This window comes from Schistocerca nitens, chromosome 6, assembly GCF_023898315.1.
Source record: "Schistocerca nitens isolate TAMUIC-IGC-003100 chromosome 6, iqSchNite1.1, whole genome shotgun sequence".
Lineage (NCBI taxonomy): Eukaryota > Metazoa > Arthropoda > Insecta > Orthoptera > Acrididae > Schistocerca > Schistocerca nitens.
Genome location: NC_064619.1, coordinates 336,654,461 through 336,726,549, shown reverse-complemented (window position 1 = coordinate 336,726,549; position 72,089 = coordinate 336,654,461). Strand labels below are relative to the sequence as shown.

Genomic DNA, 72,089 nt, shown 5'->3' with positions numbered 1-72,089 from the left:
GATGTGCAAGCTGTATGAGACAGGCGAAATACCCTCAGACTAAAGGAAGAATGTAATAATTCCAGTTCCAAAGATACATAGTGCTGACAGGTATGAATATTATGGAACTATCAGTTTAATAAGTTATCATTGCAAAAAACTGGCACCAACTAATTACAGAAGAGGGAAAAAACTGGGAGAATGGACCTCGGGGAAGAGCAGTTTGGCTTCCAGAAAAACATGGTAACACATAAAGTAAAACTGTGCTATGACTTATTTCATAAGACAGTTTAACGAAGGGAAAAATCCCCATCTATAGCATCTGTAGACTCAGAGGAAGATTTGACAGTGTTGACTGGAATACACTTATTGAAGTTCAGAAGGTAGCAGGCATAAAATACAGGGAGCAAAAAGTTGTATACAACTTGTACAGCAACCAGACAGCTATTACAAGAGTAGAGTGTGAGATATAACTTCTTCTTAAAAATAAGTATTGAAACTACAGAGTTCAGATGGGTTGTGTAAAATAGTTACTTAATTTCTTATTCAATATCCTGATGATCTTGACAAGAACAGGAAAGATAGATTTACAGTCAGCATGCAATGTGACTTGAAATAACGTTACACCGTTACATGTCAGAGGGACACAGAGGGTCCATTGCAAATAAAAGCTCAACAGGAAACCTCAAACTCCCAATGTGATGTCCTTATATACACTTTCAAACAACTATGCCATTGTTTACTTTACAGTTTTCAGTAATTACAATTGTAAAGTATTTCATCAAGTCAATTTGATATATGCACAGAAACAGTATAAAACAGCCTATTTTGCTTCACACATACAAATTATCCAGGGGATAACATTTGATTTACGACTCTGACAATTTCATTAATTACACAATAAAAAAATTAACTATGGTGTTCCTACTATATGTTTGACATATGATGTAACAAACCTTTCAGTTAAAATCTACAGTAATTTTGTATTTTACACAGAAAGTATATTTTTGTCATTTGTTAACATGTTTGGTCTTATTATTTTGCTAAACTCACATAATTACTTAAAATATCAGTAAACTTTGATTCATATTTTGCTTATAGATACGAATAATAGACAGTCTTACATTAATCTGAACATCGCTTTATGTTTATTGACTGATAAATAAAACTGAATACCTTGGTATAACATGTTTTCATTCAATTTTAATTTAAAAAGGATACAACAATTTCAGATGTTACTATCAACTGATCAAGGTTTATGAGTTAGTACTCCAAAACCATTTACACATTCCATTATCCACTAGGTGGATATTACTGTTTTGTTCACATTTCTGATATTATTATTATCTTGTTCTTCATGTAATTTCGTATGGTTGCATATGATGCAATTACAGTGGTGTATTAAAGTAATACACAAGATACATGCATTATATTCCTATAACAGTATTGAAATCTGGGTAGTGTCTTTCCCTCGGTGAACTGAAAGTGTGGCAATGATCTGTTCAATTTGCTTTCCATTCTGCTCTGTTACATATAACCCCTCCACCTCTCCTCCTCAGCAAAGAGTATTGCACACCACCAGATTGTGCAAGCCTCTCCCAGCTAATCACATAACAGAGAGCTGGTAATGAATTTGAAGGTAGACAACAAAATTTGTGAACATATGTGTACATAAAAGAAATTATGTAAAAGGATTACACAAGTACTTACTAATGAATATCTTAGTATTACACTAAATCTACAAAGCAAAATGTACTTTAAACAAACATGGCTTTTTTTTATCTGTCATTCACAATGGACTCCTCCTTCGTAGCAACAGGCAATTGTCTCCTGTAATGTTTCATATTACATTTAGTCCTAAAAAATCAGATCACTTTTCACTCAGGGCACTCACTAAAGACAACTTATTTTTATAGATGAAGACAAAATGAAAATCTTCAGCTAAAACTACAGTTATGTACATTAAAGGCAACAAACCTTGATCTACTGACTCAGCAATGTTAATGCATTTCCTTTCAGACAGCTACTTACCGTATTTACTCGAATCTAAGCCGCACTTTTTTTCCGGTTTTTGTAATCCAAAAAACCGCCTGCGGCTTAGAATCGAGTGCAAAGCAAGCGGAAGTTCTTAAAAATGTTGACAGGTGCCGCCACAACTAACTTCTGCCGTCGAATATATGTAGCGCTACCAAGCATGCTTTGTGGGCACAAAGATAAATACTGCCGCCAAAACCTCTGCATCACTAAATAAATTTAAAAAAAAGGTAGAATACGAGCTTTTTTTTTCTCCGCCCCGAGTTTCGACCACTGCATTTTCATACATTATCCAACGAAGTAAATACAAATTCCGTATTGTTCATCTTCGAATGTAGCAGAATTTCAATGTACTACGAAAATCCGACTGGCAAGACTGTTAGGGATGTTTGTCAATATGGCCAACTCTACGTTCCGAGTTTTTTCCTACCTGTGAGAAGAGATGGTTGCTAATAGGAGCCTGATGAAATGTGAATCACATGCAGTATTCTCTTCACCATAAGAATAATACGAATATAAACATTTTGCCATGTATTCTTTCGTGTTTGCTGCTATCTCATTTAAATCCTGTCTGCGTAATAAACTACGAAACTAGAGTGAGACAACAGCAAACGCAGAAGAATATACGTATCGTGTCATGTTTATATTCGTATTATTCTTATGCCTAATAGTGATAGTCAGAAATGAAGCACGGCAACTGACTAGATTTTAAATGTAAGATGACTAATTTCGTGCAGAATTTGATGTACTAAAGAAGCGGCCGCAAAGATTTTCAAACGGAGGAAAATTTTCGCAAAACTCTCGTTCAGAACATGTTCTATCATAACGCATGTTCTATCATACGCATCTGGTTCTTTTTGATCATTATCAAAGAAAGCAGCAGTGTAAGTAACAACAAATAGCAGTCTCTTGCCATTGTTTCGCTAATGAGACGATTCCTCTTTTTTTTTTTTTTTTTTTTTTTAAAAAAAAAGCGGCGGTAGCGAGCGGCGACAGGCCGTAAACACGCACTATCAAAATGCGACAAACAATGCATTACACAGTACGGTAATGCATTTTCAGCTTAGAGTGACGTAATCACCTATAACAAAGAAAACGGCACTTATCAGATCAAAGGAAAATAAGCAATCGATTCAAACCAGACGAAGCACGTGAAAAAGGAAGGGTACCCGTATAAATACGGACGGAGCGCCTGACGCATAGCAATGGCTGGCTACCTGGTAAAGCTTAACTGCTAAGCTTACGACTCGAACCAAACTACTGTAGCTGTATCGTCTTTCATTCGACCTAAATTGTGTCTCATATTACAATGGACCAACTTTGTTTCGATTTGGAGGTGCGGCCTAAAACTTTTCTCTCCCCTTGAATTTCGAGTCTCAAATTTCAGGTGCGGCTTAGATTCGGGAAATTTTTTTTTTCCTTTATTTCGAGTCTCATTTTTCAGGTGCGGCTTAGATTCGAGTAAATACGGTATCTAAATTAGAATATTTACAAGTACATACACTCATGTGCCTAAGAAACTGGTATAGGCATGTGTACCCAAATACAGAGATATGTAAACAGGCTGAATACAGTGCTACAGCCGGCAACACCTATATAAGACAACAAGTGTCTGGCACAGTTGTTAGATCAGTTACTGCTGCTACAATGGCAGGTTATCAGGATTTAAGTGAGTTTGTACATGGTGTTATAGTCAGCGCATGAGCAATGGGACACAGAATCTCCGAGGTAGTGATGAAGTGGCAATTTTTCTGTATGACCACTTCATATGTGTATCATGAATATCAGGAATCCAGTAAAACATAAGATCTCCGACATCACTGTGGCCAGAAAATGATCCTGCAAGAACGGTACCAATGACAAATGAAGAGAATCATTCAACATGACAAAAGTGCAACCCTTCCACAAATTGCTGTAGGTTTCAATGCTGGGCGTGGGAACCATTCAACAAAATATCATCGATATGGGCTTTCGGAGCTGAAGGCCCCCTCGTGTACCCTTGATGACTGAGTGACAGTAAGCTTTACGCCTCATGTGGGCCCATCAACACCAACAATGGACTGTTTATTACTGGAAACATGTTGCCTGGTTGGACGAGTCTCATTTCAAACTGTATCGAGCAGATGGATGTGTATAGGTATGGAGATAACCTCATGAATCCATGGACCCTGCATGTCAGCAAGGGACTGTCCAAGCTGGTGGAGGCTCTGCAATGGTGTGGGGCAGTTGCAGTTGGAGTTATATGGGACCCCTGATAGATCTAGATATGAATCTGACGGGTGACATGTAAGCATCCCCAGATTTGAACATTATTGAGCATATCTGGGATGCCTTGCAACATGGTGTTCAGAAGAGATCTCCACCCCTCGCACTCTTCCAGGTTTATGGGCAACCTTGCATGATTATGGTGTCAGTTCCCTCCAGCACTACTTCAGACATTTGTTGAGTCCACACCACATTGTGCTGCGGCAATTCTGTGTTCTCGCAGGGGGCCTATACAGTATCACACAGGTGTACCAGTTTCTTTGGCTCTTCAGTGTACATAATGTTTTTGTACAGTGTACAGAGTTTAGATTTGCAATACAAAACCAATACCTCCAGTTTCTCCTGACCAAATTTAGCAATTATTCTCTTTAAAATATATCTCATTACAATTATCTATCTATACTTGTTGCTTCTTTCTAATAGTTTTCAGTGTCATACTGGGGGCAATGTCATTTAAAATATGCATTGTCAATGAATTGATGATAAGCCATTATGCCTTCCTTTCCAAAACAAGAATATGCGTATCTCCATCAGCAATGATACAAAATAAGTGTGCTAGTTACATAAGAGCATGTTTGCAACAAGACTACATACCAATAATAATGTGGAAACCCTCTGAATAAGTTTGCAAGTCAAGTACCTCAAATGAATGATAAAATTGAGTTGATCAGTTAACAAGCATATATTGAATGTTACTTGTACACCTGTTCCATTTTCACCATTAAAGATGAGCACTATAGAAGACTGTATTAAAACTTAAAGAAAACTAGCTGTTTGGTAATAATATGTTATATACATTGTATGTGAGTATTTCAATGTTACTGGTTGAACATACAGTGGGTATCGGTGACAGCATTGTTTCAGTTTTGTTTACTCTACAGAGCTCGTAATGTATGTACACATACAGGTAACATAGTCTTGAATTGTTGACAGAATTTATGTGTTGCATCTATTGCAACATCCCCTGTGATATACATTATATATACTTAATATCTTCAAATTTATTTAATATTTTCTGGGTGACATACTTCCCTCTCTAAATATCTATTTAAATGTCTCTAGTGAAGAACAATTCTTACTCCCCCATCCATTTTTGAGACTATGACCAATGGGTTACTATACTGATAACAATTTCTTTCTATTATGTTCCACTTTTGCATCCTGTGTAGTTACCTTTCATCCATTTCCTTCTGCAAAGTAGAGCTTGATAAAGAATGGATCATGTGGCCTCAACTTTAACTTAAATTGTTATTTCTTTACTCAGACTTTTTTTTTTTTAAATCAAAGATGTCACAATAATCCCACAAAAATTTCCTTATCTCCTTTGAGTACAACTTCTCAACTTCCCCTACCTTTCCTGGCATCAGTTTACTATACGATTCATTTACCACATCATCATCACTGAAATCCTCATCTTCCTCATAATAATCCCTTTCACACAACTGTTCCACCACCATGATTTGGTTACTACTGTTTAATCCCAGTTATTGGAACGTCAGCACTATTTATCTTATCCCTTTACTTCCTCAAGATTCCAGTGTCAAAAAGGCAATTCCTGTTTCAATTATCTGTTTGTACTCAAATATATAACTGCTTTGCACAGCACTTTTACATTTATTCTCAGTTCTGTCTAACAGATCACTTTCTATTTCTTTAAATTCCATACCTTTCCCTTCTTCTGTTAACTCTTCTTCTGTTAGAGGTACACTACAGTCTGTTAACTAATTATGTGTTTTAGAATCCACTCCCTCCACCCCCCATCTGGATGCAAATGCTGACAAACCTCTTTCAGAATACCATGTATTTGAGTATCATTTTTCACATAGTTAAAATGCTCCCACATTACCTTTAACATTTTATCAGCAATAATTTCACTTTGCTTTTTACAAGTGAATGATATTTCACTGGTGTCTGCATGTATGACCTGATTATCGTGTACTTCCCTAACATTCTCATGTTCTTTCCTACCACATTCAACTGTGACCCTAATGCCATTTCTCACTATTTCTTCCTACTTCACTTTGACATAAATCATCTTACATAATTCTTCACCCAGTAAAACATCATCACATTCTTCAAAATCAGAAACCTCACTATTGACATTACCATAATAACATAATTATCCCACCGAGCGGGGTGGCACAGTGGTTAAACACTGGACTCGCATTCGGGAGGACGACGGTTCAATCCCGCGTCCTGCCATCCTGATTTAGGTTTTCCGTGATTTCCCTAAATCACTCCAGGCAAATGCCGGGATGGTTCCTCTGAAAGGGCACGGCCGACTTCCTTCCCAATCCTTCCCTAATCCGATGAGACCGATGACCACGCTGTCTGGTCTCCTTCCCCAAACCAACCACCCAACCATAATTATCTGCCTCCATTTCTTCATTATCCTCCATGCAAACAACACTAATAATCTCAATATTCTCCTCACAATTACTATCCATCATCTTTCCTTCCCCTTTCAGTACATGATCCTCAGTTTCAACCCCTCCAACTTCAACAATAATAGGTTTACAGTGCCCCCTAAATTTTCATTTCCCATTAATCTTACAATTCCATATTCATCATAATTATTATTCATTATCTTTTCTGCTGATACAGATTGCCTATCTGATTCATCAAAAAGGTTTGACAAAACATCTTCACCCAGTTCTATTACACTATTCTGACTCCTGTCTTCCCTATTTTTCATTTCACTTATTATGGCTTCCCAGAATTCCCTATCAAAATTAATTATATTAACATCACATGCTTTCCTATTACTCCCACTGTTGAATCTCATTTGTGAATCATTACTTCCTCCATTTCTTAACTGTTAGCCTGATTTCTAGGCATTTTACTTGCCCCAAACTGAAAGAGCCTCAAAGCGATGTCCTTGAGTTTCTCTGACCATTCTGTCTATTTCCTGCACGCCTGTTATTTCCTACACATAGTCTATCCCTCTGTTCATTTTACCTATTTTCATTTTGATTCTATCATTCTACTAGTTTTCCTCCTATTATTATCCCCCAGATAATTATTTCCTGTATCTCTCCTCCTGTACACTCCCCCAATATCATCTTGACAACCCCCCCGTCCTAACACCACCATCACCTTCTTGGAGATGACCATATTTAATTTATCTATCTCTCTTTCTCTCTCTCTCTCTCTCTTTTTTTAAATTCTCTCTCATGCTTTCTCTAACTTGTCTGCATACCTTAGAAACTGATCAAGACCATATACTAATCTCCACTGAACTTGGTTTGGTAACCTCCTCTTAAAGCACCAGTCTGAATCAATTCATCAAGTGGCTTATCCAAATCTTTGTTTTTAACTTTTATTCACAGAACTCTCTCTCCTGACCACTACCTTCTCTAAAATTAAGCTCATTTAGGAATTCACTTTTTATCCTAGCTTGATTAGTCCCTGGCCAAAACATGTTTAAAAAACATTTTTCAAACTCATTAAAAGTCATATCTGTGATAATGCTTCCTGACCCAAAAAATACTTCTTTACAAATTTAATTTTAATAACTTTAGACATTCCTAATACAAAATTATCTTTACACTGGCAAATAAAATCAATAGGATGTAAGTTATTGTCTCCTGGAAAAATTTTCATATTTACATTTCCCTATACATTGCCACATCTACTATCAAAACTCTTAGTAACTAAGCTCTCTTATAATTTCAAACAGTTTATTTCTAACATCTGATATGCCACTTTGGCATGCATCAACATTATTGTTTAAATTTTGACTTAGTGATGAATTTTGTTAATTTCCCCTTATGTTTTACTGACTACATTTGTGAACTTCCTATCAACAGACTATTTACTTTTAATTAAGTCTTCCCCAAACATTTTCCTTTCCTTTAATAATGCCATGTACTATTTTAAAACTTTTGTCACTTCTTTACATTTCATCTACCAAACTGTTCACCAGCTTACTCACTTTATTCTCTGCTGTGCTAGTATGCATTTCAATCACCTGATGCTTGATATTGTCAAGAATTTTGAAACTGCTTAGTTACTCCTTCAAGCTGTTAGCCTGAATATTTGTATTGGTGATTGGTCTTTCACTTTTTTTTATTTCATTGCTTACTCTGTCTATTCTTATCCTTCCATGAATGTTGATCTGTTTTTCAAATTTTTCCCTTATGCGCCCGTCCTATTCATTCAAATTTTCTCCTAAGAATTTTGTGAGCTGTTCAAATAAGGTGCTGTTTCTGTCTAACAGTTCCTGGTAGTCAAATCCACAAAAAAGAGAGCAGTCACTGTGAAATCTCTCCCTACAGCTCTCTCTTCATGACTTTCATCATGAAAATCGACACTGTCACTGTCCTGTCCTGCGTCTACATGCTCATCCATCTTCTGTTACGAATCACAACTTCACCTAGGTCACTCTTTTTTAATAAAATTACAAATGAATAAACCTAAAAAAAAAGTTCTTCACACAATCAAGACACAGTGAGCGAAGCAAAGGAAATGAAATAAATTTATAAATTACTTACCTTGGTTGTTGAATTCCACAAAGTTGATCATCACACATCTAATTTTGGTTCCAAAATAAAATTTCTGTTCTCTTAGTTTAGTTACAGCATTTTGATCCACAGTCCTAATTTGTATTTATATGTTACCATGTTAATTTTATTGTTTTCTCATTTTTGTGTGGTCAGTATATCCGAAACTCAAAACAGTGTTAGCATTTTATCCTGTATTACCTTGTATCTCAGCTCCTTTACCACGATGAGGTGTAACCTCTTCTTAAAAATAATTATGAGTCAGATGATATAAACTTATGACAAGCAAGTCTTGTCAAAATAATACAATTCAACAGCTCAGATGGATGGTGTAAAACAGTCACTTAACTTTTATTCGATGTCGTGATGTTCGTAATAAGAACACGATTGGTAGAACTACCATCAGTGTGCAAAGTAATAGGTTCACTTGTGATCATTCGATTTCATATGCATAGGCCTATTCCATCAGTGACTCATTGATACTATACAAGTAGGGGACTACATTTTTTAGTTATGGCAAGTGCGAAATTTTACATTCCTGAACATTTAAAAGACGTTGCCAGTCTATACACCACTTTGAAATGTTATCAACATCTGACTGAATATTTTGGTTGGGTTTTGTTATTTCATTGAACTCACATAATTACTTCGAACATCACTAAATATTGCCTATATAAATGGATAATAACAGTTGTTGTATTATTCTGAATATTGCTGTAGGTATATTGGCTCATATACAAAAGTGATTGAGTTGGTATAATGCATTTTCATTATATGTTAATCAGAACACAATATGATCATTTCAGATTTCCTACCAATTGACTGAACTTTATGGATTTGATACGTTAGTGCTTCAAAACCATTTATACATTACATTATCCACTAGGTGAAGATTACTACACACGTCAAAAAAAGTTTTGCATCACACCGGTTTCCAGAGCTCCTGAAGATAGACATTGACTGTGGATATTGTATCACAGACACAGTCCCTTTGAATGTTCAGAGATGTCACTAAACCTGCCCAAAGATGTAAACAACCATGCATCAGCAGTGCCTATTAGATGGAGGGGGTCCGACAGCAAATCAGTTTCAGTCATTCCACCAGGTAGGAAGTACACGGCTTGTGTTGTCTGTAGTTCAAGCATGCCTAGATGGTCAATACTGCAGTTTGATTGTGTCTGCATTGTTATTTTGTCCCAGGAAGGGCTCTCAACAAGGGAAGTGTCCAGGTGTCTCGGAGTGAGCCAGGGCGATGTTGTTCAGACAAGGAGGAGATAGAGAGAGACACGAACTATGACATGCCTTGTTCAGGCCACCCAAGGCTGTGTTCACTTAGCCGCTGCAGCTACATAAGGCGGGTGACCTTGAACGAGGTTCGCCTCGCTGCCGCTAGAGGTCCAGGACCGCGCTCTAGTTCTAACTAAGCGCGGTGCGCTGGAAAAGCCTCTTTCCGGTCCGCCATTGCGGTTTATCGGCGCGCTACTTCCTGCCGCGCCCAGTTCTGTGCTTCATTAGGAGGAGGAAGTGTGACGTACTACGCTGCTCTTATCGGTACTTGCACGCAGCTGCGCCATGTTTTGATGACTTGCAGTGGTTTTATATTATGAAGCAGCAGCATTTAATTTAAGTCGAGGCAACTGCATGTTTTACACGGCCATGCAGCGTTTATATTGATTACTAATCATTATAATCATATGTTTGTCTATTTATGCAGGAGTTACAACTCCTGGGGAGGTGAGTGGGTTATATTTGTTTATTACTTTGTTATCTCATACAGACTTCTACACATTGATCTTGCCAAAAGCCGAGAAGCGATTCTTCTTAGTGTTTTAGCTCACTGGGGCACTCTGGGATTCTCTGGGATGCTCTATGTGGTACTCTGGGATGCTCAGTGGGGCATTGTTTATTTTATTGTTCAGTTTAAAGTTGCGAAGCATCCTTATCTATCTCGTGAGATTATTTTTTTAAAGACACTACCTCTAGTTTCATCTAAAAGTCTTATCTTTATAACTGCAGTGGATGAATGGTACCTAAGGAGTATGGCTTGGAGGAATGCTGACAGCAATGTCACCATGTTGAATATTGCTTTTCATGCAGCCACAGGAGGTCGCATTATGGCGCAAAGTGTGCACAATAGGCTCCATGATGTGCAATTTCACTCCTGACGTCCACGGTGAGGTCCATCTTTGCAACCACGACACCATGCAGCATGGTACAGATGGGCCCAACAATATACCAAAGGACTGCTCAGGATTGGCTCACATTCTCTTCACTGGTGAGTATCACATTGCCTTCAACCAGACAATTGTTGGAGATGTATTTGGAGGCAACCCGGTCAGGCTGAATGCCTTAGACACACTTTCCAGCCAGTGCAGCAAGGTGGAGGTTCCCTACTTTTTTGGGGTGGCATTATGTGGGGCTGACGTACACCACTGATGGTCATGGAAGGCACCATAATGGCTGTACGACAAGTGAATTCCATCATCCGACCAATAGTGCAATCATATCGGCAGCATATTGGCGAGGAATTCATTTTCGTGGATGACAATTCATGCACCCATCGTGCACATCTTGTGAATGACTTTCACAGGATAACGGGAGTGGCTAGCATGTTTTCCAGACATGAGCCCTATCAAACATGCCTGGGATAGACTGAAAGGGCTGTTTATGGATGATGTGGCCCACCAACCACTCTGAAGGATCTACGCCAAATCGTCATTGAGGAGTGGGACAATCTGGACCAACAGTGCCTTGATGAACTTGTGGATAGTATACCACGACAAAAACAGGCATGTATCAATGCAAGAGGACGTGCTACTGGGTATTAGAGGTACCGGTGTGTACAGCAATCTGGACCACCATCTCTGAAGGTGTCGCTGTTTGGTGGTACAACATGCAATATGAGGTTTTCATGAGCATACAAAGAGTGGAAATGATGTTTATGTTGATCTCTATTCCAATTTTCTGTATAGGTTCTGGAACTCTCGAAACCGAGGTGATGCAAAACTTTTTTTTGATGTGTGTACTTTGTTTGCATTTCTGACGTAATGACTGTCTTGTTCTTTGTCTACATCATGTAGATGTAGATGTAGATTTGGAATAGTTGCATATGATATAATTATGGCAGTGTGTTAAGGTAATATACAAAACTTATCCATTATATTCTTATAATAGTATTGGAGTCTGCGCAGTGGACTGGTGGCTAGCCCTCAATAGACTAAGAGTTGCGGTAACAATCCGTTCAATTTGCTTTCCATTCTGGTCTGTCATGTTTCAGTGCACATTAAATAGAAGACACAGGTGAGAAGCAAGTAAGATAGGGGTGTAGCCTATTCCCAGTGTTATTTAGTCTCTACATTGAGCAAACAGTAAAGGAAACCAAAGAAAATTTTTTGATGATGGTGATGCTTGGTTTGTGGGGGCTCAACTGTGTGGTAATCAACGGCTGTACAAAGTCCCAATTTTTATGCAGTCCAATTTAGCCACTGTCACGAATGATGATGATGATGATGATGATGAAATGATGAGGACAACACCAACACCCAGTCCCCAGGCAAAGAAAATCCCCAACCTGACCAGGAATTGAATCTGGGATCCCGGGATCCAGAGGCAGCAACACTAGCCACTAGACTACGAACTGTGGACAAGAAAAGCTTAGAGAATGGATTAAGGTTCAGGGAGAAGAAATATAAAAAACTTTGAGGTTTGCCAATGACATTGCAATTCTGTCAGAAACAGAAAAGGACTTTGAAGACCAGTTGAATGAAAGGAGAACGAAATGTAACAAAATGGGATGATACATAATGCAACAAGTGATACCTGCCCATTCCGGAGACCAAATACTAAGGCGCGATGTACAGGCTACATAAAGAATGTAAACTCAATGAGCACATATTGTAACCATGCTAATTGGCTGATGCTGCTTTGTTTGCATACTTTGAATGTAATAATGATGATTTGTAATTGAAATGTAATGAACTACAATATTTATCCAAAAGTATATAGAATGAACATAAACAAATTACTAAACTCGTACTTACAAAGTTCTTGCAGTGAAACCTAATTGTTATTTCTGTTCAGTTTAAAGAAAAGACCTAGGAAACACATTGGCGACAAAATATGACTTGTAGTTAAAATGTTATTTGATCTTTTAAATTTTGTATATTGTTGATCCACTTCTTTTTTACTATGTTAAATGTTTTACTTCGAACTATTTGTTATTCTGGAATGTATATCCTGTTTTATTAAGTCAGCTATTGTAACTCATTCATAAAAACTCTGTAACTTTTAACTGAAATCATCAAAATTAAAATCTTAAACAAGGTGAACTACTAAATTCTGATAAGGAGAGGCTGCAATAGCCAAACAGAGTCAGTCATTGTTCAGTATTTTCAAGCTCAGTGTGATGTCACCTGTGATGTGATACACAGATTTTCAAGAAAATATTTTGTTTTGGCTATATCATTTCTGTAGAAGTTGATCAACTATGAAAAAAACAGCCTGACTATCATGGTAAGTCAAGGATCTAATTTGCAGGTGGAGCAGACTGCAGCAAACAAATACCCTGATTTCTTCAAACATCAGGAATTGATCAAATATTGGACGACATTTGACAAAGTTCCTATTACACCATCAAATATCTAATGGTGTTATAGGGAGCTTATTCAAATGTCGTTCAATATTTGATCAAATCTAGGGCCTCGCTGTAGATTTGATCAAAGAAGTCGCTTGTCTTCTGTTCACTGCAATTTGGCGCTTTACCACATGGAGCGCTAGCATCGCTGCAGCATTCTGTTGTCTGTAGTGTTTTTATAAACATTGCCGGTAAATACAATTGGTGTGTGTCGACAACTACAAAATTAATAGAGATGTATGAAGCTAATGAGGTGCTGTACAACGTGAGGCACCCTGAATACAAAAATAGATTAAGAGGATTGGAGACCTGACCTGACCTAACCTAACCTAACTCTCTCCTGTACCAAGGAATCAGAGTGTTATAGTGAGCCTGTCTTCTGCAGATGTAGCAGTTATTAAGTGAATATTGTGCTTTGTGATATGAGGATACACTTCACTGAGCACATACAGAAATGTATGCTCATCCATTCTTAAGTAATTGATGTACGACTTGACGTCCTCCACGTAACAAGTTTTGTTGAATGATTTTATCGTGTCGTCGTAAAACCCATGGCTTCACCCAGGTATGTTTCCTTTTTTCCCCCTGCTTCTCTTCCACATGTGCACATAATGCAATTGTGGCACATGCAACTGTTGCGGTTAATAACAAGTTATTGTTGTCTGCCATCTTGAACTTTGACGAAAAATATGATGACAGTGTAATAATACCCTTAGCGCTACATCAGAGATCTTTGTCAAATATATTTGACGGAATATTTGATCACATCTTTGATCAAGTCTTTGACAAAGAAATTTGACAGTGTAATACTGGTCTTAGACAGGGGCAGGGGAGAGGTGGGCCTGGGAGGGGGCGAAGGGGGGGGGGGGGGAGAAGAAGTGGAAAACGAGAGAAATGAAAAGACTGGTTATGGTGGTGGAAATGATGGCTGTGTAGTGCTAGAATGGGAACAGGGAAGCAGCTGGATGGGTGAGGACAGTCAGTAACAAAGGTTGAGGCAATGCGGGTTATGGGAATGTAGGATGTATTGCAGGGAAAGTTTCCACCTGCGCAGTTCCGAAAATCTGGTGTCGATGAGAAGCATCCATACAGCACACGCTGTGAAGCAGTCATTGAAATAAAGGATATCATTCTCTCAGTGGGGGCACAGTAACTGGCCACAATGGGGTATCCTGGGTGGTTAGGTTTATGAACTTTAGGAAGCATGTAGAAGGTAGGAGTGCAGGGAATGGTACGGATGAGTAGAGAGATGGAATCTGGGGAGAGGTTCTGGGATCCTTTTGCATCACTATACTCAATGTCTGTCCTTCTTTCTCTACTTTCCTGTGTTTCTCTTGTCACCTTACAAACCTTACTGCCTGCTCTACTTATGAGCAACCATCTCGGCCCCGCACAATAGACAGCAACAAGACCACACTGACTGTTGGTACAGCATCTTGTGTGCCGCATTACACCCACCCATATAATTAATCCTATCCTATCAAATTGATCACTCTCCCTTCACCATTTCCTATATTTTTGCCCGTTAACTCCTGCACCTTTCCAGTGCCACATGATCCTGTATCTCATCCTATGAACCCCTCCCCAGCTCCCACACTTTATCCGTTCTATCCCAGTTTGCACCCATTAATTCCACCATGCAGTCACATCTACCATCCCCCTGCATCACGTTTATCCACCATCAGACCTGCTACCCACATATTTTTTTATTACTTATTCTTTACTTTGATCCTCGTGACTTCTCACAAATTTTAGTGAGTTTTCGCCTATTGCTATTGTTGAATCCATCAGGTTTCATCTTGTTTCCCCCTTTTGCATCCATTTCATCCTTGTCGTGAATTTTCACATGTATCTGGGTGTATTTTTACAAAATTTTTCGGAGGTTAGTCTACATTATTTATATAATTTTTCACATTTTTCCACCATTGTGGATCCTTGCTCCTTCCATCTGCATCAATACAGAAAAGTCTCCTTATCCTTAACCAGATCCCAGTTCCACATACTCTTCCTGCATTGATGCTTGGTTCATAGAGTCCCCCCAGTAGCCTTACCATCAAATTATCCATCTCTGGCTGCCACCCCTCCTTCTTCAATGACCTCCACCTGTTCAAATTCCGCCAATCCTTAGCCCTCACCAACATAGTTCTTCAAAACCATACCAACCAAGCCCAAACCTCCTTGCAGTACCTTCTCTCCATCCGCAAGATTCTTCTGCTATGCAATCCCAAATTACCGGAACCCATAACAAACAGTAAAACTCATGCTCTGCAGGAATTTGAGCAACATGCACGACACCACCTCAAAAAGCTCTCCATTCTGCTCACTTCCTGCTCCCACCTTGGGGTGCCACTGTCCACCACCACTACAAAAACCTCCAAACCTCCCTCACGTCCCTCATAGGTGACAAACCCTGTATCGCAGACCTACTACACTAACCCCAGTCCCCAAAACTCACTCCCATCACCACACAGAATCCAGAACCTAAACAGACCCACAACACAGTCATGAACCTTTCCTCCAGAAGCCTTAGCCCCACAGAAATATCAGTTCTTTCAAAAGGCTTCACCTTTTTCCACACTACCAAATTCAATCATGCCAGAATTTTTAGAGACCTTCTCTCCTTCCCCTGGTCCCTATAGTAGAAACACTTTTCTACCACCAACGCTACCAATCAGACTGAACCAAAGACCAATATTGAACCTTGCCTAACTCAGTTCACTCATCCATCCAACCGTGATCTACCCCCACTGCCCCCTAATCACCCCCTGTTAACTTTCCAGAACTTCTTAACCTGAAACCTTGCCTCACCACCATTCCCCAAATCCCTCAACATCCAAAGTGACCTTATATCCGCAGAAAGAACCACAGTCCACCATCTAAAACCTGATCCCAGCCTTACAAACCCACCTACGGACAAAGTCTCCACCACTGTTCTTTTGAACTGCAAGGATTACCTGGCGGAAGGACTCCACCAGCTGTCAGATACTTCAACTCACAAACCTTCCCACAGTGACTCCATTCCAGTAATCCAGCAGGATCTCCAGTCACTGCTCTAATTCTTAGCCCCATACCAGAACCTCTTCCTGGAGTCCATCTCTTTACTCACCCCTACCACTCCCCACACTCCTACCTTCTACATGCATCCTAAAGTCCATAAACCCAGGACACCCCATTATGGCCGGTTACTGTGCCCCCACTGAGAGTATCTCTGCTCTCATAGACCAACACCTTCAACATATTACCCAGAACCTTATCTCCTATATAAAAAGACACCAATCACTTCCTCCACTGGCTCTCCCCCCATTTCCTCTCTCTCTTTACCACACAGTGCCCTGCTCGTCACTATTGACGCCACCTCCCTTTACACTAACATTCCTTATACCCATGGCCTTCCACTATTGAACTCTGACTTTACCAACATGAAACAGATTCCAAAACAGCAAACTTCTTCCTAGTTGCCATGACCAACTATATCCTCACCCACAATTACTTCTCATTTGAAGGCATTACCTATAAATAAATCCAGGGTATGGATATGGGCACCTGCATGGCACCATCCTATGCCAACCTATTCGTGGGCCACCTAGAGGAATCCTTCCTAAAATCCCAGAATCCTAAACCCCTCACCTGCTTCAGATTCATCGATGACATCTTTGCTATCTGGATAGAAGTTGAGGACACCCTATCCACATCCCTCCAGAACCTCAACAACTTTTCCCCCATTTGCTTCACCTGGTCCTACTCAATCCAACAAGCCACCTTTGTCAATGTTGACCTCCACCTCAAAGATGGCTACTTTAGTACCTCAGTCCATATCAAACCTACTAACCACCAGCAATACCTCCACTTCGAAAGCTGCCACCCGTTCCATACCAAGAAGCCCATTCCATACAGCGTAGCCACCAGTAGCCGTCGCATCTGCAATGACGAACAGTCGCTCTCAAAATCTATCGAGGGTCTCACTGAAGCCTTCATAGACCGTAATTATCCTCCCAACCTTGTACAAAAACAAATCTCCTGTGCCTCATCTTTCCAGTCTCCCACCACCTCCCAAAGTCCCACTGTCCAGCCAGAGAGAAGCATTTCCCTTGTAACTCAGAATCACACCAGGACTGGAGCAGCTGAATTACATTCTCAACCGGGTTTCAGTTACCTCTTGTCATACGCTGAAATGAGAAATGTCCAGCCCACTATCTTTTCCACCCCTCCCACAGTGGTATTCCACCATCCACTGAACCTACACAATATACTCATCCATCCTTACATGACCCCTGCTCCCAATCCCTTATCTCATGGCTCATGCCCTTGTAGTAGACCTAGGTGCAAGACCTGTCCCATGCATCCTCCCACCACCACCTACTCCAGTCCGGTCACTAACATCACCTATCCCATCAAAGGCAGGGCTCCCTGTGAAACAAGTCACGTGGTCTACAAGCTAAGCTGCAACCACTGTGCTGAACTCTATGTGGGCATGACAACTAACAAGCTGTCTATCCGCATGAATGGCCACCAAAAGCTGTGGCCAAGAAACAAGTGGACAACTTTGTTGCTGAACATGATGCCAAACATGATATCCCTCATTTCAACAATTACTTTACACCCTATGCTATATGGATACTTCCCATTGACACCAGCTTTTCGGAATTGTGCAGGTGGGAACTTCCCTTCAATACATCCTACTTTCCCATAACCCTCCTGGTCTCAACTTTCATTAGTCACTGTCCTCACCCATCCAGCCTGTTACCTTCCAGCACTCACTACACAGCTGTCATTCCACCACCACACCCAGTCTTTTTATTTCTCTCCTTTTCCGCTTATTCTTGCCCCCTCCTGTCCCTACCTCTCCCCTGCCCCTGTCTAACCTGTAGCACTTCACTGTGCACCACCCCCACCACACTATACCTCCCCCTTGCCGCCCCAGCCTCCTCCTTACCCCCACCCAGTCACCACTCCCATCAGGCACTGGTGCTGCTGCTCGCAGTGTGGTTTCAGTTGCCTAAGACTGCAGTCGTGTGTGTGAGTCAGCTTTGCGTGAGTGTGTGACTGTGTACGTATGTGTGTCTATTGTTGACGAAGGCCTTAATGGCCAAAAGCTATAACTGTGAGAATCTTTTTGTTGTGCCTATTTGTGACTCAGTATCTCTGCTACATGGTGAGGAGCAACTTTCCTTCTCATAATATTGTTACATTCCATCTTGGAATTTCCATTGTTTGATTGTCCTCCAATTTCAGTAGAAAGAGCTGATGAAGAGCACTGACACTGATTCCCATTTGGATCTTATGAATTTTTGTTTCTTCAAAATATGGGTTATGAGATGATTATTCAGATATTGAAATAGCTTTGAGGGTATTTATAAGAATTTCAATACAGTTTCAGTAAAGTAAAGAGGATAAAGAACTACTTATGGTCATGTACAGGTGAAGTAGACTATCAAATTCAGCTATCTTGTTGACAGAAAGCAACACAGCAGCTAAATTTGGCTACAGTGACATCATCAATGAGTGAGCTGCAATCAACGCAAGGAAATTGAAAGTAAAATTATAAGAACACAATTTTTGGGAAGGAATGTGTTCTTAACACTCAATTACAGCCCTATTTATTTTATTTTCTCAGTAATGACTCATACACTGTTAGTAATTAAACACAAGCAAATGAAATCTGTCCTTTATCATATATCACGATTAAATTAATGTACAGTAATTGGAACAAATAATAAGACATTTAGTTCTTTTAGTAAGTTGATACAATTAGTGATTTATTTACAATAATGATACAGTTAATTTTTTGTGATAATGATACATTTAATTTTTTGTGTGCAAATATTTTTCACATATATAACCCATTTAAATAATTTCTTTTCAATAACACTTGATTTTTGTTTAACCTACCTTTCAAATTGGTAAATTTCCTTTGTATAAAGGCAGTTTTTCTGGGGGGAGAGCAGCTTCAGCAATTCTGACAGGGGCACAGAATCACCTCAATATGGCTCTGGCTATGGTTCCAAGCCAGTGGGCCCCAGACATTGTGTAGACAAGTGGACAGGAGGGCAAGGAAGGGAGATATACAGCAGGGTTTGATGGGGTGCAGAGAAAGGGGGATATGCATGATCTGGTCCATCCAGTGGGCCTGCCAGAGCTGGCCCTAAGCTAAGCTATGTTGAGGGGCAAGGTGGAGACAGCGAAACAGCTCGGTCATGTCACTTTGTCTGCAGTTTTAGGAGCCAGCAGTGCGGAGAGAGTACGGGCCATCTGACGCTGAGCCCTCAGCGATGAAAGGATGTGGAAGCAAATGCTGAGGGGAGGGATGAAAGATTGGTTGTAGCAGGGCCTGTCCACCTTCTGGCAGCTCAGAGTAACATTGTGTCTCTGCAACGGAGTAGTGGTAAATGGGTCTGATTATTACCTATGGTCTCTGTCACTCATACTACACCAAAATAATGTCATACACAAATTGTTTCATACAATACTGAAAAATACATGGAATAAAATTATATCACAAAATTTATGGTGAGGCTGGGCCCCTAAGAATGAGCCACGCCTGATTCAGTTTATTCCTGTACCAGTGGTGGGCAGAACCTTGAACTCCATATTGTTCAAGTTTTTTTAAAAACAATGTTTGGTTTGCCATACTGAATACTTCTGATTGATCCACAAATATGCCTCCTACTGGCTGCTTGTAATCTACTAGACTTGATTATTTGTCAAGAAACTCATAGTTTTTTGACAGTGGATTTGTATTTACAAAATCCAAATTGAGAGAATGGAATAATATTGTTCCTGTTTAGGAAGTTCTACAGTCTACCTACAGCAGCATTTCAAATACCTTGAAGAATGCACATAAACTTGTTATTGTCCTATAATTTTCTGAATCTACTTTCTAACTTTTTTTTAACAATGGTACAATGTTTTCTATCTTTAAAAAGTTAGCATATGTCTCCTCTTCAGATGATGTATTTTTATATCTGAGGGAGATTTACTGATACAAACAATGTGAATACTTTTCTATAAAAAAACAGAGTTATGTTTTGTCCAGCATACATAATTTTTTTTCCTTACAATATTTTCTATAGACGCTGTTTATCTGTCATGGTAGCTTTAAATTTTCTTAATTACATTGATGTCTTTCAAATAAAATGGTTATCTACATCTGTAGATTCAGAGTTATATCTACAGTATATTACTAATTACCACACAGCTTTACAAGGAACATTGCACATTGCTACTTGCCATGTTGCCAATCATTTTAAAGGAGTCTCTCTCTCTCTCTCTTTCTTTTTCCCCCCATTTCTTGCTTTATGTTAGATGGGAATTTGCTGAATATTTTCTTACAAGAGTAGATGTATGGTATATTGGTATATGGGATGCAAATTGTTTATGTACAAGAACAACAGAGACAGCAGTTCAGCTGTGATTATTTCAGTGTTATCTTCCTTGTGCCAGTTTTAAATACAACACAGTAAATCAGTCATCAGTTTCATACCATATGGTCTGTCTAACTTCTGGTCCTTGTATGTTTCTTGGAGGCATGCCATGATACAACTACTGCTCTAGCAGAGCTCTGATAAGAGACACAGCTTTGTTTTTATTATACTTTGCATATTAATTACAGTCAGTACCAGTAACCTTCCAATATTGTTAAAATTGATTCCACGAACCACCACCATGATTTTCTGATTGTGTTAGTGATTAAGAAAAACCATTAGTTACCAGTACTTAGATAATAAAAGCTCATGCTGGACAGCTGTAAACTGCATTTTGTTGCTACAGCAAACTCAAAAGCTTATTTCTTGTACCCAGTTTGAAATCCATGTTGATAACTAACAAGGGAAACTTCCCATTACACCTCCCTCAAATTTAGTGATAAGATGGCTCATTTGACAGCCCATCAAAAACTGAACACAAATCAAGCATGGAAACAAGAAGAAGATGTACTGAATTGCTGCAAAAGGAAAAAAAAAGCAAAATAGAAACAACGAACTGTCGAAGACCAAGAAGTGCAATATGGAGCAGCCTGAAAGAGCAGTATCATCATGGCCAAGTGGTCACGATGCTAGACTGCTATGTAGGTGACTCTGATTCAATCCTCCTTCATGCTATTTATTATTATTGTTATTTTTTCGCTGTTCTAAGTATTCAAATTTGTGTCTGTGTAGTAGTGTAATGTCCATTTGCAACAGTGAGGTGTGAGGAAAGGACCTATAATGACAGTTGATTCTGCTCAACTACTCTATCAGCAGTTGAAAGGAAGTGGTTTTTGAATGGGAACCGCAAATGTTTGATGACAAGGTGACAAGTCAACCAAATCCTCCATTGGAAAAAACGTCTGGTATGTCATACACAGCATTAGTGACAGTATGTGTGTCATATGGTAGGTATTTCTTACTGACACACCTGTTTTTGTACATCTAGTAAGTGAGTGAGATATGCCACTTTGTCTGATTTAGGTGTTTGTATGAATGTGAATGTGTTCCCTCCCAATGAAATGTTGAAAACATAATAGATACACCAAAAAGTTTTGCATCACCTCAGTTCCAAGAGTTCTGGAACCTGTAAATAAAATTGGAATAGAGATCAACATAAACATCATTTCCGCCATTTTTATTGCTCATGTAAACCACACACTGCATGTTGTACCACCACACCACCATACACTGAGACCTTCAGAGGTGGTGGTCCAGATTGCTGTACACACAGGTACCCCTAATACCCAGTAGCACATCATCTTGCATTGATGCACACCTGTATTTGTCATGGCATACAATCCACAAGTTTGTCAAGGCACTGTTGGTCCAGATTGTCCCACTCCTCAATGGCACTTCAGCGTAGATCCCTCAGAGTGGTTGGTGGGTCACGTCATCCATAAACAGCCTTTTACGATCTATCCCAGGTATGTTCGATAGGGTTCATGTCTGGAAAACATGCTGGCCACTCTAGTTGAGTGATGTCATTATCCTGAAGGAAGTCATTCACAAGATGTGCATGATGGGGGCACAAATTTTCATCCATAAAGACGAATGCCTCACCAATATGCTGCCGATATGGTTGCACTATCGGTCAGAGGGTGGTATTCACGTATTGTACAGCCATTACAGGACCTTCCATGACCATCAGCGGCATATGTTGGCCCCCACATAATGCCACCCCAAAACAGCAGGGAACCTCCACCTTGCTGCACTTGCTGAACAGTGTGTCTAAGGTGTTCAGCCTGACAGGGTTGCCTCCAAACACGTCTCTGACGATTGTATGGTTGAAGGCATTTGTGACACTCATTGGTGAAGAGAACATGATGGCAATCCCGAGTGGTCCATTTGGTATGTTGTTGGGGCCATCTGTACCGTGCTGTAGGGTGTTGTGGTTGCAAAGATGGACCTCGCCATGGATGTCAGGAATGAAGCTGTGCAGCATGCAGTCTACTGCGCACAGTTTGAGTGATAACATGACGTCCTGTGGCTGCACAAAAAGCATTATTCAACATGGTGGTGTTGCTGTCAGTGTTCCTCCGAGCCATAATCCGTAGGTAGCAGTCATCCACTGCAGTAGTAGCCCTTGGGCGGCCTGAGCGAGGCATGTCATCGACAGTTCCTGTCTCTCTGTATCTCCTCCATGTCCGAACAACATTGCTTTGGTTCACTCCAAGACGCCTGGACACTTCCCTTGTGGAGATCCCTTCCTGGCACAAAGTAACAATGCGGACGTGATCGAACTGTGGTGTTGACTGTCTAGGCAAGGTTGAACTACAGACAACATGAGTCGTGTACTTTCATCCTGGTGGAATGACTGAAACTGATGGGCTGTCGGACCCCCTCCATCTAATACGCGCTGCTCCTGCATGGTTGTTTACATCTTTGGGCAGGTTTACTGACATCACTGAATAGCCAAAGGGACTGTCTCTGTGATACAATATCCACAGTCAACGTCTACCTTCAGGAGTTCTAAGAACTGGGGTGATGCAAAACCTTTTTTTATGTGTGTAGTTTGTCACGTAAGCTGCAATGAAAGAACATAGCAGTTTCACAACCACACAGTTTCTCTGTGCTCTGTCAAAACATATGTTTTTGAAGTTTTGTTCCATTTTGGAAGTTCTGACTCTTGAATTCCTTTGTTGTCACATACTTTACACCCATCTATTTGTTGTTTTCATTTCTGTGAGATGTCTATGTGGTGTTTCACCTGTTCGCACTATTCATCACATTTACTTGCAACAGCAACATATTCTAACCACATGACTTATCTATAACCAGTGTATAGGATGACAACTACCAAGACCACAGAAAGTGAACAAACATTTCAAATAACCAGATGAACGGTTAATAATGTTGTGGAAAAAAAAGTAAATGGCCATGAGGGAATTTAGAACATGGCTCGCCTGTTTGGCAGGTGTTTCCAACACCATGACCACTTGCCTGTGACATCATTGCTATTTGACACTGCTCTTTATTGTACTTCTTGTTCTCGGAATATTCACTGTTTCTATTTTGATGTGTTTTTTCTTAGTTCAGTACACCTTCTTCCCGTCTTCATGCTTGATCTGTGTTCAGTTTTTGATGGGTTATTCACTGAGCCATCTTACTACAAAATCTGGGGGTTGAGGCGGGCAGGGGGGGGGGAGGGGGGGGGGAGTTTCCCTTGTAAGCAGTGGTTTGTGGTCATTTTATTTGACAACTTGCTGTTTCATTAATTTCTCAAGTACTTTGCAAGAAGGCTGAGAGGAGTGATGTGGGTCGGGAGTTTTCAACTACATCCCTATCACTGCTTTTAAATAATGATCTCATCTTATGAATTTTTAAGCTGGATTTTGGATTTTGCAAATTTTGGTATTCTATTTATTTTTTAAAAATTTTTGACCGTGTAAGTTTCTTTTTCAGTGGTTTTAAGGAATCTCTGTCCACTAAAACTGATCAGTACTCAACTCCTAGCATTCTTGGTTCAATACCAGCAAGCTGACTTGTAATGTGAAAGAAACAAACTATACAGGGTGTTACAAAAAGGTATGGCCAAACTTTCAGGAAACATTCCTCACACACAAATAAAGAAAAGATGTTATGTGGACATGTGTCCGGAAACACTTAATTTCCATGTTAGAGCTCATTTTAGTTTTGTCAGTATGTACTTAAGCGGACCAATTCCATAGCCTCCACACTCTCCTGACCTCAACCCTCTTGACTTTCATTTATGGGGGCATTTGAAAGCTCTCGTCTACGCAACCCCAGTACCAAATGTAGAGACTCTTCATGCTCGTGGACGGCTGTTATACAATATGCCATTCTGCAGGGCTGCATCAGCACATCAGGGATTCCATGCGACGGAGGGTGGATGCATGTATCCTCGCTAACGGAGGACATTTTGAATATTTCCTGTAACAAAGTGTTTGAAGTCACGCTGGTACGTTCCGTTGCTGTGTGTTTCCATTCCATGAGTAATGTGATTTGAAGAGAAGTAATAAAATGAGCTCTAACATGGAAAGTAAGCGTTTTGGGACACATGTCCACATAACATATTTTCTTTCTTTGTGTATGAGGAATGTTTCCTGAAAGTTTGGCCGTACCTTTTTGTAACACCCTGTATACAATTTGAGAAGACAAATAAAAACGAAGATCTCCATCTGGTACTGGGCAGAAATGAGTTAGAAAGGGTATGATGTACAAAACTTGTAGGAATGCATATTGACCAAGGCTTAAACTGGAAAACCACATAACGTATCTCTTCGAGAGACTCAGTTCTGCATGTTTTTCTCTGATAATTATTTCTAAAGGTTGCTCCTCAGATGGTGCTAGAATGACTAATTTTGATTACTTCCAGTCCCCCATAGCTTATGGAATAGTTTTCTGTGGTGAAATTAAGTCAGTGAAATGAAATTTTTATGATACAGAAAAGATCTATTTGAATCTTGTCATACGACTTAGCTAGGGCCTTAGGCAAGCCCCTATTTAAATAGTTGTGTTTGCTTACTCTAGCTTCCTTGTACACGTACAAGCTTGTGTTGATGACAAGAGCTAGAGTTGGTGACCTGCAAACCTACTTCGATTATCACAGTTATAACATTCACAACTGTGAGTCCATTCATACAGAACAAGTTAGAAAACCCATATTCAAAGACATGTAAGCCACTTTGATGTCATTCTTTATAAAGAGATTGGAGATGGTAACACTTTTTTGAACAGACTTAGGAGGGAGGAGAAGGAAGATATTGGTGTTTAATGTCCTGTCGACAACAAGGTCATTAGAGACGGAGCACTAGCTAGGATTACGGAAGGATGGGGAAGGAAGTCAGCCATGCCCTTTCAAAGGAACCACCCCAGCATTTGCCTGGAGTGATCTAGGGAAATCACGGAAAACCTTACTCAGGATGGCCGGACGCGGGATTGAACCATCGTCCTCCCGAATGCGAGTCCAGTGTGCTAACCACTGCATCACCTCGCTCGGTGGGACAGACTTAAAATCATGTCTTGTTGATAGATGTTTCTACAGTTTGAATGAATATATTAACTTATGGGATTATTAGGCCCTCTTTTTTTTTTGGTGAGTTCTTTTGATTCTGAATTGTGAACAGTTTATGTTCCACAGGGACTACAGCATAGTATAAGTCAGCAAATGGCATATTTATATTGAGTGTCCAGTCTCTCTGATGTGTTATATTAATTTTTATTTCTTCCATTTCACTACAGATCTGTTTTGGCTAAATAGCCATTATCGAGTTACATATATATTGTCCAGATGGATTGATATATGTGTAACACAGTTGTCAACTGTATTTTAACTGCTGTTCTCTATTTACTGAATTAAGGCAGTAAGTAATTTGTTATGGCAGCAATTTGACAGTTCTGCAGCTACAGTGTCATATGTTTATGAAGTACCAGTACTGTTATACAGATGATATATCTGATCTACAGATAACAGTGCTTATACTTCATAAAGATATGACTCGTAGCTGCAGAACTGTCAAATTACTGTCATAACAAAATAATTACACCCTTAATTCAAATAACATACAATGACAGTTAAAATACAGTTGCCAATGATGTTATGTGTACATAGAGAATATTCAATATTAGCAATTTAGCCGAAACAGATCGGTAGTGAAGGGGAAGAAAGAAAAATTAATATCACATGGCAGTGAGTGTGGACACTCCTTACAGAAATCTTTTGAATCTGTTAACTGATGTGCTATCTATGCTGTGTTTGTCTTTGCAAAGAATGTTTCTGTTTTTGGTTGCCTGTTTCAAATGCAATGAAATACACCTCTGCTGAGAAAGGATATGATGTTACCCTAATTGTTATATGTATTGTACTTTTCAGCACTGCTACTTTGTTAATTATTTTACGTGTATATATTATTTCTTTAATGTTTCTGACATATCTTATACTGTTGTACGAAATAGTTTTTGGACCAATAAATACATAAATAAGTTTCTGAAGATCTTTTCGTTTTGTCGTTACAACTACCGGCGTGTTTTACTCACCAGACGTGTTTCCCTTTATTCAAGAATCAAGAATTTTATTCACCATAGATCATTCAATGATATTGGCTTCGTCATACAGGATATACTAGTACATACAGAATAATAAAATAAACAAGTGTCAGTACATTATAGAATGCATGGCAGAGTACCAAATTACACCAGGATAGTTTCTAAAAGTTAATGCAATAAGCTATACTATAATCTAATACAATATACTATTGTATTGTTATTAAGGTAAAGCATCAACCTGGGTCTGTAATGAAAAATATTTAGGTACAACTTTATTTTCTTTTAAGATCGAAAAACAGCTCTTTTTACAATTTGTTGGTTTTTCGATCTTAAAAACAAATCAAACTGTACATTTCCTTGACTACATACCACTGATAATGCTTTGCCACAATGAAGCGAAACGTCTCTGTTGAAAAAAAAAAAAAACTCGCATTATCCTGTAGCTGTAACGGTAGAATTAAAATATCTTCACGAACTATAAAGCACTTACGGACAATTTGGCCACACAAATAAAGAAAATAAATACGTATATGTATCGTAAACAAAATATGGGACATAAAATGTGTTTACCTGTTAGTTTTACAACTTGCAAATAGATGGTGAGTCAGGAGGAAAGCTACATCCTTTGAGGAATGATGGTATTAGTGATTCTGAACAAAAAACTTTATACAGATAAGCCCTATTCCTCATGGTTTCTGAGGCAGAACAATTTACTGTCACTTTTGTAAGTTTTTCTTGAACAACTGGAAAACCGCACCTTCCAGCGAAACGTACCGCAGTACAAAATTAAACTACATCAAATTACCTAAAAAAAGTTTTCTCTAGGACTAATAATTTGCGTGATAATTTTGAAAATCTTATGACACGCAAGGGCTGCAGCTTAGGTAGTTTTTGTGGGCCAATTTGAGATAGTTCCACTACTTGTAATAGACCTCAAGTCTCGACTTATCTATTCTATTGTGGTACGATGTAAGCAATGACAATGTTTGAATTACACAGGAAATAAATAATAATGTACATTAAATGTATTCTATCGCGGAAACCATTCGGTATAAGACATATGTCTTTTTGTACAGAATCACTATCACCCCTCAAAGCATGTCCCTTTCCTCCTGACTCATCCTGTCTATGTTATTTAAATTTTTTTATAATAAATTTGATAGGTAAACTACATCTGATAACGTGCTTCCTAATTTGATTGACTTTATGGCTAGGGCTCTTACACATAATGTTCACTACGCTATTTTGCAAAGCGCTTCCTTAATGTTTGTTGTGGTAGTTTCTTGTAGCGGTAGTAGTAATCGATATTGTTCAAAAATTATCTTTGAAAATTAGAACGTCCTGTGTTACGAGATCTTTGATACAATCATTGGCGAAAGTGGAGAGTGGGAGAACAGGGCGAAGGTTACGTTTGGCAGTAGACGTCGATCAGTCTGACTGGGTGTTTGTGTGTGTGCAGTGAAGGTGAGAAGGTTAAGTTAATAATTGCGAGTGTAACATCAGAAATCAAAAGTCGTCAGCTATGAAGATCTGGACATCGGAACACACATTCAAGTAAGTTAAAGTGTTGGTGTGGAGTGTAAACAGGTGGTAAGAGTTACTCTGTATTGAGTCTTGTATTTTTAATTCTAGTCATCCGTGGGAAACTGTAGCCCAGGCAGCATGGAGGAAATACCCAAATCCAATGAACCCAGCCGTTATTGGTACAGATGTGATTGAAAGGAAAGTGGTTGATGGGATACTGCACACACATCGGCTGGTTAGCTCCAAGTGGGGGTTTCCGAAGTGGGCTCAATCGGTAAGCAATGTTCTTAAGCAGATTTTCCGTGCCTATCTGTTGCCTTTGAATAATAGCTCGGTTACTGAATCGCGTTCGTAACTTATTACAAGTGTCGTTCCAAGTTATTCAAACATAGTATATTTGATAGCAAATGCTTACTCAATGGTTTTACGGAGTTGCAATAAAGTGAAATTCCGGGAGAAATACTGTATATGCAGCCCAAAACATGCTGTTTGTAAACAGTAATAGCTACCATATGGTGATATGTAGAAACTAACATCCCCATAATCTTGCAGTGATTTGTGGCTCGGTGTAATTGATTCACATGATCAGTTTCTTGAAATACTGATTTTTAAAATCAAGTCGTAAGATATTTGTTAAACACGGTGCCGCATGTGTTAAAAAAATTCGCAAAGGGAAACAGCATGTAAATTATACTTTTGGTGTGATGCATCTGCAATCATAATTGGGTTGTATTTGTGATTAGATTAGATGTGTATTTCATGAAAAAATTAAATGGGGTAAGTTGTACAATGGGAAGTAAAATCTCCCATCCATTTCATGGTGGGCTGCACATTATAGCTGTGGATGTAGCATTATGTACTGCATTGAGCAGCAAGAAGTAAATTTATTGCTTATGAATGTGGTTGCACTGTGAGTTGAGCCTCAAGACTGAGGGTGAGCCATCAGAATTATTAACAACTTAAGTGATTGACCCAAGTTGTAACCCAAGACATTTTATAAGAAATAGTTTGGACTCTGTGTTTCAGTTGATAATTATTATTACTGAAACTTTATTTTCCAAGGTCAGTCATTATCGTAAATGAGCAAAGAGCTTACTTTATTTTTTCTAGTTTAATGTATGACTGTTCCCTTGGTAAAAATTTATGCTGTGGTACATGTATTGTGGTTTTTGAGGTGGTTGCTTTTTTGCTGCTATATAGATTCGGCATGGAAATAAACATGATTTTCTTCTGTATTGTAAATATTCTTCTAATACTGCAAAGAGGAGCTAACCTATTGTTTTGTACTACGAACGAAGGCTTCTTCCCGATTCTTCCACTGATGGAAAAATTCAAGAAAGAATGCTTTGTTTCTAATGAACTAATTGTTAGTGTAACTTCATATTCAGTTAGTGTGGAAGCAGCATGTAATGAGCTCAAACTATTCAGAAATGTTATCTGGAAATGGTGATACTGCAGGATATTAAGTCTTGAAGTTACTAGCTCAGCTTTTTCCTCATTTGTGCAACACTTCCACCTGTCAGATACAATCAGCATTTAATCGTGTTGCCTTTTGTATATTCTTGATATCCCAACTTTAGGAGTAGTATAGTCTATAAACCGAAGTGTATTCTTTTGAAAACTTGGATTAAAATTCCTTCTTGATGGACGATGAGTGGGAAAGGCAGCCGCTATCCAATCTCAGTTCTTTGGTGAGTGCTGCATGCTGATTGTGTTGATTGTTTTATACCTTGTTGTTGTACATGCAGTTCCTTGTGTTGTGTGGCTAGCCACATGCTGGCAAGACTGCCCTTTGCCATTGCATTCTGTCAGTCACAAAGTAATTTTAATCAGACTGTAAGCATACTGCTGCTTATCCGTAGTGGCTCCATTTCATATTTCGAAGAAATTGTATGGGACTTTACATTTTTCAGTGTTTAGTACAAGTTATTAGTATTAAAGATTTATGAAAGTCTGAGTGTTAGCCCAAGTTTTGGTGGATATGTCGTTCCACCAACTTAAAACAAATGATTCATTCATGCTCTAGCATAACTGTCATAATGTTTCTCTGGCGAGTACATAAAATACAGGCATACTGTGGTTGCTTGTAAAAGAAAATTTAGGTAGCTTTGTGGCCCAGTAGTTCTCCAATGTAACAAGTAATTTATTTCTAATGGCTTAGTTGTTAAATATACATTACAATGTCTTCATTATTATACCATGAAACCGTGTGGTTTTGTCGTAAGTATTATCACTACTCTTGGGGAAAGTCATTATGCTTCATCAGTACATTAAAGATATTGAAAATTTACAGTGTAAATGTATTTCTGTATTGCAACAAAATTAACAGAAGTCTGTGAAACACCATCAGGTGACCTCCAGTAATTAAATGTGGATAACAATTTGTCATTATTGTAAATATCCCCTACTAATTGAGAAATTGAGAACTATGTGGAATTGCAGGCATGAATTTGTTATTGAAAGATTTGGTTGTAGGTTAGCCCGTTGTAGAGATATACTGCTAATTGCTTGATGTATACGTAGAAAAATCTCTTGCCATTTGACAGGATTTGTTATTAGTATGCTTTTACTCTGCCAGCAAAGTTGCAACATGGTGACACTGAAAGCTGGATATGTGTTGTGAATAAGTGATTTTTAGCTTTGTACTAGCTTTGCTGAACAAGTAGGCCTAGTAGTGTGGCTACATATTTCGAAAAATCAATTAACTAGTTGCCTCATAGACCTGAAATGGTTAACCAAACTTGAATTCAAGCTATACAGCCAAATAATACTAAAATGAGTAACCTCTGGAATTTTGGACAAAAAAGTTGTATGCATCATAATAGCACAGTATGTTGTTCTTTGTGTTTTCCAGTAGTGGTTCAGTAACAAAGATTCTGCAGATTGGTATCTCATTTATATAGGCATGAAATTACCTAGTAGTCACTGTGGCATTTCTCATAGTTGATATGTGATGTATGTTCATAATTTGCATCAGTATATGTACTGAGAGATTGGTCTGTTAAGCATCATAGCTTCTCTGAATTTATCATGTCATCTATTTTAATGAAGAAGGTTCAAATGCAGACACTACTGGGCAAAACTAGAGATTAATCTCTTGCAATCTTTACGTCATATTCACATTTGTTTTATTTGCCAACTCACTGCCAAATGTCATCCTTTGCTTAACCTAGACCTTGGTCTATGTTACTGATCAGTCTGTTACCACAATCAAGATTTCAAGGGAGGGGAAGCACTGTCCCAGTCCTGCCATGCAGCAAGCTTTTGATAATTTAAAATTGGCCAGGTGTTGTACAATTAGTTTTTACAGCATTACATTTTAATTATGTGCTTTACACTACCATTAAGTGAAAACTCCATGTAATCAGTCTACAAGGTGTTTATCAAGTTGTCATTAGTTCCTGTATATCACCTGCCAACAAATCTTCAAGTAACAAATACAACCTCTGGCATTTTATGAAATCTGCATTGTGCTGCATGCAATTTGTATGTAATTACTTGGTATTACCATAACAAACTCTTCCTGGCCAGTATAATTTTAACCATCCCTTCTGCCATACTTGATAAAGTCTTCTAATGCACTGTGAAACTCTAATGCTGGAGCGCATATGTCTTCCATGTCAAAACCTATTTCTTGTATTAAATCACCAGACAAGTTTTGGCACTCACAGAAACTTTCAGCACTCTTTGCTATGTTTTGTAGCAGAATGTTGACACTGTTATTTTTAATTTCATTGAAGGTCGTTTTGACTTTTCTATAGGCCTATGTTAAATCAGTGCTTCAGAGAAACATTTTAGTTTTAATTCCTGTGCATTTTTCTGCAGCCTTTTTACTGTGTGTTTTCCTTTATTTCATTCCTAAGCGACAAATTGCTGTATTACTTTCTTTTCCTGAACCTTTTTTGTAATTCATTGAACAGGTAATTTATTTCTTTTGCTACCCAAGATTTCTTTGCAGTTATCCTTCTTGAACCTATATTTTTCCAGCTTCTGTGATTCGGTTTTTTGTAGATGGTCATTCCTCAACTGAATTACCTATTGTGGTACTCATTATTGCAATATTGTTAGCTCTACAGACTTTCACCCCCCCCCCCCCCCCCCCCCGCCCCACACACACACACACACACACACACACACACACACACACACACACACACACACACACACACACACACAGAACCTTCTTCAGTGACACAGAATCCTGATCCTGCTTACTTCTATATTGGTTCTCTTGTCCACACCTCATGATTACTTAATTGTGATCTGTTCTGCTCAGGGATATGGCTTACAATCTAGATCTGCCAGGAGTGCAGGGACTCAAATTGAACCAATTGAGTCATGTGCGTCTTATGCAGCATTGGCTCTGAAATGTGTAGGAAGATATAATGATGAAAACTAATATTTTTCTACCTTGGAGGCAAGTACTGACCAGATTGTGTAACGTTTGTTTTCACAATTGAATATTATTTAAAACTTTCGTAATTCTTAGTGTCCCCAATCTTTCTACCAGCTAGGCATCCTTGCATGTTTTGCAGTTAGAAATAAAGAAGAGGCAGGAATTAATTCGTTCATGGGTAAGGTTGGATAACAGCACTTCTTTGCTGATGGTATAAAGTCTTGTTGTACTTGCCATGACAATTTTAGGCCTTTGCTGACCAGTGCCATAAACTGCGCCCTGTAAATCAACGTTATACCTGTGGTATTATTGAACGTTAGCATTCGTTGAGAATGCTGACGAATCAGTACGCACTTTTCACCAGGAATGGTGCTGGCTTTAGAATTTGTGATACCTGAATTTTCGAAATTTAAAACGTATTAACGGATAAATGACAAATACAGTCGCCGAAGACACGATCGCACAGCTGTAATGCATTGTGTGGTCGACAGGAACTCAGTAAATGCTCAAGCGGGTGCCCTAATAGAGTTCTTACACAGCTTACAGTGGTCCAAAGTCCATGCACTTGATCACGTGCAGCTATTCCGTAACAGACCTACAGCGTGAGACTCCCGTGGGTCTTACGCAACATTGGCTCCGAAAAGCATCAGCTGTGTGGCTTTCTTCCAAGGCTTAATGAAGGAATGCTTACAGCACGTGTTGGACGTTGTCAAACTGCTGAAGACTTTACCCTTTCACCTTACGGTCTTCTTTGCGTATGTACTGTTTATTTTTAAACTTCGATCTTCCTTAGGCAAGCAGGAATATTTGTCCTGTGGAAGTGCAAAGACACAAGGGGTATAAGGTCATTGCCCTCATAGGTCAGAAAACAAAAACTGCTTCCCCGATAGAGGTTAACACAGTTCAAATGCCCTATGTACTCAAGTAAATTGTTCTAAGGCCTCCCCTTTAACGCGTCGACATTTTTTACGCAATCGTAATGTGACCTTCGTATCCAGAATGAACTTTGAGTATGAAGAGACATACGTTTATCAGCTGGCGAAATTGAACATGCCTCTGCCTCAACCACATGAGGTGCTCAAACGAAGAGGGTGGGCTGACTCTAAGGCTTGTGTTCGTTGAAACCTTGTGCTTAAACCAGCCTCGAAATCGTGAGTTCTTTTGTTAGCCGTTATGCTGGAAAAAAGTTAAATCAGATTGATAATCACTAGGGAAAAGATTGAAAGAATACCCGGTAGGTGTGTGCTTTACCTGGCTGTAACAAGTTGGGTGGATGCGTTATTGAATAATCGCATACATGAGCACCCGCAGAATATTTCAAGGAGAGGAAAGTGTCTAAAATTGCTATTGTTGTTAGGAATTGGCCAGATTCGAGAAGTTTGATGCCAAAAAAACTAAATTTGAGGCGATAAAAAAACTCATAACATCCCAGTGGACTGGTTATCCATTCAATATATGAATGAAAACGCCTGTAATGTTGCAGGAGTGGGAGGTGGGGAGATGGTGCAGATCTATCGACCCCTCCCCCATGCCCCACCCACGCTGTTGCGAATGCCTCTGATCACTTAAGGGGAGCCGGAGGTGGTCAAATCCAAAAAATTACGATTTTTTTTTTTGCTACCGAAAATTAATTGGAACATTCCTCTTTAATATAAACTTTGAATTATTGTTCTACTCGCCCTAGAAGTGGAGTTATTACCATTTTCCCCCACGCCTGCAGAGGAAATGGGCGGCCGCTGAATGCATCTAACACCCTTTCGTGACTTCCTGGCGAACTGCTTGGGATTTTCTCGGCCTGTTACGCATACAGCGCCTCGAGGCCTCGACAGCGCCTTATGTTACGCACACAGCGAGTTTGCAAGGGTGGGTACATTGTTTTCTGTGACAAATGAAGCGCTAAGAGCGCGGAACATCGTCTCTTTGCTGTTTACCGTTTCGAATTAGTTCAGTGTTGCCTGTTGTTGGTAGTATTATACTTCTTGTGTAAAGCGTTGTTCTGGTTACGATGCCACGTTTTAGTAACCGTGTATATAAGAAGAGGAAGAACGTAGGGAAAAGAAAATTAACACTAATACCAAGTTGCGATACTACAATTACTGAAACAGTGCGTTCTTCTGCTAAGCAACACATGGCCGGCCATAGCCATCTGACATCTTCTAGCAAGAAGCTGACTGGTGGAAGTGACAGATTTCGTGAATATGTTAGTGACATTGATGATATTAACAAAGTATTGAATATTGGATTATTATCTTCTGTGCTGAAAGAAAGTGTTCTGTGCAAAATGTGTTAAAGTGTAGGAGTGGGACTAGAGATAACAAAGCACTTTGGTTTAGCTTGTGAGATGAAGATAATCTGTGCATGTTGCAAGTATCAAGTGACTTTCTACAATTCACATGCCAGTCTCTTTGGTGAAAATGGACGATCTAGAGTGTTTGATGTGAATATTCGACTTGTGTATGGTCTTCGATCCATTGGAAAAGGGTCTGCTGCTGGTAAACTGTTTTGTGGTATTATGAACTTGCCATTGCCTCCAAGCAAATTTGGGTACGACTGTGAGCTGGTAGGATCCTCTGTTGAAGATGTGGCTTTGAAAACCATGAAGGAATCTGTAGAAATGATTGGTGGTTCTATGGATTTGGTAGTGGCATTAGATGGTTCGTGGCAAAAGAGGGGTCATAAATCCCTGAATGGGGTTGTAACTGCTACTTGTGGTGATAGTGCAAAAGTGATAGATGTTGCAATATTATCAAAACATTGTAGGTGCAAAAATAAAATCAAAGGAGAGCATAGTGGAACCTGTGAGGCAAATTTTAGTGGATCAAGTGGAGCAATGGAAGTGGATGGAGTGAAACAAATTTTTGAACGTTCAGTTCCCAGATACGTTAGGTACAAATACTACCTTGGGGATGGTGACTCCAAAGGTTTCAAGACTAAAGAGGAACTGAAACCATATGGAAATGAATTTGTAGTTGAAAAGTTGGAATGCATTGGGCATGTGCAAAAGCATATGGGTGCATGGCTTCGAAGGCTCAAACAAACTTTGGGTTCAAGTAAGCTCAGTGATGGAAAGACAATAGGAGGGAGAGGCAGGCTTACTGATGAGGTGATTGAACGTCTACAGAGATACTATCGGTATGCTATAATGCAAAATACTAGTAATGTTAGTGACATGTGAAAAGCAGTGTGGGCATTGTTCCTTCATACTGCCTCTTCCAATGAATACCCTCAACACAGCCTGTGCCCAAGAGATTCCTGGTGCAACTATAATGCAAAAAAAGGGCTATGATCACAAACATGGTGTGCCAGCAGCTGTGATAAATGCAATAAAACCAATTTTTCATGACTTAGCACAGCCAGAATTGTTACACAAATGTCTACACGGAAAGAAGCAGAATCCTAATGAGAGCGTAAACAATTTGATTTGGAAAGTGATTCCTAAAAGGGTGTTTGTAAGCATAAAAACACTGCACTTTTGCATTTATGATGCAATAGCAACCTACAACCAAGGGAACAGTGTGAAGTGTGAAGTTCTGAAGGCATTAGGATTTACAGCTGGGGTGAACACTGTACGAGCACTAAGAAATATTGACAGAGAAAGGATAAGAGGAGCAGAAAGAAGAGAAAGGCATATGAAGTATGATGGAACAATAGGCCAGAAAAGAAGACAGAAGAGGAAGCTTTTGGAGGATGAAGAAGACCCTGATAATCCATCCTATAGTGCAGGAATGTACTGAGAAACTTTGATAGCCATTTCCTGTAAATTAGAATTTTTCGAATATAAGGAACATTTTCTCAAAATCCACTCAAGCTAGAGAGATGAAATTTTTATACAGCATTCCTAGTGGTCAAACTTACATTGTAACACAGCCATTTGCCAATATGTTCAGTAGTTTCATTTCAGTTTAATTACAAAGCAATTATTTGTAAAAAAAATTGGGTCATTAATAAAAAAATAATTGGAAGGAAACTAGAAAAGATACTCCAAAATCCCTCTGTCATAACTGCAATACTAAACCACTCTATAAAAAAATTCAAATTTTTCTATTTGGTAGTTTATTCATAAATGTTCCTCACACTTAGTGATTTTAACATGGGCAGCTTAGGCACCTCTGGCTCCCCTTAAGTGGGTTGGCGTAGGTGAAGCTGGTGGCAGATTTCGGTCCGTTTACAGTTCATTAGGGAAATGAAAATTATAGCACGAAGACATACATACAAAATTTCAAGAACCAGTGTTAAGTAATCTGGATGTGCTTTCTATTTATCACCATCACAGACACTTAAGCAGTCATTCCATAAAGGGAAATAAAAATATCACATTCTTTTCTTGTGGTGATCATTAAATATGCAACATGCATTTGGATCGACAAATGGTCGTTGCCATCAGCCTAGCCAACCTGTTCTGAACTTCTGGCATTAGAATTTTTGAGATGGTGTTACTGATAGCTGTTGGAGCTTCCCAAAATCGAGTGACTGATTAAACACTACTAAAACTTGACATCACGAGTTCCGCAAGCCAGTCAGAGGAAAAAATCAGTATGATTTCAACGATAGCAAGCGAGCAGCAACACTAAACATGAACTTCAATGTCTAAATGGAGAAACTTGAGATAAAGGAAAGAACAATTTTAAGGAAAATCATAGGACCAAAACTCAAAGGTAATAAGACAGTATACATAAAAATGAAACTCTGCAAGAAAATCGAAAAACTTTCAGATGCAGTTTCTCAGAATGAACTCTTAACAGATTAACCAAACAATCCTTTGACTTTTTCCGTAACCGCAAAACAAAACCAAACTGGTTGAAACAAACTAGAGATCAGAAAAATTACTAATTCATCGAACAGCAAAACTAATTACCAAAGATCAAAATATAAGGTTCCAAGACAAATCTGCACAAAAACCCAAATATATGATCTCTGAAGAAGAGAGGAAGAGATTAAGAAGAATGAAGAAATTATTTCCAACCTACCCCAAAGAGGGTGACACGAAGAAGCTAGCACGTTAATCGAACGAAATATAAGTAAAATTATCAGCTCTGAATGAGTAGCGGTTGTTTCAATTTCTGGACCTATTCGTGTATAACATTCATTTAGAAATTCATAAATTACTTCCCGAGTTGTTGAATTTTATATTCTCTACACTCACTCCAGCTGCTTGTGCATGAAGTATCTGGGAATAGATTAGTCATCCTTTCAATAGTCAGTTAATCAAAATCACGACTTAAGACCTTTCTGTTTAAAGACTTTAATTAAAGATACTAAGCTATACTATATATAGCCCTGCCTCACGACTTTTTCGTAATAGGTAGAGCCTAAATGGCAATCTTCTTCATTTGTACTAGTTAGATATTGGAATATGCGGTGTCAAAGATGTCACGTTTTTGAAAAAGATCTGAATCTTTTTGTTTATGAGCTTCAGATGACTTTCGTGTATTTTATGTGCAGTGAGCGACTCAGAATGCTTGCGAACGACGAGGCGGGGAGCGGGAAGTAGTCGTCCCCCCTTCCCGCTCTCCTACGTCCGAAGCTGCCCAGTGAATGTTACTAAGTCTGAAAAATATTACCTTACCGTTAGACATAATTCACTTATTATGGCCTGTGTCTGTATTTTTATTTACAGCTCCAGTGCCGAAAGGGAAAGTTCTTGTGAAACGTGGATGCAGACATAACATTCACGTTAAAGCAAGAAACTATCGAGAAAGCCCTGGTATTGATGGCTATGTTTTAACTGAATAAAACATGTCGTAACCTCAAAAACACATTTCAGTAGTGTCAGAGTACCAGTACTATACTAGTACAGCAGTTACCGGTACCATGTACATAGAGAATTTAGTCGACTTTATTTCGCAAGTGTCACTGCACTCGAAGACGTGAGACGATTTATCACAACGTACGTCGGCAAACCTCTTAAAGGGGCAGTTACAATATTGTCAGGTAGTTGTATTCTTGAAAGTTTTTAGAACAGCGCGTACTGTTCTTTCTAGACCGCATAACTCGACTGTCATGACCTTCATTTTTGGCACGGAACTACTAGTCTTGTAGCTTTGGTATGCGGGTTCTCAGCTTCAGGGTCGAAACCGTAAATTTTCTCAGTAGGTAACTACCAGCACAGATAGCGGCACTTTGAACAACAGTTAATTTACACATACGTAAATTACAGAAGAAAATTTTTAAATGTTTGACAAATTGCAGTTTGATTACGTTTATTTCAAGGGAGTAATAACCGAATAAACAACTGATCATCCGTTAACAAATTGATGACAAAGACAGTGGCCTTGTGACTGCTACATGCTCTCTACAGTGGTCTCTGTTGAATCTTAATGCTCTGCCTGACTTGAGCTCAGTCATCACGTAACTCTTGCGATCGGTGACACGAGAACGCATTCAGCTAAGGAGAATGGAGTAAATAAACTACCTGATGGAATGATGAATGGGTGTCATTGCGAAGCTGATTTCAATTATATGGATTTTCCGGTAATGAAGGTCCATAGATATACGTCGTAGAAGGCAGGGCTTTGTATAATATAGCTTGGTAGCGTTACCTAAAAGTCCTTAAATATTGGATTAGTGCGTAAGGTCGTAGAGTTTTCCATAAGATCAATAAACACAACAGATACACATAAGATCGCCGTCAATAATACAGGGTTTTTATAAATGAATATCGGGGTTTTAACGCTTTATAATAATTACTACATTAAACTTAGTTATAAATATGTCAAATGAAAGAGCAACTCACAGTTTTACCAAGAACCTTATAAATGTTCAGTGTGAGCACCACTTGTCATACGGCACAAAAGTCTATAGCAGAGTTCTTCCCAAATGTTAAGTGTGTCTTCAGTGATTGTAGCAACAGCTGCTTCAATCCATTTTCTTAATTCAGGGAGGTCTGTTAGTAGCGGAGCCTGTACTGACTCAATCACCACCCAGCCCAAACCATCTAAGGAGGGAGCCTTGAAATTTGAAGGTGTGGATTTTATGTGGTAGACCTCGTTTAGGGAGGGATTTATCGAAATTCCAAACCTAAGGGTGTGAAATAGGGATGAAGTTTTTTGAAAAATGTCTCTGTTAATGGAATTTTGAATCCACACCTACGAAAATTGGTATTTGGTTTCTCGGTTAGAAATAAGTATTTAAGAGCTCTTGGGAAATTAACCCTATGGGGGGGGGGGGTTGCGGGAATAGTGGGTGGATGAAAGCTCTTTTAAAAAAATTAAGGAACTACTAAAGTATTTTTAACGCTACATCTATGAACAATGGTATTTAACTTCTCGGTTACAAATAAAAAATACTTGTTTCAGACTTTTTGGAAATTCGACCACTATGGGGAGAAATGGGGGGATGAAAGTTTCTAATGGAAATAGTTCATTCTGCAAGCATTTTTGGAGCTGAATCTGAAAATTTCATATATGGCTTCTCTGTTAGAAATAAAACGTGCGCATGTCTTTGTTGTTGGAAAATCAACCCATAAGGGGTGAAGTACGGTCAGACTGATTCACTGACTCATTGCCCACACAAAACCACTAAGGATAGGAACTTGAAGTTTGGAGGGAGTGTGGATCTTATACTGTAGACATAGTTTATGAAAGGATTGCCTGTAGACATAGTTTATGAAAGGATTGCCCGAAATTACACTCCTGGGAGGGGAGGGTAAATATGGGATGAAAGTCTTTCTGACAGTATGTCGCTACTAAGGGAACTTTGAAGCTAGAACTATGAAAACTGGTATTTGTTTTCTGTCAGAAAGTAAAAAGTTTAGCATTTTTTAAAATTCAGCCTCTAAGGGGGTAAAATAGTGGGTGAAAGATTTTTGAAAATAATTACTGAATAACTATTTAGCCTGTATGCTTACGTGGCCCAGATAGGTGACCTTGTAATTTTCACATACACAGAGAATTGCAAAAGGTAAGAGTAGCGGTAAGTGAAAGATCGAACCTCGAACTGAATTTGTCACTGAATCACGAAGTAACAATTACCAGAAAGCTCAAAAGGCACTGCCTCTTTCGAATGAGAGTGTTGTGACACTTCGCGATAGCTACAGGCGTAATCTGTAACAAGCTATTGAAGAATACGAACCACAATTCACTTTTTTCTCAGACAATCGGATTGCGAAGGACCATAGAAACGATAGGTGGCATCTACGTGGCCTGTGGTTGTTAGGCTAATGACTTAATTCTTACTGCATTCTGACGTATAAATTTGCCGTCAACACAATTTGCCTGTAAACGACGATCTGCGTGCATACGCTATCCCGTAGCGCTAAGAGTTCTTGACGCGTGTGTTGCCACGTTACCCGTACATTGGCAGATGCAAGTGGCAGTGGCTGCATTGCACTTCGGACCCGGCGGAGTGGGACGTAACCGGGGGCGCTTGGCCGTTCATTTCATTGTCACACCGAAGGTGACGCCATACTTGGGCCATGGACGGCGGCTGGTAGCTTTCCGCGCGGTAGCTGCTCTCGTCATCGGTTCGCTAGTCGACGCTGACCTTCGGTCCGAATGTCTTGCGCGAAAACGTTACGGGCGGGGGGGGGGGGGGGGTGCAGTTTCGCCGTGGGCACCGAGGATCAGTTTATTGCACAACTCGACGTTGAACTGTGTTCCGCCAGCTGCTTCACCACAAGACCTGTGATATGGCGAAAGCATGTACAGCACGTTGATTGTATGTTATAAAAAAATTACCCAAAAATGATTTCAAGTTGGTGCCGCCTCAAACTGTGCTCTGTGGAATCCAGGATTAATAAAATAGCCACACATAGCAGACATTTGGAGAAAACGTATTTTTCGGAATTAATACTGAAAGTTTAGCCCTGTCATTATGCTGGAGAGCTGCCTTAGTTTCTACTTAAATTGTGTTATTTGAAGTACCTATGTACTTCAGTCAACATGGATATGTGTCAAAGTAAAATTATTACTTGCCGTGTCAGTGGGCCTAAATCATATTTTAAGTCATTACAGCCTTATTTCACTAACAGTGCCATGTTGCAATGACAGTTTGTGTGAGTGGAAGGAACATAATATGATCATCCATATTTATGTAATCATTGAGTGTATAAAATTTTGTGGACACTGCTGTTGTAAGTTGGAAATTGTTCTGTAACACTTAACTACTACAGCAGATATTGAAGCAAAAGTGTAATTTACTTAAGAATGAATTTCTATTATTTCTGGTAGTGGCCACAGAAGCTCCTGGTCCTTACACTGCCAGTTCTCAGTGATCTTCACATCTGTTGCAGAACATGAAAAAACCAAATAGGACAGTCTAGATCATAAAATAACAAAATATCCCTAATGAAAAATTTACTTTCATACACATGGAAAACATGAGAGTAAAATATCACAAGGCATGCCCATTTTAAAACATGACTTAATATAATGAACCCATAGTGGCATCATTAAAAAAATACACAGGAAATCAGCTTAGGATTGTCACACACATTTAAAACAGTGTAAACTAAGCCGTAGTGCAGTTAGAGCCATCCTGTGAACAGCACTAATCTTCATGAAAAACTAAGGTACAGTAGTACAAAATATTTTTGTCTTATAAGCTTATAAGATGTCGCTCCTGTAAGCCTACACGTGTTCATCAATTACATGGTTGTACAAAATGCAATAAAATGAAAAATACAGTGGGTAAAATCCACAGTGGGGCATATAAGGTAACATACACTAAAATGAGCTTACAGCACTCAAAATATAAGAATGACAAATTTACCAGGGAAACCAAATATGTGAAACAAAAGACTTAAATAAGTAATCAGCACCCTCTGTTGGAGTAGCCACCAGACTGCAGCATAGGTGAGAAGTGGACGGAGGAGCTTAACTGCAAGAAGGCTTTTGTGTCCCATGACACATCATACCAAGGAAAGGGTAATACAACATTGTAATAGTATATAAGGTTATATAGTCAATGAAATACATTGTATAGAGAGAGAAGGGACAATAAAAAATGAGTAGTACAACCAATGTAAGAAAATGAAGCAGATATGTAGTGTATTCTATATTAGTTAATGACAAGGCTAGAAATACATGTGAGGTGGCCAGTGATTAACATATTATTGCCAAACAAAGCAGAGTAGGTGTGTGTACAAAATTGCTTTGTCCATTGAGCACTCTTGCTTGCTTCTGTTTTTTTGCTATACAGATTTAAAGTTCTTCTAACAAATAGATAACATGGCCCTTTTCCATCCTATGGAGCATACACATTCTGTTCTCAGTGCTCCCCATAGTATAGCAGGTTTGTGCTAATGCAATTTTATTACTTGGCTGTAAATGCTCCTTAAGCCATACATCAAGAGCGGCAGATTTGGCTGATAGAATACTAGTTACAATCAATTACTAATACCCCAGAGCAATAAAATTTGTTATGTGCATTTCTCAACTTCATTATAATTGAAGTTGTTGGATTGTTAACTTGAAAATAATGTCTGACCTTAGATGTTCTGGAACATTTTTCTATTTGCTGGGAATTTTCCTGTGAAATTTCTTTGAAATGTTTTCATTCTTTGTTAAGTGCTAGGAGTGTGCATTCACCTGCTATTTATTTTCTATAGTACAGGTATGTAAAATAATTTTCAGAAAAACCATTGGCTGTTCAATTTTCGTTGAAATAAAGATTTCTTTATGTATTTCGCTGTTGGTCAAAGGTAAACAAGAGCCTGAATGATTGAGGTGACTGAAAATGCTCTCTTATATCATGGTAGATGGTGTGAGCTTGCATCAGTGATACCAGTTCATTTTGATTTTTTAAAAATCGAAAATTAGCTCTCAACTTTCTTAATAGTAAGATCTAAACAATCCCTTTTACTTATGAAAAATGCAAGGAAGCTAGCTTTTCTGTTGATGAACTAATTGTTAGTGTAACTTCGTATTCAGTTACTGTGGAAGCAGCATGTAATGGGCTGAAAATTGAGTTGCTCATTTCCAAAATGTCCTTCATCCAGTTTTTGTGGAAATTGAGTTATTGTTACTACAGCATTCATCAAATTTTTACATCATATTAAACTATGGTTTTTGTTCAAAACATCCCTCAAAACATTAAAATTTAATAACAAAACCCCGAAATATCCCTATTTAGTTTCATTGGACGTCAGTTATCCAATCCAACATGGCCGACTCATCTACTGTTAATTTTTGTAACAAAATGACCTGTATTCTTTGCCTATTTCTAAGCAGTGTGTCATTTTTTTCAAAAGTGACTCTTACACACAGTGCCATCCCAAGGCCATATTTTTTTTGTTAGCTAAAACAAAATCTAGAACTTGAATTAGTTTTGTACCTGCTGCTATACTAATCCTGTCTTGAACTGGCAAATTACATCTAACAATTTCAGTAGTGTCATTTGTAGAGGTTTGACATACAGGGACCCTTGTGTCTGTGTATTTGGTATATGTATATCCTTGATCACAAGCTCAAAACTGCTTTTAATCCTGTAGTAGGTAACATACACTGATAAATTCTTATCTGTTGTATGCATATAAGTGTTAGTAAGGCTGTACTTACTACTGAGCTTCCTATAGCTGTTGCAGTTGCATTAAGAAACATTTTTTTTTATAAGAGATGGCACTGGTTTTTGGCACTTCATAATGTGTTAAAGCCTTACTTGGAATGTGTTAACATGATTGTTACTTACATTGTCTTTGGATTGTCTGGAGTTATGTTTGAACATAATTTAAATGGGGAATTGTGCAGCAGTTAAATGTGATACTGATATCTAATCTTAGCACTTGAAAAAAGGTGTAAATCTTTTTTACGCATATTTTTAAATAGTCCACATTGGACAAATTTATTAGTGCCCATGGAATTGTTCCAACCTAGGTCACTTAAACAGACCCAAATGATATTTTTGTTAAACTACCAGCTTCAGTTTCCTAGTTACACTTACCATGTTGAGGTTGAAGTGTCGAAGCAATTTGAAAGTGGGTGTGTCCTGTTTTTGACATCAGCCAATTTAAGTATACAACATAATTAGCTTCTTTTTGTCTAAAATCTATCAGTTGTCTGACACCATGTTTGCATCAGTAACAGTGTTTGTAATAAGTGCCTTATCTCTATGCTCACGAGTTGTGTAAATTTATAAATAAAACTACTTCTTCCCTTGGTGATCTATCAGACTTTCTTGGTATGATTGAATAATGATATGCTTCTGGATGTTCTACTAAGCTGTTTTTTCCATTTGATGCACAAAACAAACAGCTTGGCAGAACTGAAAGCATACCATTATTGGTGCCCTTACATCATCGCATGAAGTGTGTTACACTTTAAAATGTAAAGATGCTGTTAAGGAAATCAGAGTGCAAGTCATTGTTTTAAACAAGTCTGAGCACAGCTCCAGTGATTAGTGCCTCAACCAGCCAGTAACTAATGTTTCTATTCTCGATTTTTGAATGTTTAAGTGCATATGTTGTGATTGGTGTTAACACAACAAAATTGTGCAGGAAAGCAAAACACTTCCATATTTCTCAAGATGGAAGATTTAAGAACTTCTCTCATTCTCATATCTGCACCACAAATTGCTGTCACTTCATTGTTTCAATTTATTATGCACTGCCATATCACCATTCTCTGGATGAACTCAATAAAGAACTTTCTGTATGTTACCAAAGTTTGTTTTTATTACAGATATTTGGGAATCCAAATGTGTGTTATGCCAGTGAATATTCTCAAGTTAATCCAAGTGCAAGACATATGACACTGAAATCAAGAAATGTAAGTATATGTGCATTCAGTTTTTAAGAGGAAACAGTTAAATATTTTTCAATATGTTTAAGCAATAATGTTGTTTGAGTGGTTGTGTGTTTAAGAGCAGTAGAAGGATGTACACAGAAGTGCTTATCCACTGCTACTTCACAACAGCAAGAAAGAGTGATGTAGTTAGAAAATAGGAACTGCTAATTTGTCAAGCAAAACATCTGTTGTAAGACCTATGGGCAACTATTTAGAGTATATTTCATATGTTGGTTGGATGAAAAATTATACAAATTGCCAACGCACTTAAACTCTACACAGTAACTTTAAAGCAACAACTTTTTCCTCTTCACTGATGGATTTGATAAACTGAAAAGCACAGAGAAGCCAGATAATTACAGAAAGTGTTAGTCTCTAGTCTGAACAATCACTCATTGTGATGTTGTAGATGTTTCAAAATTAGTGTGTGAAGTTTGCATTAAACTTAGTTTAAAAATACTAATGCATTAAATTCCTCTCTAGTGTCAATAAATGTGGCCCAAGACTATCCATATGCTCATTAGGTGAAAGTGTGTTAGTTATATGATTACAAGAGACAAGCTGTATGTGCTCTTTCTAACCATTGATCTTCTGTAAAGGATCATTTGTGTCAACGTGGATATTGTGTCAACATGGATATTGGATTTTTGTATATATGTGAAATACTAATAATTGGAGTATACTTGCTTTGTATCTTCGGTGAATATATGTTTTGTACATTACACTTCACATTTATATATAAAAAACAAAACATTATGGCCTTACTGTGACAAAAATTTGTGTATTACAGATAATAAGACTACAGAAAATATGTACATAAAGTGAAGCTCTGAAGTCTTGTTGGTGGGCAGTTTTCTGTATATAGCTGATTATATATGGCACTGGTTGAATACTAAATGTGAACAGGGTATTATTTCTGGCTATCAGCCTTCACTGCATTTTGATTTACTGCTTTTGGATCTCTCTATTCCCCTCAGAAAGATGTTGTCTAACATGTACATTTATCATGAAATTGATGCCATTCAACACAATGTATTGGAAACATTTGTAACACTCTGTGTGTTGTCCCAGTTTATGGTGTTGGAAAATGTCTGTTGGATTTTTTCTTTTTTTTCTGCCTTTTGAATGTCATAACACCTGTCACCCTTTACTGTCAGGGTGTTGATTAGTTGCAACTGTTTTCTCGTGTAGCTTACAGAATTTGCCACTAGATGGTGTTGGTGCAGATTAATGCTCACTGCTTCAGTCTTTGTATAGGTTGATGGCTGTTCAGATATGAGCGTCGTATCGTGAAATATTGGTTATAGATTATTCTGCTACTGCTTTGTTTGTTGGCATGCTTCGCAATACTTGTTTGCATTCTGTATTTGCATTCTGTGTTCTAGTTTTTGTACAGTACTGTTACTTAATGTTCTTTGTATTATTTGAAATTAATGTTTAGTTTATTTTTTTTCCCATCTCTGATTTTTTGTCAAGAAGACATCCTATACTGGCCCAAAGTAGGTCACTTAATGGCAATAAAATTTGTGAACTGTTGGAATGTGCTAGTGATCCAGTGTTTTAACAAAAGAAGCAATGTTTCAGAAAGTGGTAGTGATGTTCTTGGTGATATTGTTAATGAAAGTGAAGACAAAGGGGAAGATGTGCAGTATACTAAAGTAATATGTTAAAGTAATTGCATCTAAAACAATACACCCATTACCACATTCATTTCATGAGCTGCTTGAACCAAAGTATGTAATGCCAGTAGGATCTTCAGTGATTATTTCAATTTATTTTATAATGCAACATTCTGCAGCTTACTCTAACTGAAAGTAATGGCTCAGCTAGGCAATTTACGGGCATAACTAAATATGCTGCTACTTTTTCCAGCCCTTATAAAAATCGAAAAACGAGTCAATAAGAGCTAAGAAGTTTTTATAGCTTGTGTATTAAATATGGGACTCAAACAGAAGGCTTACAGTGCTCCCATAATGGAGCGCAAAATAATCTTCGGCATTTCCGTGGTTTGGTCAAATGCTTTCTGCTCGCCATTTTAAGCATATAATGAAGTTCTTTCATCTTGTTCGTAGTGAGGAGTCTAGCAACTCGCCATCCTAATTGACCTGTGTATCAGATACCAGTCATTCATTGATCATGCCAATAATATATTTATTCATCATTACACACCTCAAGAACAGCTTATGGTTGATGAAATTCTATTGGGTACTAAATATCATACTGCCGTGTTAAGAGTATTTGCCAAACAGCACCACTGATGGAAAAATTAAATGACGGACGATTTGTGACTCCCTAACTCACTATTGTCTTCGGTTTTGTACTTAGAGGTGCCAAAAGTGAAGAAGATAAGAATAAGATTGCAAGATGTGGCTTAGGTTACTGTGTTGTTCAGAAGTTGTTGTGTTGAGGCAATTATTTGAAAAAGTGCTATTGTAGCTGTGTGGACAACTTCTTTTTCAGCACCACTTGTAGAAATCCTTTACAATAGATTCATATATTACTAGCACTGTAAGAAAAACAGAAAATATTTATCAGACCAATTTAAAAAGAAATATGGAAAATCTGGGAAAACATGTCAGTTCTGATACTAGCATGTGCATACCGAGAGAGGAAAAAATCCCAGTGGACCCTGTTCTTTCTGTTAAGTAAAGTTAGTGCTGGTGACATTGAATTCAAAAATAAAATTTGGTAAAAAGAAAGAAACACCAGTACAGCTAGTACATGTATAGAATACACACATCTGACATTGTGTTTTTTTAAGAGGTGGAGCCCCTTCATGCCCACACCGGCATAATGGCCAAATCGAAAGGTGGTCTACTGCCATCTCTGCATAAGGGTTAGTTATCACTACAGTGAGGTGAGGTGTCGCAGGATGTGGGTACTGCGATGTTTGCGTACATCTCGTTAAGGTTAAACATTAATACGCGCTCTTACCGAGCGAGGTGGCGCAGTGGTTAGCACACTGGACTCGCATTCGGGAGGACAACGGTTCAATCCCGTCTCCCGCCATCCTGATTTAGGCTTTCTGTGATTTCCCTAAATCGTTTCAGGCAAATGCTGGGAAGGTTCCTTTGAAAGGGCACGGCCGATTTCCTTTCCAGTCCTTCCCTAACCCGAGCTTGCGCTCCGTCTCTAATGACCTCGTTGTCGACGGGACGTTAAACACTAACCACCACCACCACCACCACCACCTAATATGCGCTCATCTGGGAGAGACTGGGTCCAAAGTCGAATGAAGTCTAGTGGTTTGAAGGGCAAAGGAAAAAAAGTGCCAAGGCAAGAGCCAAGGGAAAAAACCTCTGTGATGTAAGTCTGTATGCCTATTAGGATGGGAGGAGAATCTGTGTTAGTGAAGAAATTATCCATTCATCATAATGCCAAGAATGGTGCTGACCTCTTACACATTATATAAAGGAAGGAAAATTGTGGCCAGATATCTATGTGCTGTAATTGCAATTGAAGTCTTGTCAGCTGAATGGTTACAGAAGAAATTGAAAATTATGGTCTGAATACTTCTCCAGGTGTGAGGACTTCAGAGAAGAAAGTAAAGGTGTGCGTGTGTGTGTGCGCAGCACTTTTCATTTGCTCTCGTAATCAAATTAATGTGAAAAAGTGTGATTTATGTAAGCCATAATACAGTACATACTTTTGTGGGTGGTACACAGTACCTGCGACAGGCTGTGTTTTGGTAGGAAAGACAGGGCAATAGGAGATTTAAACATTGTTTTGTGAATGTTCTCCCTATTTTAACAGAACACAGTTAAGTTAAATCCAAACATCTATTGAAAAAACACCTCCAGTTGCACTGACTGCTAAAAAGCAGAATAACTTTAATTGTAAAACTGTATCACATTGACCAATAGCAAATGAAGTAAAGGTAATAATAAAAGCTGTAGCAATACAATAAAAGCAAGTATGCTCCATGAAAACAGCACAATATGGGAAAAAAAAGAAACTATACTGCTGGATACCAGTGGTGTGCAAGACATGCAGAAGAAATAACTAGACAAAATTGGTGTCAAATATTCTGTCCTGAATGGCACAAATACTCAAACTTCATGAATGAAAAGATCTTAAATCCCTTACTGGTTGGCCACTTCAAAACCAACAGTGAATACAAGGTGTAATATTAATAACCATGCAGTTGGGTGAGCCACACTTGCATAAACGCAATTAAGTAAATAAATCTAGTACTTACTCAGTTGGGAAATTGGCCAGTTAACACCTCAACAATTTTGATGAGCTAGAAGTAACACTGTGCTTGCTCTAGCAACTAGGCAGATTTCACCCAAGTCCCACCAAAAGAAAAATTGTAGCCTTGCTGCAAGGTTCCAGCTTGGCTGCTTCACCCTTAGTGAGCTGTTTCACCTTACCGGTCTCAGTGTCACTGCCTTTGTGGCTCTGATCTGTGCGAACCATGTCTTCCTAAGGCAAAGATGTTCTGTTAGAGACCATGGTGCGACTTATCGATTGCACAGTGGTATTTTCTCACATTTTTAAAGTGAATACAGCACGATATATGGCAATTTAAATACAGAGGGGTCCAAAAAATCTATAGACTGTTTAAAAGTCCGTAACAGGCAAACTAATTGATGGAGCTGTCTCATCTTTGGTGAAAGTGTAGCTTAAAGTGCAACTTTAAGATTTCACTGTAGGTGTTCGAAATGGTCACCATTAACATCCACACACAAACGATACCACCAAACTGCAGCACGAACTACTGACTGCAACATGTTCAGTTGAATATTTGTACATGAATGTGCAATGGATTCTCAAAGTTCATCCATTGTGCGTGGCTTTTTTGGATAAACTACGTCCTTTAGTGTTCCCCACAGGTAAAACTCCAGAGGAGTTAGGTATGTGGAACGTGGTGGATACTCCACAGCACCTCTACGGCCTATCCATCTTCCTGGTAGATTTTCGTCGAGATACGCCCTAACACGATTTTGGTAGTGGGCTGGGGCACCATCTTGTTGAAAGTAAACTCTTCCGTCTCCATACAAGTCTCGGATGGCAGGTAAAATGGATGTCTGAAGCTTTCGAAGGTACACCTCACCGGTAACTGTGCCTTCAAAGAAGAATGGCCCAATCAAGCCCCGGTAAGACAACCCACACCACACATTTACTCCTGGCAAATTCACGGCTTTGTCTACATGGACATTCGAATTTTCAGTGGCCCAGTAGATGCAATTGTGGCGATTTACTGTACCATTGACTTTGAACTGTGTCTCATCAGAGCATACCATCATCTCTGTAAACTCTTCATCGTTGCGCACCATATTAGTAAACCACTCGCAGTACTCCATTCTATGATCTGGGTCGTCCTCATTCATTGTATGTAGCAATCGTGGGATGTAGCACTTCCACTTTGCTGTCTTCAAAATTCACCGAACACTTGAGCGACTCACTCCAGTTTCACGGGCACAATGTCTCTGACTTCTGTGGTGAGCGAGTGAATTGTAACACACGATGGAAATTAGCTGGACTTGTTGTTGTTACAGGTCGTGCAGATCATTGTTTGTGTACATCTTGAACGCAGCCTTCGGCTCAAAATTTCTCGAATGCGACGAATTGTTAAATGTGTTGGTGGCTCTGTTTGATGCTCATTTCGCCATTGCCATTGAACCTCATTAATGTTTTCATACCTAAAATACCACTTCAAAACTGACTTCCTTTCATCGAATGTAAGCCTTGCGCCAGCCATGTTTACTCGAGTAACTAGGTGTAACTAAGAACAGAACACTGTGGCGACTGTAATCTGACAAAACAAAACAACGCAATACATCGCTTGTGTGGCGATTGCTGGAACTACAAACTATTACACTACCAAAGGTGAGACAACTGTCAGTTAGTTTACCAGTTATGGACTTTTAAACAGTGGATACATTTTTTGGACCCCTCTGTAGAACACTGCATAGCAGCACGAATACACACATTTTTAACATACCACGCCATAATGGAGAATTAAACAATTTTCTGCCATTAATCTGGCTGCCTGATAAAACTGATTTCTGTAATCTATTTTGTGGAGATGCTCGATCCTCCCACCTGGTTCTTGGCTGATCACTCCCTCCCTGCTGTCCTGGATTTTCTTGTAATGCCTTTTTGGGTACTTTGGCATCACTTATCTGTACTACATGTACAACCTTCCTCAGTTTGGATGATTTCATTAGTGTTCTGATAGGTCAGTCTTACAACACAATTGTCTTTTTCCTCCATATTCCATTTTGACAAATTAGGCAAATGATTCCTCAAAGCTGCTTTCTTTCTAATGTGTCCATTTCAGGGTCTGTTGCTGTTAAAATTCAAGTTTTGGAACCATGTCAGCACTGCTGTCATAAGTGTTTTGTGTGACTTGGTGGTGCCAGTGAGGAGCCTTGATAAGTCTCATTAGAGCAAAATAGACTTTGGCTACCATTAATCTGTTGGATTTCATAGGAATTGTCTAGTAGGTGACTGTTGAATCCACATACTTAAACTCCTAAACTCCCTCAAAGATATATTTTCCCGCTGTTACTGAGGCTGGCATGTTCTCCTTGTGTGCCTTTCCTGCAGCCATGTATTTTTTCTACCAGTTGGCATTTAATCCTACATTCATGCTAGTCTCTTCAAGGGTGTTAAATGTCTCCCTTGCCTTTAAAGTTCCTGGCACTGTCATCTACTTAAGTTCTGGCACTGATTATGGAAGATCATCCCCCTGCTAAAAAGGTTTGCATCTCCCACTACCTTCTCCAGGGCAGCATTATAAATGAGGCAGATGAGTGCATCTCTTTGCCATACCCTGTTTTCAGTGTTTAATGTGTCTGACTCATTCTCCCCATTCTTATACTACTTCGTGTCTCACCTTACCAGTTTTTTCATGGATTCCCAGTACAGTCAGCTCATGACATAATTATTCTACCTCAGCTATCATATGCTGCTTTAGTCAACAAAAAGGTGATGCATGTGAATCTCAAGTTGTCATCTTATCTGGGATTTACCTTGGAGCATAGATCTGATTGTGAGACTGAACTTCATTATGTATTCAAAATACAGCTGGATTATACCAAATGAATTGCAATTAATATGCTTAAGAATATTGAATGACTGAATTTGTAGTCAGGTGAATGTTTGTCAGCTTTATTGCTTCTCTATTCTTCACTGTGAGTTTGGTCTAAAGTTAAGTATTTACATTGTTTATGTTGAAATTCTCCTTCACAAAATCTTTTTTCAGAAAAGTTAAAATGAATTACAATTTGGATATTTTTGCAGCTCACATTCTGCCGTCATATAGCTGTGGATGAGACTGTAATGTATGTACCACATCCACAAGATCCAAATAAAACATTACTGAAACATGAAGCTGTTGTCACTGTGCAAGGAGTTCCACTTAATTCCTATGTGGAAGATGTTTTAACGAGCAGAATCTCCCTTAATGCTGGGAAGGTAAGTGTCTTTTACAATAATGTTATAACAAAAGTGTCAAGGGGTAGTATCTTCGACAAAATGTCCTGACTCTTGTGTTTGAATTTTGCCACGTGTGTGTGTGTGTGTGTGTGTGTGTGTGTGTGTGTGTGTGTGTGTGTGTGTGAGAGAGAGAGAGAGAGAGAGAGAGAGAGAGAGAGAGAGAGAGAGAGAGAGAGAGATTCAGGCATGTGTTTGTACAATATATGTGGCCTACACATATGTGGGTAAAGGTTTTGGGACAAGGATAATTGAAAACAAAAGCATCAGTGATGGCAGCTGAAGACTTCAGGTACAGTCGCCTCAGTCAACCAGCGGCTTTGTCAGAGATGGCAGAAGAGCAGACAGTTCCAAAGCAACTGTTTTATTATAGTCAGTCCAACTGATTTCCATTAGGTTTCCTGCCTTCTAACTTTTGCTATTATTGATTTCCTGGCTAGAAGGCATTCTTTACTCTGTAACTGTCATTGTCCGTAAATGGCAAACGTGGGTCTCATGTCAGTGGGGTTTCTCTCACCACAGGTGAGCCCTGGGAGGCCCCTTTTGTGCTCAGAGTATAATACGGCCTGACAAAAGTATAATACGGCCTGACACATGTACTTTTACGTCTATTTAAGGTGTATCACAGCTCTGACAACAGTATTGCGTTCAATGCCTTGATTCATCACACCTTCCGTAACATGATCAAGTTTCTGGCAGGTGCCATTAATTGCCGATGAACAACTGTCTTCACAAAGAAACTGATAACTTTGTTGTTCAACCCCTTATCGCCCAAGTAACCAACCATCCATATTACCCTTTGGGTGGAAAATCACCCCTAAGAGTTGAAGAATCAGCAGAGATAAATAGCATGAGGATGCAAAATGCAAAGGAAACCACAGTTTTTTTTAAGATGTGTGATATTTACCCATAGAATAATTGACCTGTAACTGGAAGAGATCTTGATGATATCTCCATTGCCAAAAGATTCTGGATTAGTCCCCCATTCAGAGCTCTGTGATGGTGCAACCAAGGAGGAGGTAACCATGAGAAAAAGGTAGAGTAACCAACAAAATGTAACATTCAAAGAGTTGAAATATGGAATGTCGGAAGACTGAATGTGGCAAGGAAGCTAGGAAATCAGAAAAGGGAAATGCAAAGGCTCAGTTTTGGTCTTTCGGAGATCAGTGAAGCAAAATAAGAAAATTTTCCAGCCACACAAATATAGAGTAATATCAATAGCACCAGAAAATCATATAACAGGAGTAGAATTTATGGACAGCAAGGCAGGATGGGTGTGTTTCTGTGAACAGTTCACTGATGGGGTGTCTTAATCAGAATTGACAGGAAACTTAACACTCACAACAATAGTTTAAATATACATGCCAGTGTCACAAGCAGAAGATGAAGGGTTAGAGAAAGTATACAAGGATGTTGAAGGGATAATTCAGATCTAAAGGATAATAATCTAATAAGCACAGGTAATTGGAATGCAATTATAGGGGACAGAATAGAATAGACTTATAGGAGAATATGGGCCCAGTAGTAGGAATGAGATAAGGACAGTGTGAATACAGTATTCAAAAATCATCAGCGGTGGTTGTATAATTGGTAAAATCCTAGAGAAACAGGATGTGAAAGCTGGATTACATTGTGTTCTGACTGATTCTCAAATCAGCTGTGCAATTGTAAGGTGTACTCTGGGCAGATATAGGCATGTGGATCACAGTTAAATAACAATGAACAGTAGACTGGAGTTTAAGAAGACTCACTGTGGAAAGAAGTGTTTGATGTCCTCAATGACTGTATATGCAATAATGGATAGCCCAGTAGTCATATCAGTTGAAGAGAAATGGACATTCTAAAAGTGGTAATCAGAAGTAGGACAGATAAAAATTAGTACAAAAATCTTCAGCAAAAGACAGGAATATAGCAGTATGTCAGCTAGAATGAAATAAGTAGGAAGTAGAGGAAAGCAAAGGTGAAATAGATGCAGGATAAATGTGAGAAACCGAAAAATAGTTGTCAGAAAGACTAACTCTATATGTGGAAAAGTCGGAACAACCTTCGGTGAAATTTAAAGCAAGGACTTAACATTTAAGAGTGCTATGTCAATAGCAGGTTTTTGGGAAGAGTACACTGGAGGTCTCTGTGGGAGTGGACTTGTCTAATGATGTGATAGTAGAAGTAGAAGAAATGGGAGTTGATGGGGAAAATGTAGGGGTTCCAGTATTAGTCAGTGAAAGACCGTTTTTGAATCCTTAAAATTGGATAGGGCAGAGGGGGTAGGTAATATTCAGTTGGAATCCATCAAATCATTGAGGAAGTGACTACCAAACAACTGTTCATGTTGGTGTGTAGAATCAGACTGGAGACGTAGTGTCAGACTTTCGGAAAAATGTCATCCACACAATTTTGAAGATAGCACAGGCAGATAAGTGTGAGAACTTTTCTATAATCAGCTTAAGGTCTCATATATCAAAGTTGCTGACAGGAATAATATACGGAATTATGGAAAAGTTGAGATGCTCTGTAATACAGTTTGGTTTCCGAAAAGCTAAAGGCACTAGAGGCCGTTCTGATGTTATGGTTGATATGAAAGCAAGATTTATGAAAAGCAGAGACTTGCATTGGATTTGCCGACCTAGATAACGTGTTAAAGTGGTTAAAGTTTTGAGGAATTCTGAAAGAAATAAGAGTAAATTATGTAGAAAACCCAAGATGGGAAAGTAAGAAAGAAAGAAAAACTAAGAATTAAATTCAGATTAAAAAGGGTGTCAGACAAGGATGCAGTCCTTTGCCCAAACTGTCCATTCTAAACACTGAAGAAGCAATGGTGGAAATAAAAATTACAGGAGTGGGATTAAAATTCAGGGTGGAAGGATATCAGTGATACGATTGATAACATTGCTATCCTCAGTGAAAGTGAGGAATTTGGATCTGTTCAATGGAATGAAGTCTGAGTACAGAATACTGATTGAGAGTAAACTGAAAAAGGACCAAAATAATGAGTGGCAAAATGAGAATAATAATAAAGTTAACATCTACATTGGTGGCCACAAAATAGATGATGTGAAGGAATTCTGTAACTTCGAAGTAAAATAACATGATGGATAAATCGAAGAGGATCTGAAAAGCAGACTAATATACATTCAACACTCCTGGCCGAAAGAAGTGTACTAGTATCTAATAAAGGCCATAATGTGAAGATAAAATTTATGAGAAAGTTTGTATGCAGCACAGCATTATGGTAGATCCATGAGCTGTGGAAGCACTGGAAAAGAAGAAAATTGCAGCATTTGAAATGTCATTGAAGAATGTTGACAATTATATGGACTGATCAGGTATGAAGTGGTTATCCTGGAGCATGAGTGTAATTAAAAACTCATTAAGGATGATGTTGGCTCTTAAGGAAGCCATTTTTCAAAATAGTGTGTACCAATACCAGTAAAGTCAGGATGTGGATTGCAAATAAGAATAAAAATCTTGAAGATTATCTTCAGGGGATGTCAGGTCAGCAGCCATGCAAATGGGGTTATTAACAAAATAGTTAGGATCTGGATGACTTTGTCACTGTTAAGATGGCACCAGTACAGTGAAGATAGTATAATGAATATAGAAAGTAGACAGTACTCCTCTGGCAATTTCATTAACAGTAGTTGGGTATAACTCTGGAAGAAGTAAGTTGTATTAATAAAACATTGGTCAAAACTTTTAGAAACTAAGATGATAATATTAAAGGTCTTGGGAAATAAATATTCTAAAACTTGGAGTGAAACAGAAGTTAAATGCAACAGATTGAAAAACATTTAAATTTTGGTCTGCAAGTTTTTCCTTATGCAACCAACTAATGGAGTTCAGAGTGGGGGAACCCGTTGTCATTGAAATATTAACTTTGTACTGCAGTTACTACTGTCTCACAGAAATGACTAGTACCACAAATAATTTGAAACTTGGTGCCTAATAAACAGACTTACAAATTAAGCAGAGATTATTATATAGGAGTCAGTGTTGTACATAAAGCAATACATACCTAATACATAAGAATATCAAGTGTTCAGCAATAATGGAAGTTCATGGATGGAACAACACATAAAGACAACCACCAACTTGTGGTGCACACGCACACCAATGATACTGCAGTTGTAGTGAGTGGTCACCTTTCCCTTATTTTACAGAATGTAAAGTGTTTATATTGTTGTTAAGTGTCACAACTTAAGTGGAAAACTTGGTCTTGAATTGTAAATGTATGGCTCTGTTAGTTTAAAAGGAGAGAAAAATCTTAAAAGCTTGTTTTAGAAGTAGAATCCACTTATTAATGTCCATAGTCTCTTAATGCTATTAGGACTCTTCTTGAAGGGAGAACCCAAGTGGCTTTCCTATCCATGAAGTACACTGAAGCACCAAAGAAACTGGTATAGGCATGTGTATTCAAATACAGAAATATTGAAATAGGCAGAACACGATGCTGCAGTCGGCAACACCTATATAAGAGAAAAAGGGTCTGGTGCAGTTGTTAGATTCGTTCCTGCTGCTACAATGGCAGGTTGTCCAGATTGAAGTGAGTTTGAACGTGGTGTTATACGAGTGATTGGACGTGGCGTCTCCGAGGTAGTGATTAAGTGGGGATTTTCCCACAAGATCATTTCAAGAGTGGACTGTCAATATCAGGAATCCAATAAAACATCAAATCTTAAACATTACTGCAGCCAGAAAAAGTTCCTGCAAGAAAGGGACCAATGGCGACTGAAGAAAATTGTTCAGTGTGACAGAAGTGCAACCCTTCCACAAATTGCTGCAATATCCATGCTTGGCCGTCAGTGTCAGCATGTGAACCGTTCAATGAAACATCAGTATGGGCTTTCGGATCTGAAGGCCCACTCATGTACCCTTGATGACTGCACAAACACAAAGCTTTACGCCTCACCTGGGTCCATCAAAACCGACATTGGACTTTTGATGACTGGAAACATGTTGCCTCGTCGGACATGTACAGGTATAGTGACAACCTACTGAATCCGTGAACCCTGCATGTCAGCTGGGGACTGTTCAAGCTTACGGAATGTGTGCATTTGGTTTGATATGGGATGGGACCCCTGAAACGTCAAGATAAAACTGTGACAGGAGACACGTATGTAAGCATCCTGTCTGACCACGTGCAGCTATTTATGTCCATTGAGCATTGTGATAGACTTGGGAAATTCTATCAGGACAATGTAACACCCCACACATCCAGAATTGCTACATAGTGGTTCCAGACACACTCTTCTGAGTTTAGACACATTTGCTGGCCACCAAACTCTCCAGACAGGAACATCATTGAGCATATTTGGGATGCATTGTAATGTGCTGTTCAGAAGAGACCTCCAACCCTTTGTACTCCTATGGATTTATGGGCAGCCCTGCAGGATTCATGGTGTCAGTTCTCTCCAGCACTGCTTTAGACATTAGTAGAATCCATGCCACGTTGTATTGCACAAGTTCTGCATACTCATGACAGCCCTACACGATATTAGGTGGGTGTACCAGTTTCTCTGGCTCTTCAGTGTAGTGACTCATTGCTTGTTTCCTAATTTAATTAATTTTTATAGGCATTTCCCTAAAATCAAAAATAGTAGTCCGCCACCACCTTCCTTCCCTCCCTCCCTCCCTCTTTTTCTTGTTTCTAGTGCACCCCTTGGTCCAGCATTTCCAATTTAGTTAATACCTGCTTTGTCTTTTGTATTTAGTGTAGTACTAACTGTACAGGACTTTGTAGACATAAATATTTTCATTTGATGTCCCACAAGGCTGTGGTTTGTAACAGCTTACATAGGTTAGAAACTGACAATCTAATGTGTGCCGAGTCATATTTTGGACAGACTTGCAGATGGTTGCCCACGAATAAAAACATAAATGCACCCAGCATAGTGCTTATTACAAATGTAGATTTATGTTTTTTGTTTGTTTGGAGGGAACTCCTAGCAATTACAAAATTAACAATATTGTTGTTTTTAATGTTGGTGTTAATTTTCACTTATCTGAGGATTTTCTTTTTTTAGGGGAGACAAGCAATTGAATGGGTTATTGGTAAAATTGATGCAGAAGTAAAGGAAATTGCTTCAAATGCTGTGAAGAGCACAGATGACTTGCTGGCACAGACTAAAAAGTCATTTGATGAAATTACAAGCTCTGCCCGAAAATCTATGGATGATATTTCATCTGTTGCTAAGAAATCGCTAGATGATCTACACAACTTAACAAGTGCACCTAATCGAACAAATCAAAATCTACCAAAGTTGTAGCATTGATATTAAAATTTAACAACTTTGTGTAGTGATATTTTGTAATCCAAATCAGATGATGCAAGTCTGTTAGCTATATTGTAAAGTGTAATAATTTTTATTAAACCGTGTAAAATTGTCAGACCCTCCAAAGTATTTTTAGGATATTGTCTTTCTTGTGTAACTTATTGAATGAATTGTGGGAAATAGATGTTTCTTGTAGTGAGAGATTTGTGTGAATGTTATTGTTGCTTGATTAATTTGTGTTTTAACTTATGCTGACAGACTGATTTAACTGGCTGGTCCAGTTTTTTTTATAAGTTAGTTGTAGTCTGATATAGAGAAATGACATTATCAGAAGAATTACTCTTAAAATTTGTGGACCTATATTTTACCATAGTTTATTTACAATGGATTATCAACAACCATTACATACAGTTACTCATTGATTGTGTAATGGAGTGGAGTAATATGTTGCACTGATCACTGTGTGATCTGACTGCATACTAAGCTTATTGTGATGTCTTGCCATGATTCACTCAATTTTTACGAACAGTGGTATTGCACCTTGCTGTCTGCTGTTAAGTTTAAATAGTGAGCAACTGTTCTGTGCAGAGAGAGGATACAGCAGAGGTATGCTCTGTTCATTGCAGGAATTCACTGGTGTTAAGTTGCTATTACAGCTGACATGCACAGAAAAGTAAATATGCACTGCAGTTAAAATGTAAAATTTTCTTACAGCACAAGTTTTGTGTGTTTGCTTAAGAAATACTGTGTACTTGGTGCAGTAGAGACATCATAACAGGCATTTGTGAAGGGAAAAAGTGTACTTTTATTGATAGTCTTAAATATTGCTATGGTTCTTTGTAAGTTAAAATATTCATGTATTGTGATAAATATCACCAATGAAGCATTATGAGATGTGATTACTTACCTTGTTGCTGTATTTTCTTCACATTAATTGGCTGAATGTTCTCATGTATGCAAATCTAAGAAATTAAAGTCTGGCTATAGTTCATTGTAATACTCACTAAAGAGCAACTAGAGTGCAGAGTCCCTAATCACAAAAAATCTACAAATTGTATGAGATATAATGGGATAATGATTGTGGTAATTCATAATTATAGTTTCACAGAACTATTTTGAGAGTAAAAGAAAGTTTATAAGTAATTCATAGAAAAGTGTTCACTTTGTGAACACCAGTCCGGCCTTTCATTGTTCTAATGTGAAAGGTAATGGTTTTTGGTTTGAGTAATTTTCTTGTGGTTATGTTGCTTATAAGTATTTTATCAGTTGAGGTTAATAAATGAGTGTCCAAAATATAATTTCATCTATATTGTAGGCCTTACCGCCATTGACTGTTGAGTACTTTCTGAAAAAGCATTTGTCAAATTCTCATCAGCTTTTATCAGTTTGTATGTAATGTTTTAGTGTATATTATGAATCTTCCAGATGTTTGTGAGTTAATGTTTGTTACCTTTATGATTAGAAACAACAGCAGGTAACATTTCTTTTTAAGCAATTGTTTCCATGCTATGTGAAAATACTTACTTGGAGCGCGCGCGCGCGCGTGTGTGTGTGCGTGTGTGTGCGTGTGTGTGCGTGTGTGTGCGTGTGTGTGCGTGTGTGTGCGTGTGTGTGCGTGTGTGTGCGTGTGTGTGCGTGTGTGTGCGTGTGTGTGCGTGTGTGTGCGTGTGTGTGCGTGTGTGTGCGTGTGTGTGCGTGTGTGTGCGTGTGTGTGTGTGTGTACGACTAAAATAATTGTGATGTAAAGAGCTTTGTGTGTTGTAGACTGAAATGTTTGCCAGAAACAGTGTGAGGATTATTTTATGTTTGTATTTGGTAATGTGTGCTTTCAGTTTCTTTTTACACTTGAGTCAGTCTCGCCTACCCACAACTTGCCTCTAAGATATAGTCAGTAGCACCACCATTCATAGTAGATGAAATATTTGGAAACTGTGGTATTTTTTAAAAGTACAGATCAGTCAGTATTATTGTTGCATATATTTGTACTGATAGTCACTGATTTTATGTATTGTCCATGGTTTTGTAGGAGTTAACCATTCCACAGCCATCACAGCACACATGATCATCTGACTTATTAAGTTTTGTTGTTCAAGTAAACAGCATTAAAAGTAGGTAATAAAAGTACTAAGATGATTTAATATGCTTTTTGTAATTCTGATTATGGCAACTTTTCTCCAGAAATGACAGCCCTGTAGTTGTGCCGTATACACGTTAGGTGCTTCTGACTGAACAAAAGTGCATTGTTGGATCAGTTTTACTCATAATTTGCACCTTTCTTAGTAGGTACCTCAGTATTCACAGTTAATAAGTGTATGTAATATTTCAGCTAATGGACAACAAAAAATTAAGGTCCTGAAATGCCTTAAATGAAATTTAAAGTAATCTACATAGTCTTAAGTTTTTATTTTGACAAGCTGTTTAATGAGCACATTTGGTAAAACAGCAGCCAAAGACATGTTGCAAACAAATTGAAAAATTGTGGGGTATATTTTGAAGAAATACGTAGTGATTAATTAATCAGATCAACTGCTTTCACAGGTTCTTAAATATTTGTTTCAGATCTTATGAGAAAGTTGAATTTAATAACATATGAGTGTAAAACTGAATGACCCTGATTTAAAAGAATATCATTAGATGTATGCAAAAATTCTGAAGTGTGTTGTGTTGTTAAGAATGTCCTTAAACGGCAGAGGAATGTAGAGAAGAGTGTAATAGTGTATGACATTTTATGCCCTATATTCTGCATTTAAAGCTTTCTAGTGTTCAGCAATTACGTATTTCGTACCATTTAGGATTGACAGCTGTGTGTTCTTTTAAAATTTCACTTCAGTCTGATAGTAACTGATGACATTGTTATGGAATACATTTGTGATGAATTTGTTACATATCTTTCATGCCAACATATTTTTGTAAATAAATACTACATACCTAAAACTGTTTTAGTTTACCACCATATTATTGCACCTGGTACTGAGGGCAATTTGGTCTACTTATCATGAGTCGATGTGTAATCCTGTTGATAGTATGTGCACAATTGAAAGCATTGACAGTGTGATGCATTTTCCTTATTCGCAAATGTACTTTTTTGCTGTAGTCACCATGTTTCCAATAAAGGCCAATTGCAGTAATATCGTGGTTAAGTAGTACAATGCCAAATATTTGTTCCAAGCAATGTGATTGGAATCTACAGGAAACTGTAGTGATGCAAACATATGGATGCGAACTAAAAAAACTGTGGTGAAATACCTTTAGATATTTCAGTCTGTGATTTGTGAAATTTTTCTAAATGTAGGAGCTATGTAAAAGAGAGAGAGTATTAACATAGGCTGTAAGATCCAAGGTGTTACATATGTATCCATTTGAAGAAAAATACTGAAATTCTGGGATTTTATAAAGTTTTTGGCACCATTTGCTGTTAGAGCCTTGTTTTTCCACTGTAATAAAAGGAAATCAGAAATGTCATCACTTTGCACGTGTTCAAAGTGTAATCACTTCAGCTTGGTTCAATGAATATTCTCCTTTATCTTGGTTTGGTATTTCAGAATATTCCATAGACGTCAGTGGGTTGATTAAGGTCCCTTAAGAACTCGGCATCGTGTCTTGTAATTCTTTTTGAACATAAACTGAACATAAGAGATCCCATAATCGATAGACTTATTTTGAATTTTCAGATTTTAGTCATTATAGAGAATCTTTGATGTCATTGTTCACACATTTACATCTTTCTCCTGAATGTCTTAAAGTAGGGATAAGAAATTTCAGTTCAGTTCAGTTCATGTCTTGAACTTGTGAATACATTTCTTGTCGAGTATGCCGTGTTACTTTTGGGAATGTAAGCACGCTTATGATCTCAAGAGTTTGTGATACTCTGAGGAAGTCGGAGTGCAACAGGCTTGGACTCTTAGTGGAGAGTGCTAAGAATGTCATGTGTGCTAACAGGGTGAATAGCAGTCTTGTGATTTGGTAGTTTTGCAATGCTAGACAATAGGAAAATCCATTTTCTCTCATTTCAGGTGCATCATTCTTTTGTATAGGAAAGAGCTGTAATGTACATGTTACAGTGCTTAATGTGGCTACAAACAAGAAATAATGGGCATGAGAATGTGGATGTCCCAGTAAATAGTGTAATGTTGCCTTTGTTTCTGGTACATTAGTTTCAGAAGCCCAAGAAGTGTGAAATATTTATATAGTTAGACATAAAATTGTACCTCTTTCCCTTTGTAAGTTGCTAGTACAGGTACAGCTACAGCTAATACCACTTATTTTCTAAGGTTGAAGGTTTTTATATGTGGGTTGGGGTAAAGCATTTTTGTCCCCATAAGTGTGGTATATGCATTAGACTGGTCTTCTTTGTACTTGTATTATACAACTTCCTTAGTAATCTGTTCCATCTGCACATGCATTGCCTGGCAAGAGTGAAGTGCCCAGAAGACATAGTTAGATGTCAATGTTATTTTGTACATTGACACACCATTGGGGGGGTATGTAAATGACCAGAGTTAAAGTACTCTGTAACAGAACAGCCACCTGGTAAGGTCTGTGAGGAATGAAAATGTCATTGAATGATCACATTAAAGGACATGGAGATGTTGCATACCTCTGTGAAACAGCATTGTCAGCACCAGACTTAGTATGAAAGGATCCTCATTGTGGTGTCTAATTGTGCAATATCCAGAATTATAGGACAGTCAGCTGCAACAGTGGTACAATTTTGGACTGATAGGGAATGCAATTATTAAGGAAGCAGTGGAAATACGTAGCTCGACGAATCTTGTAAACAGACACAGGCTTTCAGCTTAGTACAGCTTGGGATCCAGCACTGGCCATATTGAAGTCACTTCGAGCAGAGAGGAGTGCTATTGGTCATAAGACGGACGACGATTCGCCACCAACATAAATATTCTGTTGACAACTGGAGGATAATCAAGGCGCCTACGTGGACGCGCATTTTTGCTTGCGGCTTCCGACATAGATCGCTGGGGCGGCCGATGACAGCGCAGAGTAACAGCGGCAGCCTCCGTGCTTGAGGCTTCAGACAGAGGTCGCTGGGGCGGCCGATGGCAGCGCAGAGCAGCGGCGGCAGCCTCCGGGCATGCGCCGAAGTATTTGGTTCTTCATCCTGTAAAGTGGCGTTACTGTCCTTCCAGCTATCAGTTGATATCATCGCTATTGGCCATCGAATTTGGCACCTCCACGCATGCGCACTTCCTGCCTAAAACTGGCATAAATAGGGGGCTCTGGTCCTGCCTTAGCAGTGTGTTTGTCGCACCTGAAGATGTTGGCCAGTTGCGCTGACGAAATATTGTGGAGTTTTCACTATGACATCAGATGTCTCGCCCGAGAACCATATATACAAGACTAATATACTTGTCAAAGTTCTGGCAGACCACATCAGAGCACAAGAAGGATCACTGTATGAAATATTTGGAAACCTACCATATTCTAATCTCTCAACTTCTGCACCTGCAGTCTGACAATAAGTAATGGACTTCCTGGAACACTCAGTGTCATCCTGCGTCATTGGTCAGACTAGCAGCAGCCAGACTAGGGAATTACCATCCCGTGCTTAACCTGCTGGTAACACAACACAAATGAGTGCACTTGGTGTGGTGCCATGACCAGAAAGCATGGACTGCTGATGAAAGGCATCATAATATGTTCAGCGACGAATTGCAGTGCTCTGTCATGGATGACATTTGGCGAGTATAGTTGACATGTGGAGAGGTCCCATTCTCTTAATGTTTTGGAGAGACACAGTGGTGTTACTAATAGTTTCACAGTGAGAGCCATCAGATTGGTTGCAGCTCAGGGCTGGTGGAGAGTGAGGCAAGTCTGACAGCAGAATGGTATGTTACAGACATCCTGCTTCTTGTTACCTCCCATGCACCAATATTGTGGTGCTGGTTTTCAACAGGATGATGCTCATCCAAACATGGTGAGTCTCCATGAATTTCTCTGTGTGATTAGGTACTTAAGTGATAAGCAAGATCCCCAGATCTATCCCCTAAAGAACATGAGGGAACCAGCTAGGATGTAAACATTCCAGTGCCAGTATCCAGAAATCTAGGGCCAATTAAAACGGTTGAGACAGTTTCTCAGAAGATACAAAGACTTTGACATTCAGATCAATGCAAGCATCCAGGTCAGAGAGAGCGAGAGCGAGCGCAGTGTCGTACTGATAAGTGGGCTTGTGTTGCCAAGCTCTTTGAAAATTTGACTTCAGTGATTACAAAATCACAACATATCTCACCTCAAACTGTGAAGATTCATCTCACATTCTAAGTGTTTCACTTTGTAAGGCAGTGTACAGACCCAAAGTATAAGGAACATGGGTAACAGTTGCTCATAATATAAACATTGATGGTTGAAAACATTATGACCCACTACTTACTAGCATGTTGTCCACCTTTGTAATGCAATACAGCAGTGATTTTCTATGGCATAGATTTCAGAAGTCCTTGGTAGGTTTCTGGAGGTATGTGGAATCTGATGTCTATGCACAGGTCATCCAGTTACCATAAATACAGGCCACTGGTTCGTTGGTGAGGGGTTGGTCAGTTTGTTTCCCAGATACGTTCCACTGGTTTCAGATTATACAAACTTGGGGGCCAAAACATTGTGAATTCACAATTGTGTTCATAAAACTATTATAGTATGATGGTGGCCTTGTAACACACAGTTGCCCTTCTGTGACAGAAGACAGCAACAATGATGGTATTAAGATGGGCAGTAGCATTGTTCGTAGTTCACAGCTACCATTATTCCATTATCATAGGTCCCCTGGGAACCTGGGTGACTGTCCCCTGTAGTGTATTATTGCTCCCATGCATGAGGAAGAGCATGTTTCTAGCAACCATTTGCCTGGATGATGGCATATGTGAACATGAAAATAACAAGAATCGTGATTCATATTACCAGGTGGTGTTTCCATTCATACAGAGTCCAATATTGACTGTGCCCACTGCAGTCATCCTGCTTTAGAATGTTGTTGTCTCAAAGTATGAGTGAGTCTGAAAGCTTTAACATGTGTGTAAAGATCACAAATAATACTATCCACCACTTGAAGTTCCTTTATTCATTTCATTTTCCAGTCCGATGGAGAGAAACAGCAGTCGATAAAGCTAGTTTGTATTGCCTTTCTTCATCCAACAGGACTTCCAAAGGCTTGCTTTCTCATTCAGAAATATTTCAATATGTTCTTAAAGAAAATAAGCTGGACAGAATATTACAATTTAACCATCTTACTGCTGTATGGTAGGAGAAACCATGTGGCAAAGAATCTCTCCTCGGAAAGGCTTCAGTTGATCAAACGAAATTTTCAGCCAAAATTAGTTTTCATCATGTATGACATCCACTAACTTAACACAAAGTGCATTATGATTAACAACAGTATATTTTTAAGGGATTGGTAACATAACTGACTTCACATTTTGAGTTTGGTCTTTGAATGAAACCTGCATGTTTCCTACACATACAGGAGGTGGACAAAAATGTGGAAACTCAAAAAACATGACACATTACCACACCTGATACAGTGCAGGAAAACTATTGGCACTTAGAACAGTTTCCAGTCATCTTGGAATGGATCAATACAGATCCTGTGTAATTTTCAACAGAAATTCTGCCATTCTTCCTGTAAAATTGTAGCAAGTGTAAGTAATGGGTCATAGAGCTGGGTAGTGATCATGCACCCTTCTCTCCAAAATAGAACACAAAGGCTAAATAATATTTAGATTCAATGGCTTTGGTGGAGAGGGAAATGTGACAATTCATCCTTATGCTTACTAAACCAGTCTTAGACAATGCAAGCTTTATGTATTGGGAAACAGCTTCACCATTGGAGAACAAAAATTGGAACATGGGATGGAACTGATCAGCCAAAACCGTCACTTGATTCTTGGCAGTGATGAGTCCTTGAAGAATCATGGGTCTGAAGGAATAGCAGGATAGAGCTGCCCAAATCAAGCCCCCACCGTATTTCATTCTTGCAACATAAATTTGGACAGAAGTTAGAAACAGTGTGACAAGACTTATCTGACAAAATGACTTTCTCCCATTGCTCCATGGTCCAGGTTTTATGGCTTCGGAAACGTTTTCATGTTATGGGTGTTTTGAAATTCCAGGGCACACTGCAATTCCCAGCTTATGGAGCTCAAATCGTGTTGTGGTGGTGCTGACACGATGATTTTCAGATTTCCCTGTATGCGGTATAAATCATTGATACAGTGCCTCCTGAAACACCAAAAGCTTTGGCCATCTTGTTTATGCAAGCACCCACGATATGAGCAAAAATTTGCCAGTGTTCTAATTCACTTAGTTCTGACATAATGCACTCATAACACACAATACTGTCCTGACAATGACTGGCAGGGGCCCACATATTGAGTTCACTGCACAGATGCTATTCATATTCAAATACAACAGCACAACCTCTAGGCCTGGCTATTTCCATTTATGTTCATGCTCGCATTTCTTGCATTATTTCCATATTTTTGTCCAATCCCTGTATAGTTTCCCCTCATCAGTGCCCTGGAAGGAAATCAGATTTGCTAGTTTGTCAGAAGGTTGTGTTACTGTTATTACTAAAAACACAATGCGACCTGAGCAGTTTCGGAGATTTCTGTAGATTCATCCATAGCTATGGAGTACCAGTCAAACCTAAATGCCTTTCCTTGTAACTGTTTGGATGAATTACCAACAATATCTTCACCTCAGCATCTCTGTGTTTTCTAAAAGAGTAACTGCTTTCCATTGTTCAGTTTTGTCAGGAATCAGTTAAAGTATAATTAAAATGCACATCTTTATCAAACTGACCACTATGTGTTTTTTCATAGTGGTGACGAGTATTTTATTTCTTAAGAATAGCAATAACTTTATTACAGATATCATGAGGTGTAGTATTCTTAAACTACTTCGTCCCCTTCAAAGTAATCTCTCCCTCATGTATATTATACTAGTGCCAGTTCTTTTTCCAGTCTTGGAAGCAATTTTGGAACTTTCTTTTCGTTATGGTGTTTAGCTCCCTCTGCGATTATGTTTTTACCTCATAAATGGTACTAAGAGGACATCCTTTCATTGTTACCGTGAGCCTTGGGAATAGGAAGAAGTCACAGGAGGCCATGTCGAGCAAATATGATGGCTGAGGCACCATAAGTTTTCTTTTTTGCCAAAAAATCACGAATAGGCCTTGAGGTGCAAGTGGGAGCATTATTATGATGCAATTTCCCCGAGTGGTTTTTTCCACAATTGTGGTGGTTTTCTTCAGATTGCTTCATGCAAATGGCACAACTTCCAGGTAATATTCCTCACTGACTGTATGACCACAAGGAAGGAACTAATGATGCACTGTCCCATTGTAAATGAAGAAAACAATGAGAGGAACCTTCACATGTGATTGAACTTGGCGAGTTCCTCCCCCCCTCGATCTTAGCTCTTAAAGGTGTTTCCATTGGGATGATTGGGTCTGGGTTTTGATGTCACACTTGTATACCCACTTTTCATTATCTGTTAGAACCTTCTTTAGAAGTTCTGAATCATTGTCAACTTCATTCTACAAACTTTGCTGCTACATGTTTCATACATAAAGAAAAAAAAGCATGGCTTCAGCCAAAGGGTATGTCGACATCATCAGCGACCTCTCAGATGGTGATTCGGTGATTTTACAGAACCATTTCATGTACTACTTCCACGCTGTAGTCAGTAATTGATGTTCTATGCTGGCCAGAGTGGCCATCATCTTCAACGTCATCTTGAGCCACTTTGACACTTTCACACCAATCGCAAACTGTGGTCTTACTTGTTGAAGATTCGCTGAAAGCCAGTCAACATTTTAAATGTGGTGCTGCTCTTTATTCCATTTTTCAAGCAAAATTAAATGCAAATTCTTTGATCCATCTTTTTCATAAATAAAAATTTGTCAAGCATTTGAAAACACATACAGTATAATCTTTTAGACTGTCAACAATAGACTGAATTTTCAAACCAGCCGAAAGATTGATGTATAAAGCCACAAAGTTAAAAAATTCCTGTTACTTTTTGATCACACGTGGTATATTGGTTTGTTTTCTCTCTGGTTGGTTGATTTGTGTGGGGTTGAAGGGACCAGACTACAAAGGCCATCAGTCCCTTGTCTCTCTCTCTCTCTCTCTCTCTCTCTCTCTCTCTCTCTCTCTCTCTCTCTCTCACACACAAAGTACTTAATAGTCAATCTTGTGTTGAAAGTACGAGACCCACTATCCACTTTTCTCTTTTTTTTTTTTTTTTTTTGTTTGAACAGACATTCCACAAGTAGTCAAAATAAATAAAACTTGAAATAACAATAGGGATACGTGAGCACGAAGAATCACACACTATTTTATAAAAAATTCACTCAAACACAGGGTGGACTAAATTCCTTTATGGGCCGTATTGTAGAGAAGCCTGGTGTACATTATAAACAGCCACTTGAAAATGAAAGGCTGGTTTGTATTTCTTGCATCAGACGGGCTTGGCAGTAGGAATCGATATTCATGGGGTGTGAAATTCTTTGATGAGACTATGATAGTAGTTGTGGGTTGTTTGGGATACCATTTTAGTGCAGAAGTGTGATATTTCTTAGTATGCTGGCTGTATCCAATAGAATGTTAAGAATTGTAATAGTCTACTATCCTCTTACATGTGCTGTAAAGTAATGATGCAGCATTAGAATTTTTTTTTTAAAAAAGGTACTAATTGCAATGTATTTATGTTTATAAGCAATAGATACTTCAACAAAAATCTGTGTGTACTTTATAGTTTGCAAAGGATGCATATTAAACTAGCTTTTCATCTCCAAAACTGAATGTTTTGTGACATATTCAGAGTGAAAGTTTGTGAGCCATTGTTTGAGATGTTTATATTTTTCCCACCTCCGCGTTGCAAATGTTTTGACGTTTGAGTGAAATGCCCAGTCGATGTGCTGTTGTTTTTACGTCAATTCTACCAACAGTGAAAGTTGTTTAGTTCTCGAGGTGTTGTAAAATTCCTGGATTCGTCTCGTCGCTGTGCAGCCTATGAAAAGGATTGTGGAAGACTCCCAAATAAATTCCGAAGTACAGTGCAGTTTTAACACCAATATATTTCCAGGACTCTGGTGTCAGAGCCTGGTGAACTGTACCGGTTACATCACATGTACCCAAAGTTGACATCAAATGACACAGTGTTCACAACAATCAACAAATGAGTGAGCCTACAATACATTTGCTCGCAACCCTAGCCAAAAAAAGAGTGCCCCAAGGCGCCTGCGTGACCTCTATTTATACTTTTGTTAACAATTACAGACAATGAAAATTACAATTTTATGTAAAATCACAATTAAAAGTTAAACCAAATATGAGATACACATTGCTAAAAATTTACAGTCACAGTGCTGAACAAGGTGAACCTATTTTCAACTTAACTATTAGCTAATATAACATTTTCTGACTAATTATGTTACAGGTAACAATTACATATCGGAGATTCAATTAACATGCTTTATTTATATGTTCTATTTAATTTGCTGTAGTAATTTCATGATGATAGGTTTACTGGTACATCCTGACCATGTGCTACATTTCTTTCGATTAGTTACAGTATTAATTTCACATTTATATTGTTTTTCACTCAAGAACAATGTTAATCAGCAAAGCATCATTTTTTAATTATATGTATACTGAAATAGTGGTTATTTTTGTATGTGATTTGGAAACAGGTCACTTTACAATTGGGCAATTAGGATTGGTGTTTATCTTCAATGCTCTCCGAGGGGTTCTGATAGGTAGCAATGAGATACAGTAATATTTCATGTTCTCTGCTGATTCAAGTCAAACTGGAATTTTTAATCGTGATATGCTACAACTCTTTCTTGAATTGCAACATGAATCAGAACTGTTAGGCAGTAAGACATTTTGCTTCACATTTTGGTAACTTTATACAGTCAAAAGTAATTTTCTTCAGTTGCTTGACAGGCTTCAATGGTCTTATCCACAACCACTTGCAAAAACACCCGAACTCCTGCAAAGGGAACTGATGCAGCTGTCACATGACTTACTTGAAACATCCTTATAGGAAGAGCTCGCATTGCACACATCTGGGACGAACTGTTTTGAGTTGCTTTGTCAATTCATCTATCGTTTGTCAGTGTTAGTGAAAATTAATAAGTATTACAGTTAAACTTTGATGTTCTTTTTTAAACAACTTTCGTATCACAGAAGCTGTTGAACTATCACTGTGTTGTTCATTTAAATTAAAACCTACAGAGTAAGTGTTTAAGTGTACAGCCACATGGATACTGTAGTGAAACTTCATGACAGGTTAAAAAAAGTGTGCCAGCCTGGTACCTGAACCCATACTTACCTTTCATTGGCAGTGTTCATACTGATTTAGATATTCACGTCCATCAGTAACCTTGCAAAGGTGGTGGTCCTGCAGCTTTAGTAAATGTAGTTGTCATTTACGTCAACAGATGTAGTAGTGAGTGTCAGTAGCTGGTGCACGCAGTGAAAGTTAGGACAAGAGATCTTATTGCCTTGGTTTACACAGCTAGGTAGACAATACTGCCCAACAGTTGTCAATTCAGTAATGATTGCTGACAGTTGCAGAGCACCTGTAGACAACAGAAGCCATCATCCAGCACTAGTACTGCTGCTCACAGTACATCAAAGAACAGGAAGAGTAGGGTGGTACTTAGCAGTATCATCAGGCAGCTGGGATAATGTCCTTACAACCACTGAGAACAAGGGGCCAATGATGCCCAAATGAAGGAAAAACCTTGGGAAAACTTAAAATAGAAAGGAAAACTGAAAAACAGAAAAAAATGATCTGAAATGATGGATATTCTTTCCCTTATGCATGCAAT

At 38.6% G+C, this 72,089-nt stretch overlaps 1 protein-coding gene across 1 annotated transcript; it reads left to right on the top strand.

Annotated features, from left to right (window-relative positions):
* The first annotated feature begins 28,266 nt into the window (after positions 1-28,266).
* On the top strand, positions 28,267-62,167 carry LOC126262291 (protein slowmo). Its single transcript, XM_049958815.1, has 5 exons — positions 28,267-28,436; positions 28,515-28,680; positions 45,417-45,503; positions 52,773-52,946; positions 58,985-62,167. The coding sequence occupies exons 1-5, from the start codon at positions 28,405-28,407 to the stop codon at positions 59,225-59,227; spliced, it is 702 nt and encodes a 233-aa protein (XP_049814772.1). The 5' UTR covers positions 28,267-28,404; the 3' UTR covers positions 59,228-62,167.
* Positions 62,168-72,089: the final 9,922 nt, after the last annotated feature.

Excerpts from the sequence above, each read along its gene's own strand:
- LOC126262291 (XM_049958815.1), top strand. The coding sequence starts at position 28,405 with ATGAAGATCTGGACATCGGAACACACATTCAA. Across the intron at positions 28,437-28,514 it reads ACATCGGAACACACATTCAA|TCATCCGTGGGAAACTGTAG; the intron begins GTAAGTTAAAGT and ends TTTTAATTCTAG. Across the intron at positions 28,681-45,416 it reads TTCCGAAGTGGGCTCAATCG|ATATTTGGGAATCCAAATGT; the intron begins GTAAGCAATGTT and ends TTTTTATTACAG.